This window comes from Pelmatolapia mariae, linkage group LG10_11 (genome assembly GCF_036321145.2).
Source record: "Pelmatolapia mariae isolate MD_Pm_ZW linkage group LG10_11, Pm_UMD_F_2, whole genome shotgun sequence".
Taxonomy (NCBI): Eukaryota; Metazoa; Chordata; class Actinopteri; order Cichliformes; family Cichlidae; genus Pelmatolapia; species Pelmatolapia mariae.
This window is the reverse complement of record NC_086236.1, coordinates 45,011,338-45,083,426: the sequence shown is the minus strand read 5'-3', so window position 1 is coordinate 45,083,426 and position 72,089 is coordinate 45,011,338. Positions and strand designations below refer to the sequence as shown.

The 72,089-nt window shown below is 40.3% G+C and overlaps 2 protein-coding genes across 3 annotated transcripts; both read left to right on the top strand.

Annotated features, from left to right (window-relative positions):
• Positions 1-46,231: 46,231 nt before the first annotated feature.
• On the top strand, positions 46,232-65,037 carry LOC134637140 (tumor necrosis factor receptor superfamily member 11B-like). Of its 2 annotated transcripts, none has more exons than XM_063487488.1 (6): positions 46,232-46,309; positions 54,166-54,393; positions 55,153-55,297; positions 61,152-61,367; positions 63,310-63,534; positions 63,839-65,037. In XM_063487488.1, exons 1-6 carry the CDS (start codon positions 46,262-46,264, stop codon positions 64,231-64,233), a joined length of 1,257 nt encoding a protein of 418 aa, XP_063343558.1. In that variant the 5' UTR covers positions 46,232-46,261; the 3' UTR covers positions 64,234-65,037. The 2 variants fall into 2 exon arrangements, with proteins under 2 accessions (XP_063343558.1, XP_063343559.1); XM_063487489.1 differs by having other exon boundaries at positions 46,247-46,309; positions 54,199-54,393.
• A 4,820-nt stretch (positions 65,038-69,857) lies between these two features.
• On the top strand, positions 69,858-71,764 carry LOC134637390 (tumor necrosis factor receptor superfamily member 6B-like). Its single transcript, XM_063487809.1, has 5 exons — positions 69,858-69,880; positions 70,530-70,920; positions 71,065-71,244; positions 71,327-71,408; positions 71,505-71,764. The coding sequence occupies exons 1-5, from the start codon at positions 69,872-69,874 to the stop codon at positions 71,743-71,745; spliced, it is 903 nt and encodes a 300-aa protein (XP_063343879.1). The 5' UTR covers positions 69,858-69,871; the 3' UTR covers positions 71,746-71,764.
• Positions 71,765-72,089: the final 325 nt, after the last annotated feature.

Sequence of the window (72,089 nt, the reverse complement as noted above, 5' to 3'; positions counted from 1 at the left end):
ATCCCCAATTTTTTTTTTACTAATCACTCTACAACTGATTTAAACAACTTTTGTGCATATTATAATAATTACTGTTTTGCTTTTGTTGAGAAAGATTACTTACTGTTCTAAAGCTAATAATAGCTGTATAACACCAAATTCTCCATAATTGTTTCTGGGAAGGTTCATTTCGACAGCATAGTGACTGGCGACATAAGGACCTCTTCCAGTAACAAATCAAATATATAAGATCATTTCCCCTCCTTGACATCAAACAGTGTAGCAATGCTGTCTAATACTATCAACACACACAGACACGACTTCATTTATCCTTATAAGACACTTAGAAAGCTTTCAATCAAATTCTGATCTCACTGAGATTACAAACCCCTTTGGGGGATTTAAAACAATACTTGGAGCGAAGATTGATTTTGCAAACCTCTTTATCTCACTCTCGATGAAACGCTGGATTAGATAGGGAGCTGTAAGCCGCAAATTGTCGTGTGCAAGTAGCTGGCAATATTAAATATTATGAGTCAGATGGGTGTTGAGAAAACCACCTCTAGAGTACTCACCATTTCTCACGACTCCACCTCACCGATTTGGATGTCACAGTGTTTTTATAGTATACCTCATCCAGACCTGTGGTTGCACTTTAATATTAAAAATCCTTTCTGTTCTCCATGATTGACTTAAGTCTGAATTCCTCCCCTGTGTCTGAACTACACCTACAAGTTTGGAAATAGCCTCTGCTTAGGAACAGCGGGGGAATCAACAGTAGCCAAACTTCTCTTCTTCTTCTCCGTCTTAATGTTCAGCCAAACACTCTTTGTTTCAAAATGTCAGGTGACAATTTAGACAGACTCATACGTCAAGTGGCATTTATAGATCTGCAATTAACTGTAACTCTTATCATTATTTGAATTTATATTGTTTGGGTGAACTCCATTTTCCATGTAAGCATGTGCATGAATGTGGACATGGTCTCACTTTTAGGATGTTGCTAACCACTAATGTTTACTTAACATTTTGTGAGCTGCTATACGCACCAGACAACGCAGACTGCCAGAGACACAGACGGATTTTGCTGCTAATCACCTCGTCCGCTGTTGGATAAGGTGATTAAAAGAGCAAACTGTATCTGTCTTCTCAAGCAGCTTGTCTTGTGTGAACATGTGCTGATCATGTGTGGCAACACATATACTGTAGCCTAATATAAAAATAAATAATATATACACACTCTGTGGCCAGTTTATTAGGCACCTCTCGCTGGTATTGAGTTACACCTGCCTGTGCACCTCTTCACGGCACAGATTCAACACGCTGCTGGAAACATTCTTCAGATATTTTGGTCCATGCTGACATGATAGCATCACAGTTGCTGCAGATTTGTTGTTTTGACATCCATTTCATCTCCCATTCCACCAAATCTCAACTGTGCTCTACCAGTTTGAGATGATTTGAGCTTTTAGATAAGCTTTTAGATCCTTACTAAAAGAATGCAGAAGAAGATCGGTACACTGTGGTGGTAAGGGAATGGAAATGGTCAGCAACAGTTCTTAGGAAGGCTGTGGTGTTTAAATAATGTTTAGTTGCAACTAACGGGCCCAAAGTATTCCACGAAAATATCCCTCACAACATTACACCACCACCAGCAGCCTGATAACATGAGGCAGGATGGATCCATGCTTTCATGTTGTTTATTCTGAACATATCATCCAAATGTTGCAGCAGGAATTCTAATCAGACCAGCCAATTTTTCCAATCTTGTCTTGTCCGATTTTGATGAGCTTAAGCAAACTGCAGCCTCAGTTTCCTGTTCTTAGCTGACAAGAATGAAACCTGGTGTGGTCTTCTGTTGCTTTAACCTATCTGCTTCAATGTATGACATGCTGTGTGTACAGAGATGCTCTTCCGCATACTTTGGTAGTAATGAGAGGCTGTTTGACTTACTGTTGCCTTCCTTTTAGCTTTTAGCAGTCAGTCCATTCTTCTCTGGCCTCTGGCAAAAACAAGACATTTTACCCAGAGAACTACTATAAATATAAATCAATAGTGTAAGAAAACATTTGCACCAGGTCCACACTGGTTTCCCGTAAAGTCTTTTTATTGTTTAGCACACTGTTATGGTTCTTTTGGTTATTGAATTTAGCCAATTAGTCATTTTGGTCATTTTAACAGTCTGTTAAAATCAGCCCACGTACAGTTTGATGGGATAAACAGAAAATGACGGAAAACCTTAAACAGGACTTTCATGTCACTGTGGACAAATTAATGTTTTGGAGAATTCCCCTTGCTCCCCTGAACACATCGTGAAAGTGGTTTGGTTGCAGTTTAAAGGCTTCCCGGTCTTCTGCATCAGTTCTCTGGCAGCTCGGCCTCTTTGTCTCACGCTGGGTCTTTGGAGGAGTCACTCTGAATGACTGATTTCAACATCACAGTCTGACACACACACACCCAACAGAGGTAAAAAACACACAAAACAACTAACATCTTTAACTGAAGCAGGAGTAATAATACAACAACAACAAGAAAAATTAAAGTTAAGCTCTGCACACAGATTTTTATGTAAGTAGCTGTAGACATGTTTTAGCAGTAAAAACAGCAAATTTTAAGTGCAAAAAATGAGAGACAAGCATCCTGTGATGTGTAACTAAAAGCCTGCAGATATTCTCTTTTCCCTAAATCAGTTTCTGGTGTCAGATGTGAGCACTTACTCCACATATGTGTGAGCCACCCATCTAGTAAAAGCAGTGATCCTTAAATTTCACTGTTTCGATGCTTCTCTTAACTTGTCACACAATTTCTCTTTAATGAGAATTAATAACAGCTATCCATCTGGAGCTGATGTATTGCAAAAATGCTTAATGTAGCGTTACAAATATGCACTTCTGGATTTCATGTCTCCCTTTCCTTTAATATTATTGATGACTGTTTGTATAACATGATTAATGGGGGTTTGGGTCGCTTGTCCATCTCCACTGGAACTGGACGTTATGGCATGATTATCAAAAGATTCTAACAACAACAAAACACATTTTCTCTCAGAAGACAAGGCTTTAAAATGTCAAGATGCAAGTGTGAAAAACACCTCTGAAAGATCAGTAATCCGTTCTGGATTTCTTTTTTTTATAAAAGAGAGTACTAGAAGTCCTTGGACTCAAACATAGATCTTCATTTTTATAGCTTTTTCTTCACAGCATAAATCAGTGACACAGAAAATTTAATTTGTAGCGGATGACTTATGGAATGACAACAGAAGGCTGAAGCTGCTTTTGAAGACTGAGGTTGGAGCCTGTAGTGTTGCTTTAGGCACAGCTTGTCCCGTGCGTGTATGTGCATGTGTGTTTAAAGCAATGGGATGTAATTGTGTGTCTTTAGCGTGGATTTGATACTATGCGCCTGGATTCAAAGCTGCTTCATAAGCCATAATGTTTTATTTCCATGTACACAGCACAGACTCTTTCACATCACTGCTGTGTAAATACAGGAAAACAACAAACTATGTTTCCCCCCTGTATTAATCAGCATCAGTTTTCGGTTGAATCTAAATGACTTAAATCTGCGCTGGCGGAGTGAGCAGCGTTACAGATCTCGCCATGATGTGTGGCCTGAGATTATGATGTGTGGGTTGAGACTGTTATGTGCGGTTTAAAAGGCCGTGTGAAATGTGGATTCATGTCGGTGACAGTTTGCAGGAAAGACCTATTCCACTCTTTCTTCTCATATTCACCCTATAAATCACCCCAAAGAGTGAACGTTTAAGCTGTAACAAGAGGAAGGGTGGAGAAGCAAATTCTTGTGCGTGTGTGGCTGAAACATGTTTTATTTTAAGAAATTGATGCAATTAGTGAGAATCACAGCTAATGTTACTGTCATGGCACTGAGTGGTGTCAGTGTCATTACAGACAAGACAAAAAAAGGTTGATAATCTTGTGTGCAAAAAAGTACTGTTTGATTGAAATAAACCCTTTATTGTCACGGCCTGGGACCCAGGTCTCATGTATTTTTTGTGTTTTGTTGTCTCTCCTGTTACTCCATCTCCCTGTATGTGTTTTGTTTTGGTCGTGAGAGGGTTTACGACCCGGAAGTGTTCCTGCACTGGAGGCAGCCACACCGGCCGCTTGTCACCCGCAGCCAGCTGTAGCGGATTACTCTGATCAGGAGCAACCTATTTAAGAGAGTGGCTGAGTTCAAGGCAGCGCGGGATTTTTTGAGTCAAAGCCGTTAAACAAGCGTCGATTTATATGTTTGAATGAGTAAAGACCTCGCTATCAATTGTGGATCACCTGCTGACCCGTGTGTGTGTTTGTGCCACCAGGAGTCGGGAGCGGAGCGTCTTACCACAGAGAGAAGTCACGGGTTGGAATCTGGGTTTTGGAGTAGCCATCTTTTCACCTTCAGGAATATTTGCACTGTGTGAGATTCACGGAGGAATCGTCACGGGAGCCACAGTGCTGAATGCTGGACATTATTGTGTTTTTCATTCACTGTAAATAAAGCCTCACTGTTCTTCATCCTGCAGTTTGGGCCCAAATTCCTACCTGCACTCCATGCTCTGCCACCGCAGTCCGTGACATTTATTTGCACATGTCTGCATGTGTTCAAATCAGAATTTACATTAATGCAAGGGAGAAAATAATTAAATTGGGATTGTAGCTGTTGTTCAGGGTTGTAATTGTAGCTGTGAAAAGGTGAGAGGTGGGGGCTCACCCTGAACAGTTCAGGAATCTATCACAGGGCTAATACATAGAAACAGACTGTGGAAGGAAGCCAGATTACCCAGAGAAAACCCACGCAGAAAGATTATTCGCAGAAAAAACCCCAACCTGCTGGTGGATTTGAACCCAGGACCTGCTTGCCGTGAGGCTGTTGTGCTAACCACTGCACCTCCCCATAATGACATCATTTTTTCCAACAAGACATTTCACACATCTTTTCCAACAAGACGTGTGAAACGTTGTCACAGCCAGAGCATGAATTCTTGGCTTTGAGACAAGCTTGGCGTGAGAACATATAGTGACATTCTCTTAGGGCATTCCTCCTAGAAGTCACTATGACCTCGATGTCTGACCTTTCAGTTCATCCCCAAGTCCAAATGAACATTTCCACTATGTTTGAAGAAATTTGTTCAAGGCATTTTTGATATATTCAGTTAATGAATTTTGACTCCATGTTCTCTGAGGTCATATTTTAGCCATTCAAACTCATCAGTCCATCACTAAGTACAAGTAAACATTTCTGCTAAATGTTCTCCACCTCTGATGATCTGCCTCCATCTCACCCTATCCTTCTCCCACACTAAACCTCTACACATCTTCCTTCACTACATCCATTAACGTCTTCTGTGGTCTTCCTCTTTTCCTCCTGCTTGCAAGCTCCAACCTCAACATCCTTTGTCCAGTATATCCACTATCCCTCCTCCAAACCATCTCAGCCTTGTATTCTCTAACTTTGCCTCTAAAATGCTTACCCTGACCTGTCCCTCTGATATACTCTTTTTTCATTTTTTCCATCCTGGTCACTTGCAGTGAAAATCTCAGTTTCTTCAACTCTCCCGCTTTCAGCTCGGCCTCCTATCTCTTCGTCACTACCACCATCTTCAAACCAAACATCTCAGCAGGTCTCACAACCATCGCGTAAACCCTTTCTTTCACTTTCGCTGCTGTCTACTGATACCTATCTCTACCCGCTCCACCATGCCTGCAATCGTTTCTTCACCTCTCTTGTGCGCTGTCAGTTATTTTTAATGGTTGAACTCCTATTAAGATTATATAAGATACAGAAATGTGTCTGCACTGGACGGATTACCATTCTCAGACGATAAATACCAAAGCATAAATATTATACTTTGAGTGATCAATATTTTGGTTATGAAGTGATGTAATGGTCCTTGAATCTGCTATTACAGACTCAAACCCTCATTTGTCTGCAAGAAAGTGAATTTGACTGGTACTCACCTGTCAGAAGGGAGCTGCTCACTTTAGTTTTGGTTTGAAGGATTTCTTGCCTGTTGTATTTGGAAACAAATCCACAGTAATATTTATCTACTTATGGTTCCCTTCAGGTTTTGATCCTTTGCTAAATAGTTCCTCCTTTTTCATTTCTTTCCTTCCCTTTCAGCCTTGTTTCTCCTCTGGCAAAGAGGAAAAACCTTCTCTTCATGGCAGAAAGAAAAAAATGACATGAAACAGAGCAAAAGTGTTACACATGTCAGAAGAAGAAAGCAACAAGCCTAAATGGACACTAACTCACACTGTGTCATATTATTAGGGAATGATGCACATGTTTAGAACCAAACAGGATTTAAAGGATATGTTCCCCTATATGCAAAACACACATGACTTCTGAAACCTGAATTAAAGGAATGTTAAAAAGATAGGTGGGCCTTAACAAAACTAGTTAGAGGAAAGCATCATGCTACGATCATTCATTAACTCGGTTTTTCCTTGTCTCTTTCCATGGCCCGATTCCCGTTGCTTAACAACGTGAGCCTCATGACAAAAAATCTAGTTCAGTCTTTACTGACGTGAACTGCGAGGGAAAAAAATATTCTCAGCATCACAGGGATTATCTGAAGCAGACAAAAACAGAAACAGCTGCAGTTTGACTCTCACTATGAGTGAAAGCATACAGCGAGCATGCGACCTGAAATTTTTCCTCATCTCTAACAGTGGGGTACAGTGCCAAACATGAAAAGGAATTTCTTGCTACTGTGAATAAATGTTTACTTTTGAGTTGAAGTATTTCTCATCAGATCGTGACTAAAACCTTCCCCATCCTTGAGGAAACGTGTTTTAATTCTGTTTTCATATGACAGGCAATTGAAAGTGATTCCACAGTTTTTTCCCATCATCATTCCTCATTCACGAGACTCATCTGAACTGCAAGACGCTGTTCATAGCAAATTATCTCAATCTCTCTTTGTCTTGTCATCATCAGCCTTCCAGATGTTAATATTTTCCCTCCTATTACGTCCATTCTTTCCAAGAGGCCATGAAAATCAGATAAAATCCCCTTTGTGGCTTAAATCTGTTACAATTGTTACACCTGTGAGTCTTTCCATTACATTCCTTTAAATATGACCAACAGTTGTCACATTAAACAAACAACAACAAAAAAAACACTGACTGATCTGAATGTTTCAGCTGACATATTTAAAATGGGCAATTAGTTGCAACACAATGTGTGAAAAACTGTGCCATATTTGCATTGACATGCTTTTAATTTGGAAAAGGCTGAATAAAAGGATACTTATTCAGCTCTTCATTGTGCAGTGTCAAGTGAGCCATAGTCCCACTGCTGTGTGTGATCAGTCCAGATCTGTGATGGGATAATGACTTTTGGGGAAGGATTTTACGTCTTACATCTTTGAGAAACCCCATTTAACTATGATCTGTCTGGTAGTTTCCTAAGGTGTCACTGTGAGTTGCCTGGTGCTTCATCTGAGGGTGTTACTTTGTCATTCCTTTCCCTGGCTCAGGGTCATACTGGTGAATCAACGTTTCCCCAGAGGATTTGATGGGTTTGGCTCGTCAACACAAGGCTGCTTGGGTAATTATTGTGATGTCCTCATCTCATCTGTGCTCTCTGTTGTCTTATTTCCATCATCCTGCTGGCCCAGATTTAAGATTCTTTTATGCAGACTAGCTTGTGCTCATCTGTGCCTTCTGAGTTGTCAAATTTTATGACCGCAGCACTGCTAACACGAGCTCTTTCTGGAACCCACAGGCCTACTTGCCAGCAACCTAAGATAGTAAAAAGATGGACAAAGCTTGTTATTCTGAGAAATGAAGCCAAGGCAAAAATCCTTTAAACTTGAATTCGCTTTGACAGCTAGAAGTGGAGTAACTGTTCTAGTTGTGAAGTGTCAGACATCTGTGGGAAAACAGCGCCCTGTGCTTGCCTGCTCTGTGTTATCAGTAAACTCTTTTCTGATTATTTTATGAGCTCACAAGATAGTTTCAGGTCATACTGAATAAAGGATAAAGGTAAATTTGAATGAGTATTAGAGTCTGGGGTACATAACAATGAAGTCATGGAACATAATAATACAGGACAATCTTATGTGTATCACCAGTGTTTTTAAGCTGCACAGCAGAATGAGTCATTGGAGTTCACTCATCATCTGTTATATAAGTTTTAGTTTATTTAATAGAAATCTAATGTTGTACTTATAAATATACATTGATTCGTGTGTAATTGCATGTATGTCTTCTAATGCGTCCTTAAAAACTTAGAATTTAATCCACTAAAAATATATAGGAGTGGTTTGGTACAGTGGCTGAGATGAAGGTTGCCATTGGGTTTCATTGCATTTCATATCTAATATGGCATATAAGTTACTTTTAATTTAAAAGTGCAAATATATATTTTCACAATCTTGTTCTTATCATGTCTTTCTCCTGCTCTTGCACTGGGATCCCCTCGATTCCTACCTTATCCTCATCCTCTTGAATTGAAGTCAGGGCTCTAATAAAAAATGTGCATAAACATAGTTATTTATTCTCAATATTTTCATAGTTACTTATTGCCAGCAGAATGTCCGGAATGCTGCCAGCAAGCCAGCTAAACAACAACAACAGCTGGTTGTAAGCTAACATACTAGCTAATGTTAGACTCAAGTGGCCTAAAAACCATACTTTCCCACTTATAAACATCTTGATTACATTCTCACATCATATGAGAGTTTATTCTCTAAGTACCCAAGTCCAACAAAGTTAGATCCACTTTAAAGAAAGTATTATTAATGTCAGTTAGCTTGGGCTAATGGCAGCTAACAGAGGCTAACGGCAGCTAACATTGGCAAAAACAGCCGCATTTTCCTCTGTGATATTTTAAACACTGTACCTGTAACAGCAATTTTTTCTGAGGATTCTGAGGGCTCCTTTAAATTGTAAATCTCAAAGTCATCTTAGACTTGATGACTTTAAATATGTCTAACTGTCCATTTGTACCATTTCTTTCTATTCCATCTCTGAATGGTGGAAACATACTCGGACACGACATCTGCACCTAAACATAGGTGACACCTCTTTCACTTAATATCACTTAATTCCCACTCTTTTCCTCTCCCTGTTTCCATCCTCCTTATCCCCTCCTTCCCCTCCACCCATCCAGCGATGACAGGCTGTCACTTGCAGATGAAAATTGCGTACATTCTGTCTCCCCCGGGTATATGATGGAACATATGATACAGCAAATAGCAGGAAGGGAGGGGCAGGGCAGGAAAGACAACTGGTGGATCGCAGCAGATGATTGATTTTGTGGAACACTGCAGCCGTCATATAAATGCTCATTTGTGCAGTAAGCTTTGGGTTTGGGATCACCCTGCTGTTTTTTTGTATCCTGGACAAATTTGCACCTCTGGAATATTCACTCTTACCCTTAAAAATCATTAAAACTGCATACTGGCAACACGTTTGGGTAGGAAAATCAGAAACTACTCTTGTTTCTTATAATTATAGTGATGAGTTTCTCATAAACAAAAAACCCATTAAAAAGTCTGCAGAGGTTTAAAAACTCCAAAGTTTTGAAGAGAGTTTTATGTCCATATTTTACACATAGGCGTATGCTGTTTGACAGTGAAACATCTTGAGGTACTTTTGACCACAACATGTGGTAATGTGATTTTTGTATATAAATCTTTTTCGCGGGCTGTGCTGAAAATCCTCTCCACCTGAAGGAAAATCTGCCCAGTCTGAAACATGAGGCCAAAATTGCGCTGTTCTTGAGCCGAAAAATCAACATAACTGAACATTTAGGTTATATTATAACAGACTGTGCAGCAGTGGGCTTCAGTTTGTTTACTTGAGGTAAAATGAATGTGTTAATGGCATTTTCCAAGCGTTTTGTAATGTCTTCATGAGCTCTTGAAACCCTGTTAGTTTGACCAACCATTAAAAAACAATCTGAAATACTTTAATTATTTAAGCTAGAGTATTTAAAAAAAGAAAATCATGTATAAACACCACATATAATCCCAAGTATGTAATGATCATGTCTGTGTGGATATGACCATTCTTTCTGACCTCTTTACTGTTATCTATTGGGTTCCATAGATCTTTATTATCCATGAGTCATACAAACTCTTGCAGCATTTCATCGCAGCATATTACGCTAATCTTTAAACTGAACCAAGTTAGTGCTTGTTCTAGATAGCTACATATTTATTACATCTGTTTTTGGGTCCTTCAATTAAATGCATTTTTCCTGCATTTGTCTTATGCATTACTGTCTCTTTATTGTCCTCCAATCCCAAGTAAAATGACTTCTCATTTCATCTTTGTTTTGAATCTGACTGGGGCCCACTGACATCATCACCATGGCTCCAGCAATGCACACGCACACACTTACACACATGCAGACACACACACGCTTGCTTTCATATCTAAGTGAGGACATCTAATTGACATAAAGCTTTCCCTAGCCGCTTACCCTAACCCTAACCATCAAAAATAAATGTCTATAAAACCTAACAGTATCCAAATTGTAACCCTAACCCTAAAACCACATTTTGAGTCTCAAAAATGCCTTCAAACTTGTGGGGACGGGCATTTTGTCCCCATAAGGGACTGCTGGTCCCCACAATTATAGTAGCATTCCATATTTTGGTCCTCACAAAGATGTATAAACATTCACACACACACACACACACACACACACACACACACACACACACACACACACACACACACACACACACACTGCATAGTGGTTACTCAGCCCATTTGCACTGACAAAAGATCATTTTGGTTCTCGGGAGATGGACAAATTACAGGAACAGAAGCTACAATAACTGCATTCTTTTCCCCCAATTTGTTCTTGTTTTTTTCTTTCGACATCTCTAAGCTTTAGTACAAGGACACCTTTTTTAGCTTCTCCTGCCTGTCGGTCTCCTTTACTTCTTGTCTAATGGGCTAAATCTGTCACTGTCCTGCTAGAAAAATAACCAGAGCGCATAAGTAAAAGCAGGAGGACAGAGAGCGACTGTGTTCTGCTCCTGCCGGTTCTGATGAGAAAAGCAGACAGAGCACTGGCAGTGCTATGCCGAGGCTGTCTGGAAGAAAGAGACAGGGAGGAAACAGTGCGTGGTCAAAGCAGACCAAAAAGGTCACTAAAGATGCACCTGGGATGCTCAGGAACAAACAGAGCCTGACACCGGACATGAAGGAAGTGTGCATAAACTGCAATTATACTGCAGCTTTTGTGCATCTATATTTGTTAAAGTTAGACTTTTTCTCTCATTTTTCAACAAACTCATGTGGTGCTTATTATGGAGGAGCATTATTGCCTTAACAATATTCAATATTTGGGAAAACCTCACCTCAGTCCTGCATGTTTACCAGCCAAAACTGAGCTACATGTTTACCAGTCTGTGAGACTACTGTATTTGTATTGTGTCTGTGTGTGTGTGTGTGTGTGTGTGTGTGTGTGTGTGTGTGTGTGTGTGTGTGTGTGTGTGTGTGTGTGTGTCTGCAGGAACTACTACAAAGGAAGTTTTGAGTATTTTGACAGGTGTTTATAAGTCTGTATGTCTGTGGACAGATTGTGTCAACATGATAACACAGCAACAGTGGAATATACAGTCAGGAAATGTTACAGTTATGAAAAACTGAGTGTGAGACTCAGAGATGGGTGTGGACCAACCGAAAAGTACAGTGTAAAGTGTGCTGGAGATAGAGTGGCCAAGAGGTCATCCAGTTTGTGCTTCTGGTCCAGTGTCTTTTTTAAAAAAGTGTGCTTCTAGCCCCAGTATGAGGTATTGTAATTGAATAGATAAATATGTTACGTTTTTAAAAATGATATGGTCTGGAGGACTTGGAGGATGCTGTGGCTGCTTTGATCCCATCACATGGTGCTGTTTAGTTGAATCCACTTTCTCTCTGTAATCTGCATGAGTGATAGCTTGTGTTAAAGCAGAAGATTGAGTGGAATGGCTAAAGTGTTGCGAAAATCGCTGACCATTTCCCGTAAACAGCGTATGAAGTGAGCTTGCAACAAAAACCCATCAAATGTAAAGGGGACAGTTAAGTGACTACATTCATGTGCCGTGAACTATAGTGGCTAAATCAACTCTAGCCGCACTACTGGTTCTAATATAGCCTCGCAGGGCATCCAAACCTGGTTTCATTCATCAGTGGTAGGATAAAAACCCAGCCTTGCACACTTTCATGGTCTTCATTTAGGACAAGGACCAACCCTTTTGGGACAGAACTAGCTGTGGTAATATTTAGCCCCAATAAATCATACTTGACTGGGGTTTAAGGGCTTCTGCCTGTCTTAGCCTGGTAATCTGGGTAGCCACAGTAGCTTGGAACCTCTCTGATCTTTAGTCATGGTCGCGTGTCTGGAGGCTGAGGAGATTGCCACTTGTCGGTTGATGTGAGTCACCAAACGGCTGATGATGATCCATGGGCATGACAGGAAAAGGGACGTCTGGCAGGTGAACTAATAATTCTGGTGAATTGCATCATTCACATGGACTGAGTGTGGGCATTGTAACAGAGCGATGTCCAGCACAGGGCCCGAAGTGTGTGTTTGTGTGTTTTGTTGGAGGGCTTAGCGATGAGAAAAAGGATCAGCATTCTGACTCTGAGCGCTTTTGCGTTGATGAGAAAACGAGTGTGCAAACGTTACAGCTCACCACACAAACACACACATGTACGGACACACAGTGACCTATTCATCAGGGTCTGTGGAGCCTGGAAACTCCCCTGTCACAGCCAAGCACACATATTCAGACGCACAACTGGCATATGCTGAAACGCTGTGTGAGACAGACAAACAGTAGGCCTGCTGAATCCATCTGTCACATTTCATATACTTAACAAAATTTGCAACTTCAATAAATCTGTTAGTTTTTTTCCTTGTCTGACATGCAAAGCTTCGTATAACATTATGGCTCTGTTTTCACGCCATTTAAATCACAAGGGCTGGGATTGCTTTTGCTAATTGTCACGTTGTATGTTTTTTTGTATTTTTGGCTGAAATGTACTTAATGCTGGGTGTGGTAAGCGCTTGAACTTTAAAAAAAAGATGTGAGGTTAATTTCAGATGGAGAATTCATAAACCACAGTTGCAAGTAAGAAGGTGCAAATTATCTAAAAAAACAGAAAAAAAGTGTCAAAAAGTGCCTTTTCTGTAATAAATTACTGCTGAAAAGCACAGTTCAGTGTTTTCATGTCTGCGGCTCAATAGAGCTGCGTCCCATATTGCTACAGTTTCCTGTTGGCCTTTAAAAGTGCTGCCACAGTTCAAGTGCTTGTGTGGCAGAAAATTCAGCTTCTGTTCGGCTGTGCAAAGCAGCAACATTAACAAAAATGTCCTAAAGACCAAACTACGAATGTTTGATTTTTAGGACATGGATAGGTTCTTCTGTAGCTCCTCCAACACAATAGTTTAAAAAGCACTGAAGTAACCCTAACCCTCCACCCCGACACCCTCAAAATCTTCTTTGCATTCTTACATTCTCAAAGCACTTGTTCATCCAGTGATTAAGGCAAAGCCTCATATCCTGTAACCAGTACACACACATTTAAATATGTGTAGCCCTATCCTTACATAAAGGTCAGCATGAACTTATATATCCTCTAAATTTCTCGTAACCATCTGGCTGAAAACAAGTACGCTCCTCTCCCAGTGAAATTGGACCGGTAGTACGAGCTCCGACTTCAGGCGTCTAATTTGACTTGCCTCTTGATGTGATGGCAGAGTAAAGACAGTGAGAGGAGGAGAGAGGAGGACCTAAGAGGGAAGAGGAGGAAACTGGAACATTGTGTGACCACAGAAAGGCTGTAGCTTTAATATGCCTCAGTAAAAAAGAGAGGGGAAAGCCAGAAAAACAAAAGGGGGTTTTGGCTACACCTCTTTCGCAAGCGACCTGGTCAGCTACACAGTCAGCATGCATATTGGGTGGGGTGTGTCACACACGCTTGGAGCGTGATTTCCCTCCACTTTTCCACTTTCTCTGGCCAGTTTTCTGGATGCACCCCGCTACTGTTATCTAATCCTAAGAACTTGTTTTCCCTTACGTTTAGAGGATAAATATCTGTTTTTGTAGCTGTTTAGTGTTTTCTAACCTCCAAATCACACAAAACAGTTTTTTCCCCCAGCAGGTTAATGTACTAATACACCATTTTACTATTACGGATCATGACGCCACATCAGCTGTCTGACTTCTAAGAAAACACATGGAGACTGGAGTAAATTAAGAGGATATTTCTGTCTTTTCTTTAGCTACATCAATAAAATTACACTCCCTCAAAGGAATAGGGTCAGTTACTACAAAAGAATCCTGGAGGGACATTAGCTAGTGGCAGGAATCAGGGACATCTAAACCATATTTTTAAGAGGGACTCTACAGCAAATACCCAAACCCACGTCACAGCTACACAAACAAAGTGGAGCCTATGTGCATGCAAAGACACACGGAGAGCATAACATTTGCAGAAAAACCCCACAAACACAGAAATGGCCCTTAAGAGACTTGAACACGGGGATCTGTGCACAGAGGGCCTGGCATCACATGTTCCAGGATGTGTGGGTCCTACATTTACCAGAAACTGCATTAACAATGAGAAGTCTAACAAGATGATTATATGATTATTACAGTGTTGGCTTGAGAAGAAGAGTTTAAATTAAAGAAAGGGCAGTGGCGGTCAGATGGTAAATCACATGAAAGGCTCAGGGAGGAGTTTCAAAGAATTCCTGATCTTTAAAGACCAGCCTTACATTAAATAAGAGTCACAAGGAGAGGAGTATAGTAGTCATGTCTTTGCGCTGGGTTGTTTTTTTGTTTTTTTTTGCTTGAAAGTGACAGTGCATGAGTACATAGCTGACAGCTCTTATCGCACACAATAAACACCTTTCTCTAAATCCCCCCAGTGTAGCTTTCTACCAGAGCACGCAATCTGTCAAATAGGTGCTTTGAACCGTAGGTGTTACGTGATTGTTTTTGGTTGCTCTGGGAATAGCCTTGCATACTTCCTCAACGCTTGCATGTCTTTACATCATTCTGGCCACTGCTTGTCAGACAGAGCTCAGAAGTTCAGATCAAAGGCAGTTATTTCACTGTTGTGTTTCACCGATTCGTGCCGCAAAACACAAGCGCTGATAGGTGATTTAAGACCATCATTGCCCATTTGAACCTTCGTCCACATGCAGATCTACTTTCCAGATGTTCATTGATAAACTATGGAGCTGATTTGACCGATCCACTCATGCCGGACCACAATACTCACCAATCTGAATGGGAGCATGACGAAGTGGCCTTCTCCCCAAACCTCACTGTTTCTTTGAACCTCCAGAAGGTTTAGAAAGAGACTTAGGAGCTCAGCTCATAATATGGTTACTGGTTAGCCACCAGCGACCACATTTTGCTCTCTGATGTTGCCTTCAGAGGCTCGGTGCAGCTGGCTGATGGTCGAGGTTTGGCTCAACACAACTCTTTGTAGTGTGGCAGGTTGCAAGAAAGCAGGGAATGTCCCCTGTTTGTATTTACGCCCCCCACAAAGCTTATTTCTTATCAAGAAAAGGAAACAATGGCCACTTTAGACAAAATAACTTCAGTCATCTCAGATTAGGAGCATGTGGTGTGTCAAATGTTGATTAAAAATTCATTAAAGTGATCAAAGTGAAGGAACAAGCCTTTTCTATAAAGGTATCTATTTTTAGGCTTCTTTCCATTTAAATCACTCAAAACTTTATCAGATTCTCTCACAATAAAAAATAACTTTGCAAGAAAAAGGGAAACTTCCACACTCAAACTGCAGCTAAACTACAAAGGAACAGTGTTGAGCTGTACAACCAACTCTTCCAGAGAGCTGGCTTGCAGTCTGTCATTACCAGCCCACTGACTTCTTGATAAGTAGAAACCTTTTGCATGTTTCCAGGCGTCCTTGCACTTCTATTTTGTATAATTTTATTCATTTGCATATATATATGTTTGGCTTCCACTGTTGACACGAGATGGTAAAGGGCACCACACCATTTTCTATTTTCAAAAGTAAGATCAAATTTACCATTTAAATAATTTATCATGCATTTCCCTGCAAGTGTAGTGAAAGTCTGTGAGTCTGTGCTGACCGTTGCCTGAAACATGCAGTAGTCTCTTCTCTGACCAGTAATTAAATCAAATTACAGTTGCGGTCCTTGACGCATCCTTGACCACTGAGTCAATAGCTGCCATACTACAGAAAGAAGGGTCAGACTTTGTTGGAGCAACCGTGGTGCCCTGTACAATTTATCAACAGGCAGTTTTAGAAAACCTTTTTTCACTGTAAAATGTGCTGATATGGGTGGGATTGTTCTAGCAATATCAAGCCCATCATACTTTAACCGAATAGTTTAACATTTTTGTCAAATATTTATTTCCTTCTCTTTAGAAAGTCAGATGATGTAACAAGTGCACGGCCCTCTTTCTAATAAACACTAAGCTTGAGCCAAATAGCATTTTGCTTAAAGACTGTATGGAAACAACACAAAAAATCTATATATCTATATTTCTATATCTATATATATATTTGTGGGTTATATGGTATAACAATTTCTCGACAAATAAGAGTTTCTCTGTCCACCCAGCCCTTCTGTGCAGTGCCTACGCTATGTCCTGGCATCACAGAGAAAGCCGGTTTCCTGGAAGTCGATGCACCCGGGTGTTGCGCGCCAAGAAAAAAAAAAAAATCCTGTAACTCAACTTAAAACCACAAGTTTTAAGGCATCTTTATGCTGTTTGTTTAATGGCACAAAAGGATGCCATTAAGATTCATTGAGATTCAATTAGTGGTGTTTCTGACAGAACGAGGCCAACTCATTTCTCGCTGCTTTCAGCCCTTACGCTCAGCTCGACTGACTCATCTTTGCCCGTCTCTATCTCTGTACAATGCTGCACAGAGATAAGATACTGATGTTAGTTTTCTGGTTTACATCAGAAAGAGAACAAACAAGTGTATTTCCCTAAATGTCAACAAATGCTTCCTTTCAGGACATGAGCAGGTAAATGTAGATGCTTGGCAAAGTGCATTAGAAAAACTAAACAGAACTTACTCAAGATCTGTTGGGTCTGCTACTAATTTAAGGACATCTGTGAAATACAACAAGAACAGGCATCTGTTAACATCACAGTGTGAAAACACTCAGCCACAGAGAAACTCATGATTCACGTAGTAAATATGTGGTGTCTCAGTCTAGTCATACACCATGGATATCCTGCCTGGTTTGGTTCATAGACGAAGTGGATAAGACACTCACACATCAGCGAGTTTTTACCAGTGAATCATTGCACCTGGTCACTTTGGGTTTTCACACACTGAAAAACCACACCCTAACATACACACTGTAGGCTGTGTTAAACTGCATCACTTTGATGATTTTGGTTTCAGTAGGAAGGCTTACCACTCCCTTTCACTTCATAAACTCCATGAAATGTTTCACTGGTGACTCGTGTGTTTGTCACAGCAGCAATGACCCCGTTAAAGCTTGGCAGGATACATAAATATGCTTATTAGAGATTTCACATGCTGACGCTCTCTGTCAGGCTACAGTAGACTGAGAGTTTTCCCACTTTAGTGAAAGCATGCTGCTGCAACTCACTGTCTATCTGCTGTGGCTAAAGTTGGGTCTGTGGGTATCCATGAGCTTAATGGGCAACCAAAACAATGCAGATTGAAGATAAATGGAAGGATGGATACAGCTTTGGTGCCACCCAAACTTTTAACTATTGAGAGGACAGTAACATAAAATATACTGCTGTGAATCACTTTGTGAACTACATGTGCCTGAAGACACATGTTTAAGTAGTGTGAACGTTTTAACGCAAGGTGAGTTAACCACATGGTTGTATGCAATGTGTTTATTTTTTATTCATGCAGCTACCATGAAAATACATCCAGTGCAATAGAGTGGGTATGTCCTGGTCCTGGGTCATGAGACCCAGTGTTTCTGAGTTTCATGATATTTTGTTATTCATCTGTATTCTAGTTTCTTTTCAGCTTATCTAGTTTCATTCTGTCATACCTAGTTTGCAGTTATATTTCATGGTTTATCGGGTTCCCCTTGTGTCTCATCCCTGTGTTAATTCTCCTTTTGAGGTTAATGAGACTTATCTGTCATGTCTCCTCTCTGCGTAGTTCATGTTGTCTAGCTCATGTGACGTCTGCGTCTTATTTAGGGTTCCTGTGTTCATTGCTTTAGTTTCACTTCCCCTGATCACCTCATGTGTGAATTAAGTCCTCTGTCTTCCTGTGTTCCATCCCTCATGTCAGGTTAAGTGTTTTTTCAGGATTTTGTGTAGGTCACGTTCATGTTTGCTAATTCATGTTTTTCATAATTTCTTCATGCACCTGCACAAAGTCTTGTTCATAGTCGTCATAGTTATTTTCCCATAGTCGTTTCTCATAAACATTTCTAATATTTTCCAGTTTAGGTTTTGGTTTAGCCCTTGCCTCTGTTCTTGTTGTGTCTTTTGTTTGCACTCTGGTTGTCAGCCCAATAAAGGCTCGTCTTCGGTTTGAGATCCAGTACCATCTCCTCACTTGTGTCTGCTCTTGGGTCCACCTCACTCACCCCACTCGGTCTGCCCCGCAGACCGTGACAGGGTAGTTATTTTCCTTATGGAAGTTTAGTTGCCATATCTTTGACAGCCTTTGACAGCTATGGGAAGAGTCTTCTTGTTGCCCTAACATTGAACTGTCCCTCTCTCTGACTTATTATGTATCTTATTAAGTAAAGCTATTTTAACAGTGCAATAATTAGCTTTCCTGTGGTTATAATTTTGTTTATCTGCTATTGTATAAGTTATTACATGAAGTTGTAATTGTTACTGCTACAGTTAAATTACATTTAGACCATGGCCTTTCAGATCAAAGTGTTTACATTCTCTGTATTTACCAGAATGTATTTATGTAGCATCCATGAGTCAGCATCCATTAATTCCATTGAATTTAGGTAAAAGAGTGCCTTTGCCTGCCTGAACTGGCATCAAAAAACTCACTTTGCCTATCAACCCAATTAGATAAATGCACTCTTTACAAAAAGGTACTGGGAAAATGTGATGAGAAAACTATTTTCTACTTATTTTCAGTCTTTAATGCTGACTGTAAATATGACAGTAACTGTGTCTTCAGAGAACAACACTGACTCAGATGATGTAGCACTAGCTGGAAAGGAAAATAGGCTCGGCTTGACGTGTAACATGAGACGATCAGTTCAAGGTGTGTCAAAGCATGTCACGGCATAAAACCATGGTTTGATTACATGAGACAGTCACATTTTGTACCTTTTAATCATTTAGACTCACTCACACAATTTCACAACAGCCGTGAGATGGCAAACAACAATTATCCTGTTACTGGATGTTCTTTGGGGCAGCTTTAATTGGGAGGTTTAACTAAACTACAAATTGCAGCTTAATTACCTGATAGTTGTGGTCTAAAGTTTACATGCACTCATTGTGGGCATGAATGTCATGGTAAGTTTAGTTTTAACTGTTACTTTTGCACGGTATAAATCTTTATTAACTTTTAAAACAAGAGTTGGACACACAAGTTAAAAAGTTTTGACCTATCCACACAGCGTCAAAAGTATACACACAGGCTCAAATATATTAATAATAATGAATAATTAATAATATTATTCATGAATATGAATACTTATTATGTAGTCAATTTTTATTATTTATATATCAGCAAGCTTCTGGCATAATTCTAGTTGGATACTTGACCACTCGACCTGGCAGAATTGGTAGTTAATTTAAATTAACTGGTTTGTTGACAGTAAACCAGCTTTTAAGGATAGTCCACAAGTTTTCATTAAGGCTTTGGTCAGTTTTCATCAGGGTATACCAGAAGCTTAATTTGCCATTTTTACTGCAGGTTCCAGTGATATCAATTTAAGTTGTTTAGATGCATCACCATTTGTAAAGAGGAAGACTAAACTGTCACTCTTAGATGAGAGCAAATTGGTTAGGAAGTTCAGGAACAATACATTAACCACCATGGCACAAGCCTGAAATTATCTGGAAACAACACCAACATGCCTGTCCACGGTGAGGCAAGTTTTATATCACCATGGACTGAGAGGGTGCAGATCAGTGGTAGCATCATGCACTGGGGCTATTTTGCTGGAAGCAATACCTGGACATTGCACAAAGTGGATGTAATAATGAAGAAGAGGGACCATCTCCAGATTTTTCAACCTCACCTCAAATCAGTAGATAAACAGTTGAAGCCCCAGCCTAGTAAAAATTTGTGGATTATGCTTAAAATTTATTTTAGGAAAAACAAAGCGTTTAAATGAATTCTACCAATTCTGACAAGAAGAGTGACAAAAGCTTGTAAAATAAATTTAAACTTGTTTGCCCAATTCTTGTTCTTTTAATTCATTAAGACTGATGAGTGTATGTCAACTTTCGGCCACAGCTGTATATTTTACACCCTTATTGATAAATTACAACGGGATGATACAGATATTTATACTGAAGATAAACAAAACCTAACACATTGTTTTTGTGGCAAACACATAACACATTTTAGCAATGATCCTTTTGATTTCATTATTACAAAAATTGTGACCAAGAAATGCCCCCAACAAGGTCGTCAGGGACAGAAATTAGAAGTAGGATTTGTAACTTCATTATAAGTAAAGTAAGTAAATTATTTTATGAATTTTATTTCTATTGCACCTTTCAAGATAAACATCTACAAGTGCTTCAGAACAAAATACCAGAGTTTTAAAAAGCATTGACCAAATGCAAGTACAAAAAGATGCGTTTTTAGTTGTTTTTTCCTAAAGAGATCGTCCACAGATCTCAATCTCAGAGGGAGAAACTTCCAGAGTCTGGGGGACACTGTTGCAAAATCTCTGTCTCCTTAATTGTTCAGCCTTGTACGATGCTCGGCCAGGAGCTCACAGATCTGCCGGGGAGGCATGGATGTAAAAGTGCACTGATGTAAGCTGGGGCTTGTCCATGAAGAGCTCAAAGTCAAAACCAGAATATTAAAATGGACTCTGTATTCAGCAGAGAGCCATTGCGGTTGGGTCAGCAATGGTGTGACATGTGGCTACTTGGAAGACTTCTGTACAACCTAAAGATGTTCCAAGAAGTTTTTGCTTTGACAAGTGAACAATGAAATACAGTAATCCAAACATGATCAAATAAATGCACAAATGCAATTAATGAATCTCAATCTCCAGTTCAAAATGCGACATAATACATTTTACTATATTTCTAAAGTCGCGGGGGCTACATGTGATAAGAAAGTGATAAGAAAAAAAGCAAGCCAAAGATTTGACATGAACATTCAAAGCTGAGTCAAAAGTTATCACAAGGTTCCTGATAGAAGATTTGGCAAATGGGGCAAGGGGACCATTTCCATTACCTTTGGCACAAATCTGTCAGGGTCACAAGCAACTATCTCTATTAATGGGCTACATACCACAGGCCTTCAAGGTGGCAGTAATTAAACCACTACTTATCCATTACTTGATCCAGCTGTTAGCTAATTATAGGTCAATCTCTATGTTATGTCCTGGTCTAGGGGTTAGCATGAAAAAAGGCCAAAATAACAAACAAAACCAGCTATTCCAAAAAGGGAGGTGCTACCTAAACCCTTGTGAAACAAAAACCAAACAACAGACAAGCGCTACCCCTAACTCCCTAATTGAATAAATAAGAGATTTGGTTCAGAGAACAGTAAGGTAGTTCACCCCTTCTACCTCAGTGCTTATTTACAAGTGAAAGAGTATTTACATTACTGCATGCAAAACTTGACGGTTCTCTGAAATCACGTGGGGAAATTTGTCACTGATGGTTTGGAGGCCAAGGACAGGTCTGCTGCTGCTGTCAGTTGCTGCCAGGTGACAACTGCTGGAGAGGGTTTTTAACATGGTCACTTGATGATGGGAACCAATATGCAGCTCCAATCAGAAAGAGGACCTGCAGAGATACTTAAAGGCACAGAACACACCCACTGAACAAAATCCAGACTCTGTGATTCAAAATATGGCCAGGGCCATAACATCCCCCCTTCCCAAGACCAAACATCTCCCTTGTAGATGTTTGATACTTAGTGAGAGGGAAAACCATGAGATAGTCGATCTGCTAGCACATTTTCTGTTCCTTTTTTGCGGAATATTTCCATATTGAAATCCCGTACCAGGAGTGACCATCTCATGACCCTCTGGTTTGAGGCTCATGAGAGGGGCTCACAAGGGGCTAGTTATCGGTGTAGACAATGACAGGTGATGAACTAGAACCAACATATACTTCAAAATGTTGTAGTGCAAGCAGCAGGGAAAGAGCTTCTTTTTCGATAGTACTGTACTTTTTTGGTGACTATCACATTTCTTTGAAAAGTAACTGATTGGGTGATCAACGCCCTGTTTGTCTTCCTGCAACAGCACCGCACGTGCACTGCTGGCACTGGCATCCACTTCTAATGTGAAAGGACATGCGAAATCAATTCAATTCAATTTTAATTCAATTTTATTTATACAGCGCTAAATCACAACAACAGTCACCTCAAGGCGCTTTATATTGTAAAGTAGACCCTACAATAATACATACAGAGAAAAACCCAACAATCATATGACCCCCTCTGAGCAAGCACTTTGGCGACAGTGGGAAGGAAAAACTCCCTTTTAACAGGAAGAAACCTCCAGCAAAACCAGGCTCAGGGAGGGGCGGGGCCATCTGCTGCGACCGGTTGGGGAGAGAGAAGGAAGACAGGATAAAAGACATGCTGTGGAAGAGAGACAGAGATTAATAACAAGAATGATTCAATGCAGAGAGGTCTGTTATAGTGAGTGAGAAAGGTGACTGAAGAAGAAATACTCAATGCATCATGGGAATCCCCCGGCAACCTACGTCTATTGCAGCATAACTAAGGGAGAATTCGGGGTCACCTGATCCAGCCCTAACTATATGCTTTAGCAAAAGGGAAAGTTTTAAGCCTAATCTTGAAAGTAGAGATAGTGTCTGTCTCCCGAATCCAAACTGGAAGCTGGTTCCACAGAAGAGGGGCCTGAAAGCTGAAGGCTCTGTCTCCCATTCTACATTTAAATACTCTAGGAACAACAAGTAAGCCTGCAGTGTGAAACTGAAGTGCTCTAATAGGGTGATATGGTACGATAAGGTCATTAAGATAAGATGGGCCTGATTACTTAAGACCTTGTATTGTACAGGATTTTGAATTTAAAAGGGTATTTAACAGGGAAACCAATACAGGAGAAATATGCTCTCTCTTTCTAGTCCCTGTCAGTACCCTTGCTGCAGCATTTTGAGTTAATTGAAGGCTTTTCAGGGAGTTTTTAGAACAGCCTGATAATAATGAATTACAGTAGTCCAGCCTAGAAGTAATAAATGCATGAACTAGTTTTTCAGCGTTACTCTGAGACAGGATATTTCTAATTTTAGAGACATTGCACAAATGGAAGAAAGCAGTCTTACATATTTGTTTAATATGTGCATTGAAGCACATATCCTGGTCAAAAATGATCCAGGTCTTTAAGTCATTTCTGCAATTTAACTAATTGGTGTGTGTTATCTGGCTTCATGGATAGATAAAGTTGGGTGTCATCTGCATAGCAGTGAAAACGTATGCTATGGTTATCAGGAGTGGCAAGGACTGGTGTGCTGCAGAGGAGAGCTTTAGCAGACTGAAAATGCATTCTGGCATGTAGTTGCCCACACAAAGGGCCGCAACACTCTAACCTTCAACCTTCATTAGTGAAATAGCATTAGTGAAAGTTATAAATGATTTTCTTTTGGCCTCTGACAGTGGACTCATCTCTGATCTTACCTGCTAGACCTCAGTGCAGCATTTAATACTGTTGACCATAATATTTCGTTATAGAGATTTATGTATTAAAAGTACTGCACTGCAGTGGTTTGACCTATATCTACATGCTATATTTTAATTTGTATGTAAATGGAATGGTAAATGGTAAATGGACTGGTTCTTATATAGCGCTTTTCTACTCATCTGAGCACTCAAAGCGGCCAATGGAGAGTTGGCCTCACACACTAAGATAAATTATGGAGTTCCACAGGGTTCCGTGCTAGGACCAATTCTGTTTACATTATGCATACTTCCTTTAGGCAGTATCATTAGAAGCCATAGCATACATTTTCAATGCTATGCAGATGATACCCATCTTCTTCATCTATCCATGAAACCAGATAACACATATCAGTTAGTTAAACTGCGGGAATGTCTTAAAGACATCAGAATCAGAATACTTTATTAATCCCGAAGGAAATTATAGGTTACAGCAGGCAGCACGCTAATGGCGCATCTGCACTTACAAAGGAACCTTCTGACCAATCTTTACACAAACATCACATTGGGAGACATGTCAGAGAGGTAGGCTGATAGGAAAAAACAACAAAAATACATAACACGAGGTGAGAGGAGGAGAAAAAAACCCCCCACTCAGACTGAGCTCCTAATGGGAGAACAGTTTGAGAGCAGAAAAAAAACACCCCAGCACAAAAAGAACATGACTGTCAATACACCATAGAAACACATGACAAGCAACAGGGATGGGTAAAAGGTGAGAGACAACCCGTGTCTAGACTGCCACAACCCGTGTCTAGACTGCCCCATATGCGCTAGTCCCCTTTGATCCACCGTCTGGATCGGGAGGGAATAAGCGTTGAAGGCGTTTGGAAGGGGAACATGAAGATTACATTTAACTTTCTGCTTCTAACTTCAGTTAAAACTGAGGTTATTGTACTTGGCCCTGAAATTCTTAGAAATATGGTATCTAACCAGATACTTACTCTGGATGGCATTACCTTGGCCTCTAGTAACACTGTGAGGAACCTTGGAGTAATTTTTGACCAGGATATGTCCTTTAATGCACATATTTCTTCTATTTGTGCAATGTCTCTAAAATTAGGAACATCCTGTCTCGGAGTAATGCAGAAAAACTAGTTTTATTACTTCTAGACTTTACTACTGTAAATCGTTATTTTCAGTAGGTCCTAAAAACTCACTGAAAATCCTACAGCTGATCCAACATGCTGCAACAAGAGTACTGACAGGGACCAGAAAGAGAGAGCATATTTCTCCTGTATTGGCTTCCCTTCCCTGACTAGAAAAAGAGAGCTCTCAGACTGCTGATTTACTTGTAGTCACTAGGGCTTTTAAAAGTAGAATGGGAAGCAGATCCTTCAGCTTTCAAGCCCCTCTTCTGTAGAACCAGTTGCCAGTTTGGATTCGGGAGACAGATACCCTCTCTACTTTTAAGATTAGGCTGAAAACTTTCCTTTTTGACAAAGCATATAGTTAGGGCTGGATCAGATGACCCTGAATCATCCCTTAGTTATGCTGCAATAAGCCGAGGCTGCTGGGGGCTTCCCATGTTGCATGAGTGCTTCACTCTTCTTTTTTCTCTCATCATGTGTTTATACACCACTCTGCACGTAATCATTATTATAAATCTCTGGCTCTCTTCCACAAACTGTCTCTGTCCTGTCTTCCTCTTCTCACTCCCAACCAGTTGGCAGATGGCTGACCCTCCCTCAGCCTAGTTCTGCTGGAGGTCTGAGGAGGTTTCTTCCTGTTCAAAGTGATTTTTTTCTCCCCATTGTTGCCAGAGTGCTGGCTCATACTTGGGTCATCTGATTGATGAGGTTTTTTTTCTGTATTATCGTAAGAGCTCTACCTTACAATAAAGCATCTTGAGGCAACTGTTGGTGTTATTTGACACTAGATAAACTGAATCGAATAGAATTAAAAGTTCAGTATTTGGTCTGTGCTTGACTTGCATTTACAGTGCTTTGTATTTCCCATAATACTGTTTAGCTTGAGTTGTTTAGCTCAAGACATGTTTGACTTTCTTTAGGAAGGCCCTTGGTAATACCTTGTACTGAAATTGGATCTGTTAGCACTGCAGTCATCACCCAGTTTGTTACGTCAAACGCTGTTCTCCATCTGTTGCAGCTGGCCACCATTACTCTGATCTTGAGTTGTCCACTTTGGCCTAATACTAATTACAGAGGTCTGCAGAGCATCTTGGGGAATAAAAAAAAAGCAAACAACTTCTAAAATGTACAGAGAGCTGCTAATTTGAGAAATTCTGCTCTAGAAAATAAGACCACAGTTTGTCTTCTGTTGGAGTGAAAATGAATACCCTGCGGTGTCGTTTTATATGTTTGTAGGTTTGACACACAGAGCTACCATTATATGATCCTGGCCACACAGCACAGCCTGCTTTTACAATAGCAACCCCTTGTTTAATCATCTATTACAAAAGCTTTCCCTACCACTGTTTTGAAAGTTACAAGCTATCATGCCAGCTAGTACCCATACTGTGCTTTACGGGCTACCTACTATTAAAGCTGAGTCACTTTACTCAGGCATTATTTTAAGACTGCATCAGCAAGTTAGTATTTACCTGTAAATAATCATGTGACGTGTTTGCATGTTTAAAAAAGCATCTATATTTTCTTCTTCTTTTACTTGACAAAAATACATCAGCTAACCAAAGACAACAAATAGTTGAAACAGAAAGATGATTACAAAGAGAAAGAGAAGGGATGTCATTGATAGAGATTATGCACAGGTATTGAATTGAGTTTTGTAAATAACTGCTACCTACAGCCAGGTATTTAGCTCTAAGGTGTACCAACACAGGACTGTTTTGAGCTAGATGCTAACATCAGCGTGTCTCTCTATAATAATGATAATAATAATACTTGTGATATGTTGTCAACATCTCAGTTGAGCACAGTTTAAAGCAGACCTCACCTCCCTCTATGCAAGGCAAGAGGGAGATTGTAGGTCTTTGAAAGGAAAGAGCTGGTCCAAGTGTTTTAGAAACTGCCCATCTACCCGCATTTTCCCACATAGCCATCTCTAGTGTTTACAGTGGACGGTCTAAGGCTACGTCCACACTAATGCGTTTTCGTTTGAAAACGCATCGTTTTCTCTCCGTTTTGGCCTCCCGTCCACACTGAGACGGCGTTTTCCCCAAGGAAAAAGGCAGCGTTTTGAAAACGCTCTCGAAAGCACATACATTTCAAAACGTAGCTGTCCCGCCGCAGTGTGGACACTCGAAAACGCAGACTTTCGAAAACGATGCCGCATGTTGGTCATATGATGCAGTCATGTGACCACTTAAACCAAGATGGCGGACCTTATCGTACCATATCACCCCATTTTTTTGCTCGCAATTTTGGTAGCCCTATCTCCCAGTCGATGTTCTCGCTTGCTTTGGAAACCTTGTACTCGTTGGTGGCTCGGAGCAACAAATCCACCTCATTATCAGTCCACTTGAAAAATTTGGTGCTTTGTCTTGCCATTTAGCTGCCACGTTTCAAAGAGCCGGAATGTAAATAAACGGCAGAGGGAAATGACGCAGGTCGAGTCGTCTTGCGTTTCACACATGCGCGGAACTGCAACTTCAGCGTTTTCGGCCGTTTTAGTGTGGACGCACAACTCTTTGAAAACGACTGAAAACGCTAGTGTGGACGTAGCCTAAGAAAGAGAAAATGTTTAGTGAGTGTCAGTTCTCACTAGATGTCAGATGCCTAGCTCATGTCAGAGGTCAGAGGAGAATGGCCAGACTGCTTCATGCTGATAGGAAGGTGAGAGTAGCTCGAATAACTTGTTACAGCCAAGGTACCTTACCTTACCTTCGTGGAACCTTGAATTCTACTTTGATATTTTGTTAAAGAAAAGATTCAAATGAAATTAAAGACAGCAGAATTACATTGAGCCACTGTGCAGAAGCCAACACCGGGTGAAATTCATTTCAGCTAAGAACAAGAAACTGAGGATACAACATGAAACATGAATGTGTGGGTCCATCCTACCTTGTATAAACAGAGAGTTGGGGAATGGTTGCAATCACAGCATTGTAAGATGGTGAAAGATGTACCCTTAGGCCCCCTCCTCGATTCAGAGATGGTCTTTCCCTTTTCACGTAAATGGCCTCCTTGACTCCGCACTCAAACCAGCGCTCCTCCCTGTCCAGGATGTGTACATCCTCGTCATTGAAAGAGTGTCCACTGGCCTGTAGGTGTGAATAGACTGCGGAGTCCTGGCCTGATGAGGTAGCTCTTCTGTGTTGTGTCATCTGCTTAGCCAAATGTTGTTTAGTTTCCCTGATGTATAAATCATGGCAATCCTTCTGGCAATTAACAGTGTAAACTACATTACTCTGTTTGTGTCGGGGGACCTGATCCTTGGGGTGGACCAATTTTTGGCGCAGTGTGTTTTGGGGTTTAAAAGCCACAGAGACGCAGTGTTTAGAAAAAATGCGTCTCAACTGTTCCGATACTCCTGAAACATACGGGATCACTTTGGATTTTTACTTTGGCAGCAGTTGTCCTTCTCTCCTGGATCAGCTGGAACCTTCTTTAGGTGCCTTCCCCGATTTGACAAATGTCTAGCTGGCATAACCACGTTTACTCAGGGCCTTCTTGATGTGATGTTCTTCTGCTTTCCTGGTCGCTGTATCTGTGAGGATGGTGCTCGCTCTGCGTTGTAGCATCCTGATGACACTCAGTTTGTGCGCCAGTGGATGATGAGAGTCAAACCTTATATACTGACCCATATGCATCGGGGAAACCAAACAACCTCTGGCAAAGCGGACAAGCTAACTCGTCAGGCCAGGACTCTGCAGTCCATTCCCACCTACAGGCCAGTGGACACTCATTCAATGACGAGGATGTACACATCCTGGACAAGGAGGAACGCTGGTTTGAGCGCGGAGTCAAGGAGGCCATTTATGTGAAAAGGGAAAGACCATCTCTGAATCAAGGAGGGGGCTTAAGGCTACATGTTTCACCATCTTCCAGGCTGTGATTGCAGCCATTCCCCAACTCTCTGTGAATGGTACTCATGGCCATTGATCAGTAGTTGTTGATCAATGGTCATGAGAATTTGCATATTAATGATCCAGGAATTGACCTCACAGCCCATTATTTGTTCAGTGGTGCTAGTTTCAGTTATTGTGGTCAAGTCACTTGGATCAGTAACTAAACATTTTCTCCCACTGAAAATGCTACGTCCAGATGAACAGAATCAACCTTTTGGGAAGACACTGAGTATCCAAAGTTTTTTAATTGATTTATCCTGCTTTTATCTGACAGATAAAAGCGGGATATTGGAAGAGCTTCACGGAGGCAGATTCTTCTGAAACGGCAGAGACACTGTCACCGAAATAAGCTTAAGGCGGGGTGTGTGTGAGATGATAGCAGAGATTGTCTTACTTGGTTTGCGGATGAGAGCAGCAACGGAGGGGTGGGAAAGTGGGAGTTGGTGGGTTTGCAGGCGAGAGGTGTGGTGATTGGTGGCAGAGTTCTGGAGCGCAGGCAGGTGAGTTCCGTTCTCTCTTTAGCAGGAATGGAGAGTGTGAAGTCCGAACGTGAAGACCAATTTACCGCCGTAGATTGGTGAAGAAAGACGGTCTGCACTGTTCCTCAACGCTGCTGCCCTTGATTAACAGAGACGGGTTGCAGGTGGAGACAGGCTGGCACAGAGCCCAAGAGCACCACCTAGAAATGTCAGTGATCTGGAGCGACACCCACAGGCATGACACAATTTGCATATTAATTGTCATGAAACTGACCTCACAGCCCATTGTTTACCAGTGGTGCTAGTTTCAGTCATTATGCAAATGTTCTGTTTACAAGGTTGGGGAAACCTGCAGTTATCTTAGACTGAAAAAGTCACTTGGTTGAGTGACAAAACACTTCTGAAAACGTTACGTCCAGATTAACAGAATATGCAAATCCCTTAATGACCACAGGGTAAATCTTCTAATGGCTGCTTCCAGCAGAATAATGCATTGTGTCTAAAAGCTTAAATAATCACAGACTGGTTTCTTTAACATGACAGCGAGTTCAGTGTGCTCAAACGATCACCATGGTCACCAGATCTTAATTAAATAGAGCACCTTTGGCATATGAGGGACCAGGAGATTTGCAACATGAATGTGCAGCTGACAAATCTGCAGCAACTGTGTGATTCTTTCAAGTTAATATGGAGCAAAATCTCTGAGGAATTTTTCCAGCACCTTGTTGAATCTATGCCACCAAGAATTAGAGCAATTTTGAAGACATCAGGGGGTCACCCAATGCCTAATACAACGGCTGGTGAATGTACATTGCAACTGGCTAAAAACACAAGACTGCAGAGAATAAGGAGTAGGTCTTAAACAATAATTTTACCCACAGACCGCTGTGTTAATGAAGACAGTTTCCCATTTTCATGCCAGTGAAAATGCATGCAGCCCTTTGCAACCAAAAAAATAATTAACAGCTACTTATAGTGTCTACATCCCACATAAATCTAGCTTATGTGTGATGCATTACCGCTAATTAAAATGACTACCTGTGAGAACCTCTGCCAACCATTACAGCAGCACCCCTGACTTATAAAGTGCTCCCCAGCACTTCTACCACCCGTTGCTTAACATTGTCAGGAGGGGCACTGGCTGGCCCACACACCGATTCACAGTGAGTCTGTTCTCCTGGCTGGATCACACTGCCTTCCCAGCACTGAGCCACTGTGTCATTCCATTCCTTTTATTTATGTTTCCTATTGCTTTTTAAACGTGGAAATAAATAATTTCTGACCAGAGATGGATAGTTCAGCTGTGTTTAGAGGCATCACTAGAGCGTTGCTGATTATGGCTTCTAAAGCTGCATTTAAACAGGTAAAAAAATATCTCATTTTTAACAGTTTATTGCACAGTTAGATAATGTTACAAAATGTATTAAGAAAATAAATGCCCAAAGAAGCCTATTCCTAATTTCCTCATCATTTCTTCCTGCACATTACTTCTGGAGAACTGTAAGGAAAAAATGTCTAAGCCATCCTTAAACTTGAAACAGTAAATCATTTGAAAATACAGAGAAATTTCATAAGCATCTCATATTACACATGTGCACAGCACTTTATTTTTCCCCAGCGTCCGTTGTATTCTGTCTGGGGTTGAGGGAGATGACAGCGTGGATGGTAAAACAATAAGATAAGACTCATTTGCCGCAACTGGAATGTACTGATAAACCACAAACTGTCTCTGACGCCATAAAATGAAATGTCTGACCCACTGTATGTTGAGATGGGTTTTCCCTTGAGCACTTAGTCAGAATGGTCATGTAATGTTTAGGGAAATACCCAGAATAGTGGCCTGTAATTTGAGCCATTAATAATAATCCAAACCTGGAGAAAGAAGGGAAACAGCTGTTTGACTCTATGAAGGTCTTAAAAGCATAAACAGTTGATGAGCTACGTGTTGAAGGCCTAGTAAAATTGTGTGATAGTGTACGGATCAGATCCACTCAACAGGGTTGACTTCAAAATATCCAGTGTAGGATGCAATAAAAGAGCAGTGGGGCACATGGTTTTAATTCTGTTTGAGCAACAGTTTTCAACTGAAAAAAAGGAGTTTATTAGCTGTGGTCACTTCTTAGACCTTTAATAATGTCAGTTTATTCTAGATTAAGTCAACAAAAGCAAAAGAGTTTTTATGTGCACGGTTTACCAAGGCAGACCGCATGCAAAATACCCGGTCTCTGATTGTGAAGTGGCTCAGTGTAATTCAGCTGTCTTTCACTTCATTTGAACCTTTTCTTCTTTAAAATGTCAAAATGGAAAAGGTTTATAAATTATATAAGTTATCTTTAAAATTAAAAAAAAAATGCTATATAGCTATAGACAGTGTTCAATTTATGTATTTGATTTTTTTTTTAGATTAAACTTTGAAATGCAAGACGCAGTGCTGTAAGATAACAGTACCTCCATTCAGTTCAAACATATGTTTTTGATCATCTTTAGTATTAAGCATGTGACCAGTAATTTGAACCAGATGTCCTAAAATAAATAAATAACTATTTTTTAAGTTGCCTGTGTGCAAGTCTGGAAACAAACACGCTGGCAGTATCGTTTCGACTAAAAAAAGATACATTGCAGCTATTACAGCTGTCAAATTACACACTGTTCATAACCCAGCTCAAAACTCAGACGTTTATTCACCTAGCAGACATTTCTCAATAAAACGAAAGTATGGAGCTTGTCTTAACTGACACAGCGCGATAGACTGCTTTATACCCATAATCTGCACTTACAACAAAATAATATTTTGGAACTCAAACAGAGAGAAAAAGCTCAGAGGGATGTATGTAATGAGATGCTATTAACAAAAAGATTCGAGCTCTTTTATGAACGACTGTGAATTACTTCTTTGTTCTCCCTTCAAAGAAATCCATTTTACAAATGCAATTCCACAAAAGTTGGGAGGTGGTGTAAAATGTAAATAAAAATAGAATGCAGTCATTTTCAAAACTCATAAGCCCACATCTTATTTCCACTACAACACAGAAAACATATTAAATATTTAAAACTAAGAAAATGCAACATTTAAAATTCGATTTTTAAGTTTGAAAAATGTTCAAATGGGGGCAACAAAAGGCCAGAAAGGTCAGCTGGAGGAAAAACAAATCACAGCTGGAGGAACATTTAGCAAGTTCTTAGATTAACTGTGAACAAGTCAGTAATGTGACTGAGTGTAAAATGAGCAGCTTATAGAGGCAGACTTTCACAGAAAATGGGCAGAGGTTCACCAGTCTGTAAAATAGTGATCCTATACATTGCAAAGGTTTATCTCATCCTCAAAGATTCAGAGAATCTGGGGAAATCTGTGCACGCATACGGGTGCCCATGACTTTTGGCCCTCAGGCTGCATTAAAAACAAACATAAATCTGTCATGGAAATCGCTACAAGGGCTCAGGAGCACTTCCAGAAATGTCTGTCTGTGAACACAGTTTACTGTACCATCCACAAATGCAGGTTAAAGCTCTACCATACAGAGAAGAAGCCATATATGAAAATGATCCCGAAGTGTTGCTGTCCTCTCTGCTCCAAAGCTCATTTAAAATTGACTGAAGTCGAAAACTGGTCTGTGAACAGATGAATCAAAATTTGAAATTATTTTTTGAAAACATGGATGCTGTTGCCGCTGCATCAAAGAAGAACCATCCTGCTTGTTAGCCACACAGTGCTGAAAGGTGTACATAGATTTTAGAGCAACATGTGCTCTCGTCAGTGATGACAGCCTTGGAAGGCCTTGCATATTTGCGGAAGACAATGATTAAACCAACAAACTGCATCTATTACAACAGCATGGTTTCATAGTAGAAGAGTACTGGTGCTGAACTGGCTTCCTTGCTGAGCAGACCTTTCAACAACTGAAAACATTAGGCTCATCAAGAAAAAAGAGAAGAAAGAAGATCCAGGACTAATAAAGCAGCCAGAATCCCATGTCAGACACGAATAGCACAATATTCCTCTCCCAGTAGTCCAGCAGCTGGTCTCCTCAGTTCCCAGATATGTAAAGACTGTTAAGAGGGGAAGATACACTGTGGTAAATATGGCCCTGTCCTAACTTTTTTCAATTCAGTTTTATTTATATAGTGCCAATTCACAACAACAACTGCCTCAAGACACTTTATATTGTAAAGTCTCGCCTGTCATACTGCCTTCTGCTGCAGCAGTGCCCCGCCCACTGGAGAATCAAGCGTGATGCGCCCACGAAGACTTGGATCAAGCAAACTGAAGACGATCTTAAACAACGACGTCCAACCTTCGAGCAAGCAAAGGTCAAGGCCAGAGACTGCAAGGCCTGGAAGTGCACCGTTGACCAAGAGGGAAACCCAACGGCACCCGCAGCGACACAGTGTGGATGAGAGCCAGAGGTTAACAATAACAACATAGACAGTTTCATGATGGTGTCGCTATTTTTTTTTATTATTTCAATAAAAGGAAAGAGTGAAAAGACACGAGCGAAGAAGAAACTTTTTTTTTAAAGGGTACGTTTTTTTGCTTTTTATGCTCTTTGGTGATTAAATACAGGTTCATGACATCTGACAATCACTGCATCCCAGCTTTTTTTTGAATTGGTGTTGTAATTTTGATTTAAAGTTGATAGGCTCATGCAGAAATTATATTCAGAATATGTTTTGGTCTCGGGTTTTGGACATAGTTTTGAGTTTGTGGATCTGGAATTTAATTTCCCTAATACATAAATGATACTGTTACACTTGTTCATCACATCCCTTCGTATCCCGAGTTCTTTATTTCGGTTAATATGCTTGTCATTACTATTTCACTCAGGATTGTCTCTGTTCAGTCTTTTGTTGCCGTCTGAGTCTTTTGCTTGTGCCTCTCTGTCAAGTTTGTAGGTGAGAGTCTGTTGTCTTTGTTTAGTTTCTTCCTGTATTAGTTTGTTAGTTATCTCTCCTTGTGTGTTCTTCATTAACTTCCCCATGTTTCATTATGAGATTTAGTTAATCTGTGTGCAGTTCCTAAGGTGTCTCCTTTCTTTTCTCTCATTCTCACTTGGATATTTATTCCCTCAGCTTGTTTCAGTTCCTTGTCGTGTCGTCCTATTCCTGTACTGTTCCCGTTACTGTTTACTGTGGTGACTGTTTTCCGTGGTTCCCACAGTCCCGTCATTTCGGAGCTCCCAGTGTTCCCCTAGCATTCGTGTTGTTGTCACACATCACACAAACTGGAAATCAAATGTATGAAAACCTTGTTTTAATTTCTTTTATCATTACTTCCCATTTTCCTCTATACCTCTCATTACGCAAGAATCACACTGGTTATTTCCCATTGTAGACTTATTTTTATTGTGTTTGGTTTAAAACTCTGGTATATATAGCAATGAAATAGCTACACCATCATGAAACTGTGTATTTTTACAGTTGTTACTATAGTGTTGTATAAATTACATGTGATATTTAACTAATGTAAAAAAAAGAATTAAGCTGCTTGAGCTAAAAGTGGCTTGTACAATTGGAGCTATTCAGAGCTGCTCAGTACAAGAGAGCTGCCCATCTTGGGTTGAGTGTTTAGTGGGAAACAACAGCAATCAGACACACAACCGACAAAAATAAAACTGTCAGAGAAAATCACATACATCTCTTTTTGTGTGTACTTCCCAATTGCCCTGTGAATATGCTACAAGGTCCTTCTCTTCTATTAAAAGAATGGCACAGCGTTCCCTTTTTTCTCTTCATGTGGTCGTGATGAAGATTCCAAGAAAGCCGAGCAGCCTCACAGTTTGCCTGCGGGAAGACCATCAGCTCTGCTGCTGTGGTCAGAAAGGGAGACCTTCCTGAAAAGAAAACCTTCCACGGATGGATTGGATGAAGCTTAATGAAATTCTCCTTAAGTTAAACAAATATGGCCCTCTGTGTGGAAGACCCAAAAGACCCCAGAACACGAATATTTACTCACTCCCCTGTCTTCACCTATCTCTTATTCCTTATGTGTAACTGCTGAGTCGAGGTCTTAACATGGGATTCATTTTTCTTATGTTTGCCTCACTTTCTTTGCCTTTTTCCCCTCTTATTTTCGTGGCACTCTTCCATCACTGCACCTCTCGATTTCCCTTTCCTAAACAGTTTCCTCTGTGCCATTTCCAGTCAGTCAAACCCCAGGTCAGACAAGAATAGTTTTCAGCGCCTTTTTACTGGCAGTGAACCCATCAGTGGATATAGTTCGCACTCCTTAATGGCTGGCTTTTAAACAGATATAAAAAGAATGAAAGCATGTGTTTGTCAGACTGTTTCTCTCTTTGTGCATTTCAGTACAATCTAGTAGTGTTTTCAATGTACACAACTACGACTCATCACTGTCATCTAAATACGTTTAAATATATTAATAAATTAGTAATAAATAGACTTTTTTTTTTACCATCTATGGTTGAGTTGAAACTGTAAGTCAAACCCAGAGCCTTAAAAACATGTATATCCTGACCAAAAATGAAATAAAATTTAAAGAAGGCTTCATTTTTTTGCGGGGGATTTTTGTGCGTATGTGAAACTATTTTACTCACCAACTGCTCAGAGTTTACAGTCATTGCTGATTGGTGTACATTTCAAGTAACTACATGATTCACACAGGTTTCAGAGGTTAATGAGAATAAAAGTGAAAGTGTCAAAAGAAAACAAAAGACAGAGAATAAAGATCTTGTTTTCCAGTTGTTAAAATATCCCTTGTGCTTAGTGTATAACTGTAGATGAGTAGAGGTTCAAAGCATTATTCAAGGCGTTCAAGGCTTATTTCAATTATTTTTCACAAATGTGAGATAAGCCTTTGTTACTTTTGGTCAGCAGTGGTTTTAACCTTAGAACGCTCCCATGGATGTCATTTTTACCCAGCTGAAAAGTGAACTCTGACCTTAACAGAGGCAAGTGAGGCCTGCAGTTCTTTACATGCTGTTCTGGGTTCTTTTGTGACCTCCTGGTTGAGTTGTTGGTGCGCTCTTTTGGTATTTGGTTGGTCTCCCACTGCTGAGAAGATTCACCAGTGTTCCAAGTTTTCTTCATTTCTGAATAATGTCTCTCACAGTGGTTTGCTGGAGTCCCAAAGCCTTAGAAACGAATCTGTAACCCTTTCAAGACTGAGAGATGTCATTAACTTAAGTTTCCCAGATGTTCTTGAGTTTGATGGCCGGGCATTTACATCGCACCAGGATGTATTGTTTTGTCAAACTGAACTCAGGTTTCCCCCCAAAATGTGATTAATCGCAGTTAAATCATGATTTAACAAGGGGAGGGCAAATACTTTTTCCCATATTACCCTAAATGTAACATTTTAAAAGCTATTTCACGTTTTTTTATGTTAACAAATATGTTTTTGTTTGCAAAAGATGCACACAGTCATTTATTTGGAAGCTTTATTAGGGGCCATGTCATTGCTATGACATCATGATAATTGCCGTCATTAGATTTTCCACATAGGTTTTCATTAGGTGTGTGACTCACTCCACTGAAAGTGCATGCATTGTTATCCTTCTGTTGCAATGTCTGATACCTTATTTTCCTTTGAATGTGTCGTTTCAGATATGAAGCATAAGCATGAGAAGTGCAACAGCTGCATCACTCATTCTGAATCGCTTCTCCAGATTAAATAAAATTGCTCACATTTTTAAAAACACTTTTAAACCAAAACACACAGTCTTTTGGTTGCTTTACTTGTGGCTTCTGGCAGCTTAAATGAACCAAAAACTCTTATTTCACCAACATAAATTTTAAAAAGTGCTATTTAACTATCTTCACCTCAGTATCCTGCATCCTGTCATCACGGTGATTACGGGAATATCAAGCCTTGGACTGGGTTGAGTATGGAATAATGTCATATTCTTATGTTTATTCGGGAAGACATGTAAATGGATGTAGGAATAACCTTGACTTTATAAAAAAAAAAGTATTTTACAAGAGGTGAAAATTATAACAGAACAAAAATAAGGGCCAACAGCCAATATGTTTGAACTCCAGATGATGTCTGTTCCACACGCTGACAAACACCAGACACTATAGCAGAACATTCTGGAAATTTTCTTTATCGCACTTTACCCGCTGCACACACGGGATACACACCCATCCACACGCTGCCAACAGAATGCAGACAGACAGGCAGACAGGCCATTCCTTTGAGCCAAGCTAAGTGCCCGGTGCTGGGAAAGCCTACTGGACTGCATGCCAGTGGCGTCCTGGTGTGAGAGCAGGAAAACACACTGCTGTTTCAGACTCTGCTGGTTTGTTTGTCATCTTTTCCGAGGTAAAGACAGACTGCAGGAGATTACTGCCGTGGAAAATACTTGCAGAGATAATGATGGAAAAATTCAACAATGCAAAAATGTTCGATTTAAATGGAAACTTACATGGAAACACTGTCGTCTTGATTATGTCATATCTTAGTCAAAAATTACTGATAGTAAATCTAAGACAGTGACAAACCATTGTTAACATTGCACACATGTTAAAAATGGTTTTTTGGACTCAACTATTCTTAACTTCTTAATTTGTGGCAAATTGTTTATTTTTGGGATCAAGTTTTATTTTTCTGATCATTCCCATGCGAGTACACAGATCTGACCAATCAAAATGCATGTCGTGACAAATGTGTTTGTAGCTCAAAAAGCACACAGGTACTCAATATACAGTAATGTAAAATAATACTATTTTACCTTAGACGCTGCTCTCTGAAATATTTTCTCTACCTGCTTAGTCCCAACTATCCCAACAAGAGTTCAACCTTCCCTACTGACATCCTGAAATATATCCGAGAGCGTACAAAAGCCATGATACATCTTCAGTTCGTCAAATTCTCCCTGTCGCTGCTTCTTGTGAGAACTGGATGAACTCTGAGTTTCTTCCTTTTCTGGTTTAGAAACATCAGGACCAGCTCATCTTTCCTTCGTGTCAAGATAATTTTTTTCACAGTACGGCTTTTGAGGACAAATGTTTTATACACTACACGACAATTTCGGACCTGAAAAATCTGGAAATTCATGTCATGTCCTTGCAACACGCTCGGGGTCTAAAGACAATTGTAAGAAGCAAAGGAAAGGAAATCAGATAAGGAAGTCCCAAAAAGTTGATTCTGTTCATCTGGAAGTAGCGTTTCAGTGGGAGAAAGGCTCAACTTTTGGAAAGCAGAGAGGTTTGTTTCAGGATATTTTTATATAATTTGCTAAATTTTCGATTGTATGTAATAAAGATTATTTCTAACTTCATTGAAGAAGATCTGTATTGATTCTTCTGCCTTATGGCTGCTTGTTCAGGCTGCTAGTCCACTGTTTACAAACTTATTGATATCATTATCATTCTGGTCTAGTCACTTTGTTGCCCACTTTCTGGGATCCAGCTAGCTTTTGTCCCACGTGTTTCAAAGCTCAGTGCTCTTCAGTCACTGTGAAGTTGTATTCAAAATAAGGACTATCTCTATTATGATTTGTATTACGATGTGATTTAAACCAACCAAACCAAAAATGTACAAGAGATTTCAAAGTCTTGTCTTACTTAACGTTTTGCTTAGTACTTTTTTGTGTGTTTTTCTGTTCTGTTTCACTTATATCTGTTAGACTAGGGTTTGTGCCTTTTACATTCATAAGATTCAGCACTTTCTAAAATTTTATAGAAAGGTATCACCTTGTCACTGGCTACTTTAACCTGCTCTACAAGGGCCTAAAAGTGGATATCAGCACTTATAGGACATTATATTGCCACTGTCCTATTGAAATTTAAAGTGAATGTCCTCATATTTGGATCTTATTTTTCTCAGAAACAAAAATCAGGTTAAAAAAAATCACGTAATTCTTTGTTTTTACATTCAACAGGTCCCAATCAGCTCAAATAGCAAAGAGAAATTAAAAATGCATGCCATGAAAGAGTTCGGGTCTTAGGAGGTTAAGGTAATAAAAATATTTATGGTTTATAATACCACAAAAGACTACAAAAAATCCTATACATGCAAAGTCACATTTCCGCCCTGAGGAAACTCTGGTTTGGCCGTGGCCACTATTAATAGTTCTTAATGAAACCTCCCGTGTGTTTTATTTTTACCCTTTTATGGAGGTGTGACAGGGGTGAAGCCCAACAGGGTACAGTGTAAGTACAGTAGCTGCACAGTAAGGGCATCTTTACTCTGGGTCTGCGCCACTGTAGATTGTGGCCGATGAGTAAGACCTTCTCTGCCATGAGCTCATTTTAGATGGTAAACATTAGGTACAAATACACACATTGAGAATTCCTTTCATGAACCAAAATTGGACAAACAAGAAAGCAGGCAGCTGCCTCTTGTCTGTTTACTTTCCCTAGCCATCACTTCTCTTTTGCTGACGGCAAAATAATTAAAAAGCTGTAATGTGTGCTTGTAATTCAACTGTGAGTGTATTTGAGATTCGTTTTACAGGATCCGGCAGTTTCTCAACAAAGAATCACCTGTAAACTGGTTCATTCATTCTTAAAATTAATGCTGTGCTTTTCTGTATTTCTAGAGTCTACATTCCCACTGGTACATGGTCCATGGTCTAGCTCACAGGAAAGCTCTAATGACCATGAAATGCAGTATCATATTTTACACTGAAAACAATGCAAGTGTTGTTTTCAGTGACATCAACATCAGTCTTCTATAATTACACAATCTCCTTTCTGTGTATCTTTAGCTCTTGTGTCAGATGAGATTTGGTTCTGAAACACATTGTTGGCAATCAGATAGCCTAATAAAATGTACTGCCAGAAAGCCCTTATTAGCTTCTCGACCAGTAGTGAGGACATGAAATACTTTTGTATTTTGCTCAGGCCCGATACCAGGGAACACAAAGTCAGCCTAACAAAAAAGGAACACGATACCATTTCAAGATTCTGTATAAATTCTGCATTTAGAGAGAAGCCACTAACAGTGAGGCATATTTAGAACATGGAAATTACGATAAATTATAGTAACCAGTTATGACTCATAGATATGACTCATATGACCTACGTTTTGACCCCTATTGGGAAGTTTTCCTGGTAGCAGTTATGCATGTCAGAGTGTGCCAGCGAACATGGAAGTAACCACTACATTTTTTTTAAAGGGTGGTCACATTGTTCTTAGAATCTTGAATAACTATTTGGGCACTGTAACTTGTTTTTGCTTTCAAAACAAGTCTTAATTTTTACCAGCTTTGTTGAGCCAAATTTCTGATAAACAGTTAAATGGGATGCGACTAAAAATATCCGCTAAGCTGGCTTTCACAGAGTAGAGTATAGCAGGTGACTGCGATCTATGGTCTATGATTTGTAGATCTTAAATCCAAAAACTCATACAAGAACAGTGGCTACACCACAAGAAACTGTCCTTTTTGATGGAAACCCAGGTGGTCATTGGCACATTTAAAAGGATTGTGTTAACCTAACCAAAATATTACTGCTGTGTCACTCCTGCCCATAAACACTGGCTACATGCTAGCTAATTAGCGCTCACCTGCGCCCTGAATTTCGTGTCCTTCTCCGCCTCCCAAAAACCACTGACCCAGCTGGAATGAAAATACATAGAGTGATCGTATGTTATGCTTTTATCTTGACAGCTATGCAACAAAAACAGATTGTCTAAGAAGTTGGCACAGCTTCAGGTATCTAGTTAGCATGCGTTCAGTAGTAACCAGACATATCATTCCACTAGCTACAAATGGCCATGAGCCATGACCCAGAGACTCGAGAAAGATCTATTAATCTGTCATGCCATCCCACGGTTTCCCTTATTGACTCAAACTAAACCACAAGCTTCACTGTGGGTGGTGCCCCCATAAAAATTCCTTTGATTTTTCACATTTGCAAATATTCGTTCCGGAAAGCAAAGACATTGGTTTCCCGATGCTCCAGAGCAGATCAAGGGAATAATGACACCAGATGGCATCATCATTGGTGTCATTGTTGGAATCACGCTATCTTCAGATCTTGAACTTTCTTTAAATCTCAGAAGATATGAAAAAAGCGAGCACTCCAGAAAATAATTTGTAGCGAGCAAAGTGGCGAGCTTCACTATTTTTAATGGTTGAAGTACTGCAGTGGGTGCTGTACACGAACCCCAAGCACCCTAAATTTGCAGGTTGTGGTGCTTGTGGTTTTAGGGAGTGTCGAATGTTGAGGCATGATGGGGTTTTTGCTGTCCAGACATGCAGAAACGTACATTGTATTGCTTCCTGCTAATATTAGTCAGCTAATGCCAGCTTCCTTACACCCTTACGTGGCAATGCTAATATGGTAATGCTTAGCTAGTAATAAGCAAGGGATGATTTTAGGGTGGTAAAAATATCATCTATGTCTTTGTGAATATGTAGACATACCATATGGGACCATGTAAATGTACCAATTTATAGCATTATAGTGAAATAACAATGAGTGCATTAATGTGTGTTATGGTATAAATATCTTAACGAGTCACTGAGATTTTTCACCCACAGTACTGTGTAAAATTATTAAATATTACAGTCCTACACTACAGGTACATAAAAACCAAAATTAGTCCATTACCTCACCTGTTGTAATGTTTGTTTAGAAACACCTGCACGCATTCGCCTCTTCACCATTATTGAATGAAACCGATTCCTAGTAGAGCTTTAAAAGTGGCAGAAAGGCATGCAGCCACCTCCCGAAAATAAGCCTCGTTGCATGCATCACATCTTGACACTACGCAGTTCAGAAGAAGAAGAAAAGAGTTTCCCCTAAATCATTTTCAGAAACCTCACCAGAGAAAACAAGGTAACCACATCAGCTGCCGTGGAAATCCAGGGATCCCTCTAGTGTTATTTCTTCTCCCAAGGTCACATGTGACTCACTGCTTTAACTGGCAAAGCTTCCAACGCTGGGCACAAGTCTGCTGGAACCCTCATCCTTTTTTTCATGCTTGTCTCGCTGTTTCTTTCTGCTACTGCTTTCTTTCATTCACTTTACAGACACTCAGTGTGTTGCTTGTAAGCCATCGAAAGCCCAGCTACATCAGTCTCACCCTCACTTTTTTTCCCCCCTCGACCTTATTTAGAATGTGCCCTGACTCACAACCCTGCGCTGCCCCCAGCGCACCCACATTTTCTGTAGGCATTTCTGCTCCACATTGATGATTTCAGTATCCTGTTGAGGCTTTTGCATCAGTTAGTAAAATAAAGTCTTGTCCACTGTGATTTCCATCTGAGGGGCCCAGGCAGTGAGAGGTATAAAATGTCCTGAAATAAGAACTTTGAGGTGGACCGCATGAAGGCAGAGGGTAGAATATGAGAAGGTCAAGATCCTTAACAGGGCAACATGCTTCTTCTTTTGTGTCTGTATAACAACAGAGATTAAAGTGATGTGGCCAGGCTTTCCTGAAAACCTTTTGCATTAAAATCACCTTAGCCCAGTAACTTAGAGCAGAGCTAAGATGACCCAAGTGAAACTAATAGTTTTAGATGTCTACAGTATAACTAAACACCACTAATAGATGCTGCAAACCTTATCTAAACCATATTACACCTTCACTAATGGAACTTATTATTATAACACGTTCATGTCACTATTATTAACGACCAAGAAGGATGTTTTGATAAAATATAAATTTTTGCGCGTCATAATTCAATCAATATTTACAACTAAAATTATTTGAATGTTGTTCACTAACTACATTTAATGGTCAACACAATTCAGTAATTTGACTCTATAGACTTGGCAGCACGGTGGCATGGTTGTTTGAAACCATCTGGCCCAAACCTTTCCGTGTGGAGTTTGCATGTTCTCCCCGTTTCAGCATGGGTTCTCTCCGAATACTCAAGCTTCCTCCCACAGTCCAACGACATGCACTTAGGGCAGGGGTGGGCAACTCCAGGCCTCGAGGGCCAGCGTCCTGCAGGTTTTAGATATCACCCTGGGTCAACACACCTGAATCAAATGATTAGTTCATTACCAGGCCTCTGCAGAACTACAAGACATTTTGAGGAGGTAATTTAGCCATTTAAATCAGCTGTGTTGGATCAAGGACACATCTAAAACCTGCAGGACACCAGCCCTTGAGGCCTGGAGTTGTCCACCCCTGACTTAGGGAGATTCTAAATTACCTGTAGGTGTGAAAGTGAGTGCAAATAATTGTCTCTTTCTGTTAGCAACCTCTCCAGAGTGTACCCCACCTCTCACCCCACGGTAGCTGGGATGCGCTAGAGCCCCCCCCCCGTTACCCCGATAAGGATAAGTGGAATAGAATGGATGGATGAAACTTTGCAGACTTCCTGTCACAGCAGCGGAAAATTCTATTTAAGGAGGAAAACAAAATATGCTCAGAACAACTGAGGGTGAGTGTGCTATTGTGAGGAACATGGTGAAACTAATTTACCAGGGCCACCATATGATGAAGTATGGAACAAAATTTACTACAGTTGACTGAATATATAGTTTCACAGACTATTAAAATGGTTTGCACTTATATTGCCCTTTTTCAGCCTTAGCTAGGTTTTAAAAACAGCTTTGAAATGTGTTTCTTATTCAAGTATGTAGACACACAAACACATACACCAATGGCAGTGAGCTGACATGTCTGCCAAATTAGGGGTCCATTTGTCTTGCATAAAGACACTTTGTGGACTCTATTCGCAAAGTGGTTCGGCCTCTAATGGCATGGTTAACCATGCAATTAGTGTGCAAATCTGCACACGTATAAAATCAAAATTAAAATCTAATTAAATTCAAAGCTTTTGGTACATCAGCATTTAGATGTTTTGCAAGTTTACCCTTCAGTTGCTACCATAACAACGTGTTGTGCACTTTTTGCAGGTGGGGTTTTTGCTACAGTTAATTCCAGGATTTTAATTGTCTTCTGCTTCTGGTTACCTGCAGTTATCCTTTATTTGCATGATTAGGTCAAAAGTTTTCATTGCACATATTAAAAGAGCTCTTTGTAACTTTCAGCCTTCAGGTGACACTGCCAACACAATAACAGTTACAAGTTCCCTTTTTTACTCATTCGTTTATGAAATCTGTTATGGAAATGAGTTGGTCTCAAATGGGTACAGCACTGGGCAGCTCATTCAGACATCCATGGGGTTAGTCAGGTCAGGCACGCACAGCCTTGTATGCCATGCACCCAGACAGTACTTGCTAAAGAGAAGTTGCCATGGTCCTAAACAATAGTGGTTCTGCTGCTGTGAGAAGTGGAGCACCTGCCAGAGATTTGATAAAAAGATGATAAAATGCTACAGTGAAGTAATCACCACATTTGCACTCTTTCTACATTCATATGCAATATATGCATGCGGAAACACAGACACATAGTGAGACCCAGCCTTGAGTACATTTTGACAGGCTATTAAAAATAACTGTAGTAGAACCGTTGACAGGCCAAAACCAGCCAGCAATTTATGGGCATAGGACAAGTCAGCGAATTGCACTTGTGTGACTTAGATGTGTGTGTATGTGTGTCTGTGGAGCGGTCATGCTCCACTTCACCTCTTAACACCCACGTTTACCCTGCGAATACACTGCACACCTCAGTGCCAACTAGCATGTCAGAAAGGCTCGCCATTCAAGCGTTCCTGTGTGTGTGCTTGAGAGGTTGGACGTCCAGATCCTGCTCCACTATTGTTGTGGTGTACCCTTACCTCAGTGCTGAAAGAGTTGCACAGCATGTGTATTTTTGTATCCTTTTCTTAAAGTATGCATTTGAATGAGCGAGTGTGCGTTTGTGTGTGTCGCGTTGGTCGTATTGTGGTGAGCCGTGACCTCACCACTAGCATTTCGCTCACATGCCTTGGACACCGGTCAGTGGGTGTGCCGTGTGTATTTTCTCTGCTTACGTTGAAACCTTGCGCTTCTACGTCACGGCAGCGGGCTGTGACATTTTGTCATCCTCCTGCATGGGGTGGATGCTAAGCGGATACAAAATGACAAACGGAAAACCAGATCTGTTTTGGGACTTTCAGTGGAAGATGGATATCGATTCAGCATCACTGAGATCACAGCGTGGGTGTGTGGCCTTTTGGGTTTACTATGTGCGTGAGTTACACGTAACTCATCATGGATTTTGTCTGAAATATGGGTGCACTTCTGTCTGGTTAAGGCCTTCATTTGCTTTTCTTTTTAAATCTTTAATTCCCTAGTTTGTCATCCAATGACATCATCCATTCACAATCTTTTTGCAAGAGCTCCCTCTTTGGTTTCTATGTAGAATGAAGTTGAAAGCGGGTAGCTGAAGTTCTTTGTGCTTTTCCGCTCACTCTACACAAGCTGTGATGGTTAACCTTCTGAGAAAAACAATATTTTTGGTGTTTAATTGTCCTTTTCCTCAGTGGGATGTTCAAATAAGCGCAACCACTATAGCTAAATGATTTTGGCTGGTCCAAATAAACACACGTCAATCATCGTGTTTACATTATGTCAAACCAGGACTCAAAACATTTATTCTGGAAGAATCTTCTTTATTCACACTGATTAAAGCTATGTGGGGTTTTTTTTGGTGCTTTTTAGCTTGTCAAATTAGGTGCTTAACCTTTTTTACATGTAAACACTTGTGCACAACGTGCATATGGAAACATACTTTTGCACCTTTGTTCCACAATGTAATTATGTCCTGGGCCTAGCTAGGTGTAACCTGGCTGCAGCAGGGTGACCTTTCGATTTAGAACATGTGGCAAATTTATTAGGAAATATTTTGGGGAATATTTGTATCGCTTAAGAAACCCAGCAAACTTGGCTTAATTCATGGAAGAACCCACCTCATACAAGATACGTTTGGAAGTTGTTTTCTTTGATGTCGCCTACGCCATCCACTGTTTTGCGTAATCGCGATGCAGCTCCGATGGATGCTGCACTTTATTTTTAGGATCGGAGAATGAGGAGGGAAGAAGGCAGTGCCTTGGAAAACGTGGGTGGGCACATGGTCTCTCTCTCGCTCTCCCTCTCGCTCTCTCCTGTATATAGTAAAGGCTCTTTGATGGAGACTCCATCATACCGCAGTTCGCTTTTACGCAGAGAAGATGAGCTCACGGATAGCCAAATCCAAACCGGCGATGAAACTGATGGTGGTGAGTAGCCAAAATGTTTGCAGCTCCGCTCCTTGGATATGCTCAGCAGTAGAGGAGCACTTTATTCTGAAGGAATGACTTTTTCATGTCTTCTTTTTCCTTCTTTTTTGTGTGTGTGTGTGTGTGTGTGTGTGTGTGTGTGTGTTTTTTTTTAATATATTAAATTACTGATCCTTCGTTGGATTTTGCGATACACAGATTTCAGATTTCAGAAATGAGAATAAATCTGGAGATCTGTAGTAGTTTGGCATAATTTGAATACAGCGACTTGCATGTATTGTCGTTAAGGGCTAGATAAGGAAACGCTAAATATTTGCCAACCACATGTTCCCTCTGTGCAGCACGCCTCTGTTCAGGTACTTTGATGATTCCCCATTAATGAGAGGGGCCAGTCATTAGGCTGTGCGCCACAATCGAAGTGTACCCCTAAATATTGTTCGGTCCTGGTATTTGATGCTGCTATGTCGGGCTTTAATAGATGCATTAATATGTGAGCATATAGTTGCTTTTCAGACTTGGCTGCCATTCTCCATATGAGACGCAGATGACAATCTAGTTTGTGTAACTGCTGCATGAGTTTGCATCCCATTTTATGGTGTGTTGTATCTAGTTTATGCTAATGGCAGAAAGTGTCAGATATATTAGTAGTATGTTTTAGAGCTATGTTAGGGTTTTTTTTAAAGAGCTATTCAAGTAAATTGTCCGGTGTTGTTTATGTTGGGGATTTGTTTGCATTTGGTAATGAATGGCGCTCATGTTTTATTCACTGCTCTGTGCAGCCTCTACATCTTCAAACACGATCTATAATTTTCTCAGATAAATTAAATTTCACTCTGGCTAGTATTTCATTGCTTTTAATACAGCGTGATTAAAATGAATGAAATGTTATCCTCCAAAAGCAGAGTGGCACGGTGAATTCCCAGCAGATGGTACAGTGCGTCTGACTTTACACCAATTTGCTCTTTTTTTGATGTTTGCCTCTGAGCTTGCATCAGTTGTTTCCATTGGTGTGTTTTGCATGCTGTCCTGTGTCGGGGCCTTTTCTGGTTTTGCATATGTTCATGTATGCTCAAGATGGGTATCAGTCCAGAAACAGATAAAACTCTGTAGCTCCAAAACACTGATCTAATATCCTTGTGGCCTGCGTAGCTGTTTGCGTTTGTGTGAGAGTGCAGGAAAAAGAGAGATTTTTTTTTTGCCAAGCACGGTCAGTTAGGAAGATGCGTGTTGTTTGTGCGTAATTCAGCGAACAAGGCTGTGAAATAGTAGTTTATATGACCATATAATGTGATACTCAGTACAGATTAGTTCCTCTAACTCAGTGTAGCCTGTCCTAAAATAGGCAAATATTCTGCTCTTTTGTTTATGCATTGTTCAGTTAGTCAGCCAGTACATCAGTCATTTGGTGAGTAAGACGGGCAACTTTCTGGCAACTGTTTACTCAGTCAGTCTTGACTGGCAACATCCAGCCAACATCTCCATCTCCTCTGAATCCACCACATGATATGCTTGTTTGTCTGCCTGTCAGCCAGGCTTGGTTGCAGTCTGTCTGAAAAACAATTCTGTGGTAAATGGACACTGCAATTTTGGGTCTTAAATACACCTCCAGCACCTGTGTGCTCTTCCTGTTGCACTGCATACTCCTCACACATGTGCTTGTGTTGGCTCCAGAAAAAATTTGTTTGGGCCATTGCCCAGCATGATCCCAGTGGAATAGTTCATCCTGTCAACCTGCTTTTATGAAGGCACATGTTTCAATATGTAAACAGTCATTTTCGTTGAAAGGGCAAAAATAACGCACCACTGTCAGAGCAGCAGGTAGTCAGTCAGTTGTTGTTGTCAGTGTGTCAACATGACTGTTAACCAGCATGGTTGGATAATCCTACCTCTAATCCTCATGCAGGGACATGCTTTCTCCCCCTTTGTTATTATCCATTATCTACTATCTGTGTTCTCTTTATCTTTACGCCGCCTCCACTTTACGCTCTGCTGTGGCCGTTGGCATTAGCAACAGCAACTTCCTCAAACCTAGCCGCAGGTTCACACGCAGGCTGAAGAAGCTACAGAGAGCTCACTTGGCCAAACACTGGAGAAAGGGTGAGGAATGGCGGGAAAAGACAGAGTTGGGTAGGAAGGTATCACAGCAACATGTTTTAAACAAACAAGCGCAAATGTTTATTCAGAACGCAACAATTGCCTCCGAAGGTTACTTCCATACACCTAACTTCCCGTTTCCATTAACAGTAGGTATTGATAGCAGAAGTTTGTGTGTGGGAGCCTGGGGTGGCTAGGGAGGGGCGAGTGGGATGGAGCAATTAATGGATACAAAGAGGAGAAAGAGAGCCTGCTGTTTATCTCTTACTACTGTATGAATCATACTAAAAACAGCATGACTGATATGATGCAAATTTCTGTAGTAAAAGATTACGTGACATTAGATGTGTAACAACACGAGAACAGTTTGATTTATTTGGTTTGGTTTCAGCAAGCAGAGGAATAAAAACATCCACAAATGTTTAAATTAGTAAAAACTACAACAGTCCAGATAATCACAGTGATCACAGAAGTAGAAGAAGTAAAGCTTGGGCCCCTCGATATGATCACAGCATAAAACTACAGGATCTCCTCTTTGTATCCAAATGTTGTGCTGGTGTAGCAATTCAGAAAAGTGATCAGATTTGGTCTAAAATAGCTCAGAGTTTTAACTAAAGAACTATAAAGCACTTTCTCAAATAACAGTTCCATCACTGGGACAGTTTGCATGCTTGTGTGTTTATCCAACGGCCCAAATATTTTCTGTTTAACATTTTTACAATAAAGAGAAAAACCCAGCAAAAATCACAAAGAAAGGCTCCTTCAGACTGAGAAAGATTTTTGCACGGCAGCACGCTTTCTGGGTTAGAGCGTCTTGACACAATATCCACAATAAACATTAGCTCTCGTGCATAAACGACTCAGTAATTTAGCTTAATCTGTAAAATATTCTAGCAGCCAATTAGAGATTAGAAGTTTCTCCAGCGTGAGAACATGGTGTGAGCGCACCGAGCAGAGACTGCTTGATGTGGTGTGGCATCGCGTGTCGCATAAGTGAAAAAAGACATTGACCTGTGCACACACCCACGGAGGCACACATGCACGCGTAGGCACGCGCACACACGCACAGGCTGGAATCCCCCCTCAGACCACCTGCGCTCTGCAGTTAACTGAATCCATGTGCCTGGTGGATAAGCTGGTGCAACGTGGTTTGATCCCTTTGTGCCACAGCTCTTCTCCTCATGCCATGAATTTAAAGCTGACCTCAGGCAAACCGAGCACGGAGTCTGTTTTTTTGCGCTGCATTTCAGCATAGTCCAAACTCTATCTGCTGCAAGTTAGTTAAACACTGTGGCTAATTTCTCCTGGACAGATTTTTGACATTTCCACGAGTAACACAAAGTATTGTGTTTCTGTTTCATAATGCAATTGTGATTTACTAAATCGCATTAAAATTTCCCAAGCTCTTTTTTTTTAAAACATTTGAATCATTTTATCCTGTAGTTTAACCCTTCGGAACACATCAACACAAATGAAATGCATTCGGTTAGCAATAGGACACTGATATTTTGCCTTTTCGTGCTAGCTGACCTGTTTGACCTGACCTCTTCACAAACAAATTCAGTCAGAGAGGATGTAAAAAAGGCCCCAATAAACTGCTTTATGTCAGCGCAATAGATTTGCACATAGGTTCCAGTCAAAGTATGCCATCATAGTGATAGATCAGTGACAGATAAACAAAACATGAAAAGTGTGTACCTCTGCTCGCTTAATCTCAGAGCCAGTAAATAGCTCACTGGATTGGGTATCACTTGTGTTGAATGTTGTGGGTAGCTAGCACAAATGAGACGCTTTTGAGTTGCTATTGATCCAATATAACCATGTCTGTCACCACCTTCTACAGCATGGAACCCACTCCCGCTGTTTGTTTTGTCTTTATTAAAGAGAAAACATCTCTTAAAGCAGCACATGTTCTCTGTTAAAGCATTGGTAGAAATTTCTCCTCATAAACACGAAGCTTTTTGCTCAGCTCAGTTCAAACGGGATTCGCTGGCACAGATTATATAAGCAAACTATATCTGATGAAGCGGGTTTATCCAGTATAAATATAGACTGTTTTATTCTAACTTTTTAGTTTAATCCACAGAAATGTGGGAACTTTGTGAGCCTCCTTTTCCAGCAAGCCGTTTTACAGTGTCGCTTGCAATCATTTACATGTAGCAGCTGCTCTGCCTTGCTCAAGGGCTTTTGCACAGGAATGCTAGAAAATTATCACCATCTCCGTACCTTCACCCTTGATTTTCTCCTCTGAGCTGGCTGAGCTCCAAATAGGATATGTCTCTTGCTAAGCACTCCTCTGATGATGCTAACATTATAATTATGGCTGTCAGTGGCCCCTAGCTGCTGTGTAATTTAGATTTCCCGTGGTCGTCCATGATGTCGTCAGATGGCAGCTTCTAAGGAGACAGACGGGTGAAAAGTTCAGTATCTTTCATAGCTGTTGATAGATGGAGTCACACGCTCCACAGGACGTCCATCCCAGTGAGTTAATTTTTAAAAAGTTGACATTTTCTCTTCTTCAGTAGCAGAAAGCTACCGTGCTGGGTGGTTTGGATAATTTAGTACTGCCCATCAGAAAGTGACCAGAAGGCAGGAAGTGCCTTAAATAATGTCCAGAACCTTCTCTGAAAAACAATACAGCGTACATGCAGTCAGATGATCTAAGAGATAACATCTGTATATGCAATAATCTTTCACTACGGAGTTATACATCTGTTGAACAACACTAATTGTTGTCAAACACTTGTTTTACTTTATGAGGGTTGGCCTTGAATTTTACTTTGTTTTTCTTTAAAAGTCTGCTACATCTGTTTCTCAGGCCTCTGGTTCATTCACTTTGAAGATGACGAAAGCATATGTGCACTGAACACATGTACTGTGTAGCGGTACACTGCACAACCGAGGCATTTCTCAGACCCAACCTAAAAAGCATCATTGTACTTTATTTTATTCATTTTTATTACCTTTTATACATTTCCTGTCACTGCTTTGTGCTTGCATGTCACAGATTTAGGCAAATCAAACTTGTTTCACAAAAAGTACTAAAGGCAGGACAACAAGGACAGATGGACTGAAAATAAGAAAGTGAACTTTGATAGATCAAAATCAACAAAAGGTGCATGAGAGTCCAACAAAACTAGGTACAAGCACTAGACATCAAACCCTAAACTCAAGCAAGATGAAAGGCATGATAGGGATACAGAGGGGAAAGACAGGATTATACAGTGTACATGCAAAGAGCACTAAATGAGAGAACACAGGTGGAACTAGTAGGGACGTGGAAATCGGTTACAAAGGTGGTAAAATAAAGGCAAAGACAGCAACTACAAAAAAGATACAGAATGAAGCAGATTGCTAAAATAAAGCAGGACATGACTTTAACTGTGACGCAGGAAGCACATATAGACAGACAGAGGGAGGAAAAAGCATGCACATGGCAAGCTATTGTGCCATTTGAAGGATTTCTAAAACAAAAGTGGCAAACACTTATCACGGGCTCTGACCGAGGGTTGGACTGTCCTGCCAGTAAACCACACCTGGATGATCCAGGTGATCCTCTGTTAGTCACTCAGCATACTCCACTCTCCTGTTTCTAAATCAATTGGATTTGGTCTCTGGGCTTAATGGAGTGTATATACACATTTCTTAATTTAAGGAGTAAGACTATGATTATGGGTTTGAATCCTGCTGGGGCCACCCAGACTACAAACAAAGTCATGCTACTGCTCAGCAAGTCGCTGATGAAAGCCTTCCACTGAACGTTCGGTGGAAGAGGTCGATAGGTTTTGCCGGGAAAAGCACTGCGCTCTCCAGGCTGTTTGATGTTAGGTTTCTATTATGGTGTGCGAAACCCATTCATCTATTTTTGCCGTCTTCCTCCATGATGACCATTGGAAAGGGAAACAGAATAAGATGACACAAATAACAAAACGCGTATATGCAGGGTGCACGTAGAGTAGTAGTGTGGACGTAAACGCAGTGACGCTTAGGAAAAACACGTCATTTGTAGTCATTTGTAGAATGAGCAGTTTGTTCAGTAACATGTGGCAGGACAGGGAAGTCGCAGCTGTACTGCACACTGTTTCTCCCAAACTCACACCCACTCATAAACACGCGTAGATTTCTTGTGAAAAGACCTTTTTTCTTTTAATTCTTCAATATTGATTAAAGGATACAGAGGCAGTCATCATGTAACACACACACACATTCTGGTTTTCCAGCGGTCCTTTAGTTGCATGCTCATTTACACAAAGTCGACTGTTTTTTGTGGCTCCGAGTTCTAAGGTGAATGGGATAAGTACAAATGCATGCACGCAGGAAGGAGATCAGTGGTGTGCTGCGGGTAATCTGTAGAACAGAGTGGGTGACTGTTTTGTATTCTGGTGGTGAATGGGGAAAGCCCAGTAACCTCCAACAGTACTCTTTATGAACGGCAGCCAGGAGACCACAGAGCGCGCAAACCAGCTCTGAGGAAGATGGTAATTGGACATGAACATCGACCAACACGCACACACCCATATACACACACACGCAAACACACGCACACATTCCTGCATGCTCGCACCCCTGCACACACATGCATGGGAGTTGTTGTTTGTCATACAAATTCATTTATTTTTGAAGATGCACACATGATATGAAGCAAGAAACCACATGCAAACACACACTCACACACAATACAAGACGGTCTATTGTTGGTTAGTCGTCCAAGCAGTGAGGATGTATCCAGGCCAACGGGAAAGTCCAAAGAACCAATGGCTAAGGGCCTTTGAGTGGAAGAAGCCTAATGTGTGACATCTGGTCTGCATGTGCCCTCGACCGGCTAGATTGGCTCCATGTTAAACATGCTCACCAACTGATACCTCATATTTTAGAAATGACCCAAGCGTTTCAGTTTTTGCCTAGGCGATGATACATGGGCTTGTTTTTGTGCATTAGTTACACAGGCTTGTCAGAGCCTCGCTGAAAACCACCCACTTTACAGAGTATCCATAACGATGGGCTGGTTTTGGGTGGCTGAGGAGAGTGTGGGTGTGGTGTGGATCTTAATCTGGGGCAGTATTAAAGTGCGATAGATCACCTCTGAATCACATCAGATGCTTTTCAGCTACAAAGCAGCCGAGCTTATGGGGCTGCCGGCATGGGTAGGGAACTGCTAGTGAGGGCAGAGAACACAAGGCTGCACAACTAATGCCTGTAATCCTGTGTCATGCACTTCTTTTATTTCAATGTGTAGAAAATTTTGGCATGACTGAAACATCTGAATTCATTTAAAAAGCTTTGGATTAAAGTCAAACAGATGAGAAATGATGCCAGAAGGCCAATAAAATCATTTTGATCCCTTTATTAATCCTAAAAGTTGAGATCAACAAAAAGCATTTACTGAAAATAATGACGAGTTGAGGCAAAAAAAAAAGGGATGTTACTGCCCCGAAAGTTTAAAATACACTGGTGCTATTCTTGAGAATTTGTCCCTATAGAGTAATCAATTTCAGGGAAACTAGTCTATTCTGATTCTCTGAACTGCACTCTGAAGAGCAGCAGAAAAAACTTCAGGACCTTATGTCCACCAGGAGCTTTACTGCTCTGACCTTACATTCAACTCGTTCTTACTGGAATCTTTGGGTTGGCGAGTGCTCCAAAATATAAAAATGTTTGATTCTTTTGCCAAAGTGAAGCTGTTCACGAGATGGGTTTCATTAGAGATTTTGTCACTGCTGTTGAGTCAGTTCCTGAAGCGACTTACTTTCTTTCTCTTGCAGCTTTTGACAGCTTCTCTCTCCTGGGCCTTTCAGCAGCAAGCTGAACAACCAACGTACCTGCACCGTGACCCCGCGACATCCGCATTCCTCACGTGTAACCAGTGCCCACCTGGCACAGCGGTGAAACGACACTGCACTGCCGACATGCCCACAGAGTGCCAGCCCTGTCCTGACAGGCATTTTGCAGAGGACTGGCACTGGGGGGAGAAATGCCAGTACTGCACCTCGGTACGTATGAGGCCATCAACCTAACATTCAGTTCTAGTTTTTCTTCTTAATAGAAACTAGGGCTACATGTTTCATGAGGCCGATAATGGTTCCTTTGTTGTGTGTTCAGACCGTAACTGACTGGTTTTTGTGACAATTACTGGATTTTGTAGTAAAAAAAGATCTCCCCAATGTATCGTCTCATACCTAAAAGAATTTCCCAGAGCTGAAATCAAAGTATGGTCAGGAATTATGCACATACCTTTAGTTTTTTGTCTTCCAGCTTTTTTCAGTGGTGCTTTTATGTGGCTTTGCTGGTGTCTTTTCCCAAGATGCATGACCTTACTGTTTATTTATGTTTTGGTGCTGCATTTGTCTTTTTTTTAAGCCAGTATTTCCACTTCAGTTTTTGTTACTAAAAATGAAAGTCCCAGTTTGCTCATTGTGGTAGAATGATCTTCCCCCAGAGTTTTGATGTTTCTCCTCCGCAACTCCAGATAAATTATGCAATCACCGCTTTTTCATGATACTCCTTGTATTGTTAACATGCCTGCTTTGTGATGCTTTTAAATTTCAGTTTTTGTCTTTCCAACAGACTAATATGATATTTGAGACAAGTTGCAGAGCAGAAGCATGATGTTCTTTATGACCTGCGTTGCTGTAAACTGCTGTGTTGTTTATAGCAACACATGCAAACAAACTTTTACTTACATTTTCTGTGCGTGTGCAGCTTTACAGCTTCACATGTGTGACCGTCATTGTCTCTGTGTTCCCGTTTAGGTGTGTAAGGAGAGACAGCTAGTGAAGCAGCAGTGCAACAGCACTCATGATCAGCTGTGCGAATGTGCTCCAGGTTTCCACCTAGTGATAGAGTTCTGTATTGCACACAAGGCCTGTTCACCTGGATATGGAGTGGCAGCTTTAGGTAAGAGTAACATCCACATTAAGAATATTATTCAGACTGAGCAGTTTCTATAGAAATTGTTTGAAAAACGAAAACTGCTGGTTTGGGCAGCGCAAACACTTTCACAAAATGCTTTGATTTTATTTTTTTTTACTGAAAACATGAAAACTGATCAGAAATTCTGCAAAAGGCAGTTAAGGATTAATACAATCATAAATAGATAATGATTTTTAATCAAATTGCTACTGAGGCCCATTTTCAGCAGCTTTTGCTCCGGTGCAACATTTTGCAAATTTATTGTTTTACAAAAAAAAAAAATCAAGAGTACCGTTCCTTTCACAAACTACCGTTTCCTGAAGCTGCCAGTCAAGGACCTGGGAGGCATTTTGCACTGACGCCTCCTGCTTTCTTTTTTTGTGGTTAACTCAGACTACTTCTGTTAAGGCAGCGGTCTGTGAAGATATTGCTGTGGTCCTGCAACTAGCCAAATTCATTGCTTGTTTAATGAGAAAAACTGTTTCCAGCTGTACAAATGGGCCTCTGCAGATGTTATGTATATTAAAAGCAATCAATAATTTATGATTAACAGTAATCATTTACAACATTTCTGACTATTTTCATATCATATCAAATAAAACAAATGTGTTTTTCCTCCTAAAGAAAGGAGATTCCAGGGTGACGTCAAACCTTTGTGTAAATTGGACTGAAATGAGTAGATTGCTACCAGAAGCAGGAGTGTAAATATAAGGCTCGCGGGCCAGATTTGCCCCAACAAAGACTGCAGTCCAGCCCACTGGAAATCTTTAGAAAGTGTAAAAAGGAGATACATTTTTAATTTCAATTGTATTTTTTAATACATTTTACAGCTTTTCCTGCCGATAAAGCACTCCCCCAGAGGCACCAAAAGTAATGAAATAACAGATAAACAATTCAATGACAGAAACAATTCATTTTTTTATGATCTACTATAGAATTTTCTCACAGTAAAATAAATAAATAAATAAAATAGGCATTTTTTAATGAACAAAAACTTTCTGTGGTGACAAGCTGCCACAACTTTTTTATTTCTTACAGTATAGGCAGTAGGAAATACATGTAAATAAACAGCTTCTTTCATTTACTGCAGGATTCCTTTATCGGGGGGAAACACTCTGTTATACTTTTTAAAAATAAATAATCAGATTTTATATTATTATATTATTTCACATGTCAAATGTGTAGTTAAACTGATAGGAAAGGGTTTTCACTGGTCCAGCCCATTTAAAATCTAAGTGGGCTGTATGAAGCCCACCGTGTACAATGGAATTTGACTTCGCTGACACCAGGTGTCTGTAATAGCGCAAGAGAAAATTCAGTCTGCATGTAAACTAGACAGTTGTAGTGGTTTATCTTAGTGAGTAAACATGAGAAAAGTGCAGTATGTGTGCTTAAAGGGACACTCAGTCTGCGTGTCACTGTAACAAGTATCTTTTCTTTGATCTTCTTTCGATCTCACAAATTTCCCGGGCGGGTTACACTGTACTGGCCTATCAGAAACTTTGATAAAGCAGAGAGATGCGTCAGTTACATTTTCACATTCTGATATGTTCTTAATTGTATCACCAGACACCAGGTTTTTCTTCCTCTTCTTCCGAATATGTGAACCAAACCCATTCCTGATGAGCATCTCCCTTTTCACAGAAAAAAACCTTTTTAAAGTGTTTCTTAGAAATGTTCTACTTCTCTGTTTGTGTGTCTTCCTCACAGAGGCATTTTCACCATTTTCTGCTCTGTGTTTCCTGGCAGTGAGAGGCTATCAGGGTTTTTGATGTAGCTGTTAAAACATGCATGCCCGTCTTTGTTGTGCTTGTGAATTAGAGCGCTAGATGTGTGAAACGGCCAGTTAAGTTTTAGCTAAGAACAATCTTAACAACTTTATTGCTACATATGCACGATTAAGCTGACTAACTGGCACATAAATGCATTTGTCCATGTTGAGAAAAAACAAAATAACTTGATGATGAATGTTTCTGAGTCAACAGGAGACCTTAAAAGTTAGTCATGACATCATAAAGTGTCTGTGCAAATAAAACAGTCAGGTATGTCCTGAAGCTGTGAAATATGTAACTATAGCCTTTCTCCAAAAAATGTATCTAATACAGAACCTTTATGTGTTCTAACACTGATATACAGCATGTCTGACCTGACTCAGTCTCTTCCACTTTAGTCTGTGTTGTTAGTGATATGAAGTCCTTTGAATGGTCAGCAAGACTAGTTATAGAAATGCCTGTCCATTCCAGAGTTCATCAAACCGTGAAAACAAACTGTCTACTGGCATCACTCAGAAAATTAGAATTCAGGTTACTTTGTGTCATTCAGTGTGCGCCAAATGAACCACAGCAAATGTATATATCGTTATAATAGCTATAACTCATTTCCTTTGATTCCAGGCCTTCAAAGCTAGCCGTGTAGCTTTATCTGTGACTTTTTTTTTAATCACATCCTGTAGTGTTCAAAGGTTTTTATGTAAATCAGAGAAGCTAAATCAGAGTGTTCTATGTCTACATCCCTCAGATAAATTATAATTTGCCTAGTATGTTGCATTTTATATGGTGTCTTCAGTTTTAAAAGTAAGCAACAGATGATAATGTGACATTTTGAAAGAGTGAAAGCACTTTCTCATTTGTTCCTTTTGTACCTGATAATGCAAATTTTAAAGCATAAAGAGGAAACTTGATCGATGAGTCATCCACTTATTTCGCCCTTCCTGTGCTTCCTCTTAGAAATATGATGCAACAGTTTCTAGTTTCTCCGGCAGATTCAACTTAGTCAGTGTGATGTCTCAGACCTTACAAAGACTTAAAATTATGCTGTAGTTTCTGTGTATATGTATATGCGATGGTCCATGCAGGTCCATTGGTTGGCATGAGGCTCCAAATTGACTTCTGCATAGTAGCAACACAGCAAGCACACTTTAAAGAACTGTAATAGGAATGACTATATATCTATCCTCACCAGGCACTTTGTTAGGTAAACCTTGCTGTTGCTGGGTTGGAGCCTTATTTGTGGCTTACAATCATTCCTCAGATTACATGTTGACATGACAGGATCACACAGTTGCTGCAGATTTGTGAGCACCACATCCCCAAGTCGCTCTACTGGATTGAGATTCGGTGACTGGCCAGTGAACTCACTGTCCTCTTCAGACCAGTTTGAGATGATCTAAGTTTTGTGACAAGGTGCATTATCCTGTTGGAACAGCCACCAGAAGATGGTCATAAAGGGTTGGACATGGTCATCAAAAATAAACTGTGGCATTTGAATGATGATCAGCTGTTACCAAGGGAGCCAGATTGTGCCAAGCAGCAACAACAATCTGAGCCACTGATACAAAGCAGGACTAATCCATGGATTCATGATGTTTACGCCAAATTCTAACCCTACCATCTGAGTGTTTAAACAGAAATCATACCAGGCTACAATTTCCAATCTTCTGTTTTGGTGAGCAAATTGTAGCCTCAGCTTCCTGCTCTTAGGTGAAAGGAGTGGCACCCGGTGTGGTCTTCTGCTGTGTAAGAGGTATGCAGAAGAGCATCAGATATGCCTCTTGCCTTCCTAAAAGCTCAAAGCCATTTGTTCAGTCTCCTCTGACCATTCTCTATAAACCCTAGAGATAGTTTTTTGGGGAAGATACTTGGACCTGTCTGCCTGGCACCAACCATTTAAAGCCATTGAAATCACATTTCTTTCCCTTTCTGATGTTTAGTTTGAACTCTAGTTGCCATGTTATTTGCTGACCAGATATTTCTGTTAACGAGCAGTTAGACAAAGACCTGATAAAGTGACTGCTGAGTTTTTAATGTTCTGCAGCTGTGTGAGTCCATGCAACGATCATTCATGCTTAAGAGGTATTGTGTCCATCAACACCTGATACAATAACCATGCGTCAATATCATAGTGGATATCCAATCTGATTTTTTTTTTCAGATTCCTTCCTTAGTGTGTCAGTAGGAACTGTTGGTGAGAAAGTCTGATTTTAAGCATACCAGTGCACAGAATCTGGTATTTGTACTGGAACCACAGCATAAACTAACACCAACCTTCTCATGACTTCATGTTAAACTTTAGACCAGAGTCCAGAAATCACACGGATGAAACAACATTTTCCATCGATTGTGGTTATCATGTGACCCCTGCAATACTTTTTTCCATAAATTCCACTGACCTTAATCCACAATCAGCAGACATGAGACAGCAATTTAGGGGATTCCCCCCCCCCCCACTGAAGCTGAAAGACTTATTATGTAATGCCTCGAGCTGTGGTTAAACCACAGGATGCTGGGTCAGTCTTCTGACAACACAAGCCTTTTATGACTCCGTCTTTTTCCCCCTTGATCTCCTGATTGTTTGTTTCTGGTTAGAATTCTCTGTCATTCTCCGAATGGGATTTGCTATGTGGTTCATCTGTGTTTTTGGAATCCGATCAATATGGTAGACAGTACGGGGGGAGGGGGGAACAGTGTGCAAATCAAGTTTTCGTGAGTAATTTTTTTTTTGCCTCTTCCATGTTTGTTTGATCATTATATTGTTAGGCAAACAAGTGTTAGATCATCAAAATTTCCAAAATACCCAAGATTTATTTTTGTTCAACATTTATTTAGTCAGGTGACGACTTCCTTGATTAAATAAATCAGCAGTAATTAACTTGGAAACCAGTTTTCTAGAGCAGACTGAACAACTGCAGCATCAAAAGTTGCACACAAAACTACAACTACTAACAATAGTAGTAGTTAATATTATCACTATTATAAGCTGTCATTATAATAAAACTTTGATGAACAACAAATGAATGAATGAATCAAATAAGTGTTTCACTTTTTATTCATACAATGTGTTTAATCTATACATGTCTAGAGTCTTTAGTCAATAACTAGTAAACCTTTTATTACATAAACATTAACGATAATATGTGCACCATTAATCAGATCTAAAGCAATTTCTTTTAGCAAAGTGCTGACATGCATTCTTTAAATTTTTTTCCGCAGAGGAAATTCTGAGAAATTGACATTAAAGTCAGCAATAAAATATAACCGTCATACTACAGTTATAGGCTGTCACGTTGTCATCTGACACAGTACATGCTTTGTCATGACTCGTACAGGAAACGTTTTTGATTGTTTTTGTATGCATATAAGGCGATGGTTTCCTATTTGACGATATGTTTTCAAGAAAGGACGCATTGTACCATGGTAGCGGGAAACTAATCAAAGGTTAAATCTGAAATAAGCATGGCTTGTCGTCCCACGCACTTTCACTTCAAGATCAAAATAAAATGAGGATGTGATTACTAGTTCCACTTCATGGACTGTCATGCGTGCTGATGGTCATATACCAGAAGTTGTGATGGTTTCCTGTAATGTTATTGTGGCAACTGTCAAATGAGATTATAAAAAAAAGTCACGTATCTAAATATAGTTTTAAAGTCACAGCATATTATAGTAAATCAACTGTAAAATAAAGTTCTCAAAACATGCCTACGTATTACTATTAGAAGTGGCTTTGGCTGCAAAAAAATCAGCTGACAAATCACATTGCAGCTAAATCACATGACATCATAGTAAGAGCATGTAAGATACAGAATGAAGGCGGTGTAGTGACTACGACTGATATGAGTCATTCTCTGAAACACGCTCTCATTATGATGAGCTTTCACATGTCTCTGCGGTTCTTAGAATCACATCTGCTTCTTTTTGCACTAAATGGTGAAAATGGCTGAGTTTCAGTTGAAGCTCTAGATGAGAAAAAAAATCTGTGGTTAGGTGTTTTCTCACATGCTCAGAAGTGTCACTTCTATCAGTTTTCATTTGCAAAACTTCTCTCTGTAAATCTCTTCCAGGTACGCCAGTGAGTGACACAGTGTGTGAACTTTGCCCTGATGGTCATTTCTCCCCGGGTGGCTCCTCCACCAAGCCGTGCCAGCCTCACACGAACTGCTCAGAATTGGGCCTCAAGACACTGAGATGGGGCACGTCCACTACAGACAGCCAGTGTGGCACTCCGGACAAGAAGGCAACGCTGGAGTGCTCTCATCATCAAACTTTGTGCCAGACTGGTGAGAACATACGCGCTGTCATGTTGGGCATGGCGCTGCAGAAAAAGATCATATGGAACGTTTTAGGACTAATCCTGGAATCTGGGCTGATCATTAGCACAGTGTTTATCCAACACACACACATAAACGCACACACACACACATGCACCAGTGTTGTTGAGTTAACCTCAGCTGTCAACAACTTAAAAATCAACTTGAAGTGAATTATTTCAAACATGTGGTCATTTTCACTCCTAAAGGCAGGGGATTTCCTCGGTCAGGTTCGCTGTCCAGATTCCAATCTTTTGCAAATTCTTGCGTGCCTTAAAACCAACACAGCAGTGAAAACCAAAGGGTTGAACGCTGGATGTTTATGGCATTGTTGTCAAAAAGACCCATGATGGATCAATTACCCCCTTTAACTGTCACATCCCCAAACACAATAACAGAGGAAACTGAGTCAAACACGAAAAGAGACGCAAGGCACGCTGGTTGCTCTTTGTTACTCAGACTTTGACTGTGACAGATGCTGAAGGATAATTTGAGATGAGAAGCCGCAAGTATGACACTAAATTCCCAGACCGTGAGAAACCACAGACACTGGAGAACACACACATGCAGATGTACAGACCCTGGCGCACTCATATGCCACACTTAGACGAAAACACACAAAGCTGTGGTCCCTCTGGGAGGGTGATGCTCTCCTCAAACATTCATTCACAAATTGCCTTCCTGGTAACTACACCACCGCAGAGTGCCTGCTTCAAATCCTGGAACAGCTTAGCAGTGTTTTTGAGCAAAAAATGTAAAATTGAAAGCAGTTGGGATTCCCAAAGTCGGTATTAAGCCACCAGGAAGTCACTGTTAGTTGTGGAGCGAGCCGCAATTACATCACTCATAAATTACTGAAATGATCAACATGAAACATGAAATTTGGTGTAATTTCACATCATCTTTAATAAAAAGGATGTGAAATTGCACATCATATGAAGTGTGTCCGGTTGGGAGTGTCCTCAGCGAAAGCAGGAAGAAGAATGTTCGCTTGGCTGCCTTAAAAAATGTAGAGCATCAGGCTTGGCTACAGTTTGGCTCGGCTAGTAGGAGTGATCCCAATGAGGAACAGAAAGAAAAGACATCTGTGGTTCTCCCGTGGTCAAATTACAAGGCAACACTCTAAACATAGGCAAAACACATGCAAACACAAAAAATATGCAGAAGTAAACTGATGAAATAACATGTGTTGAAATCCATTATATCTAATTTTAAACTGCCTTCAATTAGGAACAAAAAAAAGAAAAGAAAAGAAAGTTACTTTATGTTGTTATCCCAGATTCCCAGTCATCCTTATTCACTTGCAGATTGAGGTTATTAAAGTGGAGACTATGGAGTCTTTGCTGTTGATTTTATGGTTGAAGAGTTGCAGTGACACAGATGAATAAGCAAAACATAGTGAAACTGTTACGTCAGTAAACATAGTGTGTAATGTCAGTTACACAGCGATGTCTATTTAAAGTGTGCAAACATGCGGTAATGTGCCACCACAAACTGTCGTGGAATCGCTTCACAAATGTGCAATTGGGACTTAGTTGGGAACCTCTAAGGTTAGTTTGGCGTTATCTACGGATACCGATTTAAACAAGGGGAGAAAAATAAAAGATCTACAACCAATAAGACCTATGTTTAACATAGCTGATCACACTAAGATGTCAAGCATTGTACTAAAAGCTGGGCCATGTTTGGGCAGGTGTCACTCTACCAGCCCGCTTGTCATACTGGAATACATAAGGCCAATGGTTTGGAATTTACTAAAGTTGTTTTATTACTTGTGAACAGTTACTCATTTGTAACAGGTTGTTACAGGAATGTTAATTCCTTCTGGTTTAAGCAAATGGATGTCAAGCATCACCATCCAGAACTTTTGTGCATGTGTGTGTTTTCAAGCCCACTTTCCTTCTCTTTCCAGATGTGACTCTTTGTGAAGAGGCGGTTTTCCAGTCGCTAGCCTCGCTGCGACTTTCCTCGGTGCCCCTGGAACGACTGTTGGACAGTCTTCCTGGGAAGAGGGTGGATCGTAAGAGCCTGGAGAGGCTGAAGAAGACCTGCTCTCCCCAGCAGCAGGTTCTCCACCTTCTGCGACTGTGGAGAGAGCAGAACAAAGACCAGGACAAGCTGTATGGCTTCATACAAGGTATAAAATAAGATTTACAAAAATGCTGCACCAGCACAAACTGGGTTTTTGTTTAAAAAAAAAAAAGGAAAAAAAGACTCAGAGATTTTAGAGACTGACCTAGTTGCACATATGTTGCTGTGAGTTTCTTTCTCAAGGTGCAAAATACAGGGAGGAGGATATTTAAATCAAGCACATAAACCGACCACACATATGAGCAGCGTCTGAGTGTTGTGCTCACATGCTATTTTGCCCTGTTTAACATATCTGTTCGCTATTTTAATTTTTGCATTGGTGTACTAATGTAAACATACTTTATTTGAAGGTGTGAACCACTGTGAGAGGAAGGTCTCCCGCTGCAGCAGTCTAAAAAACTTGACGCTCGACGACCTCATGAAGGTAACGAACAGCTTGCCGGGAGTGAAAGTTAAGGAGGCGGATGTCCGGGCCGTGGTCTCTTCTTGCCTCCCCAGGCAGTACATTCTGCAGCTTCTTCACCTCTGGAAAAAAGCAAACCACAACCTGGACCTACCAAATGCTCTGTCTCACAGTCTGAGGGTCCTGCGCAACCAACAGGCACCACGTTATCTGCTCAAAGGCCTGAAGAAGATCAGCCGCATCATTGGAACCACCTCGGCACAAAAGATGTTTCAGAAGATGTTTGTCAGTATGCTTCAGGATGGATCGTGTTTTAAAGCCCATAAACCATTAAATGAATAAGCAGTAGACAGGTACAAATAGAAATAGATACAACCTAAAGCATAAATAAACACTATTTCACTGACAAAAAAGGGAACACTAAAAAGATACACAATGAGCAGGGAGGTGCATTTTTTTTTGTAATAGTGAGAGATCTTTATACTATCAAAGCTATGCATATACTGCCTAAAAATGGATTTTCCTAACTTCAACATGGAAGGAAAGATGGAAAAATAAATTTGTCTTTGCTTCTCTGATTTTTTTTCTAACCTAAACGAGGCACTAATAACTTTACCCTCAGTCCACGGTAACCGTCCGCAAGGAAGAATCTGACAAAAAAAAGAGGTGTTCACACATCTGTGTACTGAATACGGATGTAAACAAAAGGTTTTTGAAAAAAAAAGAAGATTTTTTAGAACTTCATGACTGGAGTCTGTGAAAAATTAAAAAAATGTTATTTAAGATGTAAATATTAATACTATTTTATAGAAAATGGTCTGGCAGATGTTGTTATTGTTGCTTTCTCGCTGTTTGAGAGGAAGGATTTGGTTTCATAATGAAATATTTTTTCTCATTTGTTGGTGTGTTTCTTCTGGACTGCTGACAAGCAAAGCTCATCGTTATTATTTTGTAGTTGTTACTTATATGAATGTACAAAGGAGTGCAATTGTTTTCTATTTAAAAAAGTAATTTTTACTTTCTGAACATGTAAAGGCTTATGTTTATTACTTCTTAGAAATACTGGATTCCAAATGCTGCAAGTTAATGAAGTGATATTTGTTTTATATTTTTGTTGTATCGCGTTTTTACTATAAGTGTATGATCTTTGTTGTATATATGTGCCTGACTGGTCCTTTTTAAGCTTGTTTAAGTTGTGAACATTGATGACAAATGATCTGACTAAATTCAGTGTGTAAAGATGCATTGTTTCATTATAAATATGCAATGAACAGACAGATGATTTTAGTCTTGTGATTTCACAGCAGTGTTAAATGTATGAGCTAGAATATCAGTATCAGCTTTACCGGACCCTTGAAAATCGGTGAAACTACCTATAATTTTCAAGGTAAATGTGTCTGAAAAAACCCCCGCACAATACATCATGTTTTCTGGTAAATCAACTATATTGAATGCTTTTAGTTTTAAAATCCTCCAAGGGTGCCTTCCCTAAGATGGAAGGGGACTGAATGGCTGACTGGAACAAACAATCTGTACTTCTGATCTCTTCACCGAGAAGAATTTGGTCTTCCCCAGCTTAGCGATCAAGGCGTACAGTGAGTTTCCTGACAGAGCCACTTTGATGTGAGTCACCTACATTAGATCAGCTTTTCCAAGATGTCAGTGTTGCTTCTATTTACACCAAAGTGCACATGAAGCCTGCCAGGATTAGAAACAGAGGCACTGCAGTTACATTTGGATATAGGCCTTGATGATTTCTCTAAGTATGAAAGTGCAGCTGACGTTTCATGGTGGGTCAAATGTCTGAAGTTAAAGGATCACGGTGCATGTAATGTGTACTATAATCATAACTTGATGCTGATTTCGTGTATATCTCACAGGCAGTATCATTTTTCTGTAGCGGTGAGGACTTAAGAACTCAGTGATTGAATTGCATAGAAGTGAAGAGTGCAAAAACCTTTTATGGCCAGGATACATTCTGAATTACGCACAGAGGATGTGTCACATTTCAGATCATCTGGTTTTGAAACCCATATTTCACATGAGCGAGTGCCAGTTTTCAGCATGTGACTGAAAGGTTGACCTGATTTTGAGTCGACACACCTACGCAATCTTCTAAACCTTCTAAATTCCGCAAAGCCAGCACGATACATAACATCTTAAAAGGACCCACAATAAGTGCTACTCAACTAAAAAAAAAGTCATATGGTCACATCGGAAGAGCTGAAAAAAGATATGAAAATTAGCACATTTATATATGGTATCATTTGCATTTTTTAGACTACACAGCGTTTTTAAACTGTGGATTCTGGCATGTTTGCAATAATAATTTAAAGAACAAAATTAGGACCATAAATCGTGCAATACAAAGTTAGTTAGAGTCAGAAAGAATTTAAGAACTTAAGAAATAAAGGAAATTTGATAAATGTAGGTTGTGCTTGTGGGCACAAAGCATTTCCTGCACCGACAGAGCAGTAAATGTGACATTTTATTGCAGGCTGTAAAGTGTGCACATGATAGACTCATCATGCCTATCAGTTGTTGATGAAAGCTAAGGAAACCACTCTAAAGGATCATTTTGAACCCTTTTTCTCCTTATCAGCCCATCCCAAAATACACAGTGCACTTGAGGATTGAGTGAAAAACTCAAGTTTCATTTTTTTTTACAGCATCACACAGGAAACAAGAAACACTGCTGTAAGTTAGTCACACCAAACCAGCTGGTCCCTAAACTGTCAGCACTTTAAATGCTGGAGATTCGGGAGGATCAAATAGGGAGGAGACACTTTGTCCTTCCTCCTGCTGCTGATTTTCATATCCTAGATCTGATTTCCAGTTATTCCCAGTGAAAATTCCTGCCCCTATTTAAAATTCAGAATTCAAGCCTTTCTGAGTCAGACTGGATACAGACCTCAGCAGGATCGCCATCAATGCAAGGACGAAGGAAAAAAACACCATCTACTCTATGTGAGGTATTACTATTACAGAAGCTTATAATTAGTTGCCTATAAGTGTAGTTATACTAGATTACAACTGTAGTATGTGAGCTACACTTATCAGCAGGTACTGTTCGTCTCCACAGCTTTCTGTACTAGTGCCGTTCCTGCTCTCTGGTGAGATATGCTGCATCAGGGTGGAGGACTCTGATCCCATCTATGAGCACCAAGACCCATTAACCACAGAAACACTCACAGGCTCCGAGTGTCCACTTACTGCATCATCACTGTGTACCTGTGGAACTACCTGCTCTGCGTGTGTGTCACCTGTGAAAGTCTAAAAGGTGTGTGTAGGTGTGTTTTTAGTTTGTGGATTCAAATTTTGTTGGAACTTTCTCAGGTGAGACTTCCGTGACATTCCTTTCAGGATTCTTCAGCGTGCACAGGATGCCTGCTGGGAGGACTTGTATTGCCAGGTGAACCTGCTCCTTACTTACTTACTCCTTACACTCCTTCACCTCTTAAATAATAAAAAAGGAATAATATTATGAAGGCTCCTGATGAACTCATGACCATTATGGGAAAAAAATCCTTATTTTTTATATATAAATCAAATGCACAAATTGGTCAAATTAACCTATTAAATACAATGAACAAGTACAGTGAAACACATCCCACCACAGTTGAGTCATGCTCATATTCTGTGGAAACAGGAAGAGAACAGAGAAATGAAGATTCTGCTGTGACTCACTGACCAGTTCGTTTTGCTAATTCATCAGACTGTAAACCCCAATCAGTGACTCACTAACATATTCTGCAAATTAAAAGGGGGACTCACATAGTGACGTATGATTTTGCCTGTTTCAAGAACCAGGCAGTAGAAAAAAAAGATCAAAAATTTGTATTAACCCGCACATCATATGCAAATGACAGCACAGACACATTTCCCTGAAAGTTTAGAAGTTTTTCAAGTTGTGCAAAGACAGATATTTCTCAAAAACCTGTGACTCATGTGTGATAAGATATATTACTGTAACATTGTAGGCTTCTTTATTTCGCTATAAATTATATTCATCAAATTCCCACACATTAAAGAAACAACTGAGCTTTTAAAACTGTGCAAGCTTTGAACTTTTGAATGCAATATTACACAATTCACTGTGTATTCAATGACATTACAAAGTAATCATGCAAAATGAAAACACACACATACATACAGTGGCTTGCAAAAGTATTCGGCCCCCTTGAACTTTTCCACATTTTGTCACATTACAGCCACAAACATGAATCAATTTTATTGGAATTCCACGTGAAAGACCAATACAAAGTGGTGTACACGTGAGAAGTGGAATGAAAATCATACATGATTCCAAACATTTTTTACAAATAAATAACTGAAAAGTGGGGTGTGCATAATTATTCAGCCCCCTTTGGTCTGAGTGCAGTCAGATGCCCATAGACACTGCCTGATGAGTGCTAATGACTAAATAGAGTGCACCTGTGTGTAATCTAATGTCAGTACAAATACAGCTGCTCTGTGACGGCCTCAGAGGTTGTCTAAGAGAATATTGGGAGCAACAACACCATGAAGGCCAAAGAACACCCCAGACAGGTCAGGGATAAAGTTATTGAGAAATTTAAAGCAGGCTTAGGCTACAAAAAGATTTCCCAAGCCTTGAACATCCCACGGAGCACTGTTCAAGTGATCATTCAGAAATGGAAGGAGTATGGCACAACTGTAAACCTACCAAGACAAGGCCGTCCACCTAAACTCACAGGCCGAACAAGGAGAGCGCTGATCAGAAATGCAGCCAAGAGGCCCATGGTGACTCTGGACGAGCTGCAGAGATCTACAGCTCAGGTGGGGGAATCTGTCCATAGGACAACTATTAGTCGTGCGCTGCACAAAATTGGCCTTTATGGAAGAGTGGCAAGAAGAAAGCCATTGTTAACAGAAAACCATAAGAAGTCCCGTTTGCAGTTTGCCACAAGCCATGTGGGGGACACAGCTAACATGTGGAAGAAGGTGCTCTGGTCAGATGAGACCAAAATGGAACTTTTTGGCCAAAATGCAAAACGCTATGTGTGGTGGAAAACTAACACTGCACATCACTCTGAACACACCATCCCCACTGTCAAATATGGTGGTGGCAGCATCATGCTCTGGGGGTGCTTCTCTTCAGCAGGGACAGGGAAGCTGGTCAGAGTTGATGGGGAGATGGATGGAGCCAAACACAGGGCAATCTTGGAAGAAAACCTCTTGGAGTCTGCAAAAGACTTGAGACTGGGGCGGAGGTTCACCTTCCAGCGGGACAACGACCCTAAACATAAAGCCAGGGCAACAATGGAATGGTTTAAAACAAAACTTAAAAGTATTGACCAAAGGGGGCTGAATAATTACGCACACCCCACTTTTCAGTTATTTATTTGTAAAAAATGTTTGGAATCATGTATGATTTTCATTCCACTTCTCACGTGTACACCACTTTGTATTGGTCTTTCACGTGGAATTCCAATAAAATTGATTCATGTTTGTGGCTGTAATGTGACAAAATGTGGAAAAGTTCAAGGGGGACGAATACTTTTGCAAGCCACTGTATATTTGACCCTACACTTTACAGAAGATTTAAGGTCTTTTAAGAGTAAACAGCAAACTATATGCTCTAATCATGTAAGCTCATATCAGTGGCCTCCCAGCAACAAGTTGGTGAAATCTGAAAATTAGCTTAAATGTGACGTGGAAATGTGAATTATTTCTGTCAGACAAGGAGGAACCAAAAAACTCTGTCACAACACTTGATTAAGATGACACATAAAAAGTTAGCAACAGGCAGTGAGTGAAACTAAATCACACATTACTCCAAATACTTCCTTCCATTTTCTGACAGTTTCTTTTTTCAATAACATTGCTTTACTACACAGAAGTAGTTTGACCTTTAAGATGAAGTTTACAGCTGATTAGACAAACCACATCACCCACCCACGCAGGAAGGGTTCCTATAAAAGCCGAGTGCTGTCAAATCCTCTTTGACAGACATCCCATCATGAACATGGTGAGTATTTGACACAAATATGGAGCTTAAAATGGGAATACGTGATAGGTTCTCATTTCAAAAATTTTAAAACTCATTTATATTTATTTTACACAGTGTGCAAATTCTAGAAATGGGGAAATGTTTTACAATAGAAAAAGAATAAACAGAGATATGCATTTATGTTTAATTACATTTGATTATGTAACGCGAAATAGTTAAATACTTTAAACACTTTTATCAATGATTTATAGAGGAAGTTTGCCACAGTGGACTCTTTTGTGCTTACAGTGTACAGATGGTTTATCCATTAGATGTTGCATTGAGGTTAAAGAGGTTTCCTCTTGTTAGTTTCATTCTGGCCCCTGAAAAGTCAATGTAGAAGCTAAATATCAGGTCAGATCAGACAAGAGGTAACTTAAAAACAAAACACAGCTAATGTGAGAGGATTAAAAACAAACAAATGCTTCCATATTTTTGATGCGTGTTCCTGTGTTACTGTTTTTGACTTGCGGTTTCAAGTTGTGCAATTTAACCTAGTAAATATTTCCACTACTTTAGGTGAAATTTTAGAACTACAGGATGAGTGAGCTATAACTCACAGGCATAGCAAATCACATGTTCTGAGGTAATTTCAGCACTTATCATCAGGTGTTATTTCTCTTCACAGCTTGTCGTGCCAGCGCTGTTCCTGCTCTCTGGTTCACTCTGTGGTGCCTCAGTGGTGGATCCTGTTCCCACCTTTGACTACCGAGACCCATTAACCAAAGAAATCCTCAAATGTCCCAAGTGTCCACCAGGCACGTTCATGTCTGCTCGTTGCACTGCCACCACACCCACACAGTGTCAGTCGTGCAAAAATGGCCACTTCACCGAGCTGTGGAACTACCTGCCCAGGTGTCTGTACTGCAGCAACCTTTGCACAGGTAACCAGGAGGTGGAAACAGAGTGCTCCCCGACAACCAACAGGATCTGTCGGTGCAAAGAAGGCTTTTACTTGGCTGATGACTTCTGTATCAGGCACACAGAGTGTGGCCCCGGATACGGGATTCAAACCAAAGGTACAGTATTCATTTATTAAATATGAACTACTAAACCATCCATCCATCCATCTTCTTCTGTTTATCCAAAACATCAGTATGTCTAACTCATTTTACACTTCCACTGAATGTAGTGACCTGAAGTCCTCTGTTGTCCTGTCTTAGGTACACAGCAGACAAACACTGTTTGTGAAAAGTGTCCAGAGGGATATTTTTCCAGCTCATCTTCTGCTGTGGATTTGTGTGTAAAACATCAGGAGTGCACCAGCGGGCAGAGCGTACTCCTCACTGGCTCAGCCTATTCTGACACTGTGTGTGGCACCTGTGAGAGTCTTGCACACGGAGGTATGTTATTAATGTTATCTGCCAAAAACAAAATATTTTTTTCATGCAACCACATTTACAAAGTTATTTCAAACTTTCTCAGGTGAGACTCTCAGGACACTCCTCTCAGGATTCTTCCATACACACAGGATGCGTGTAGGAAAAATCAAGAAATTTGTTTCCAAGTGAGCACACTCTTTGTCTGTTTGATTATTCTCCAGCACTCCTTCACCTCTAAATTCAAAAAAGATGCCAATTAAACCATTGTCTCCCTGCAACAGATACATCATTACCTCGTCGGAAGAGAGGTGCAGTCTCCCCAAACAGAGAGAGCCTCTCATGGATCACATCATAGACTGGCTGGCAAAGGCTCCAGAGGAAAAGCTGAGGAAGGTTCCCGACATGCTAAGAGCTTCAGATCTTAACTCCATGGCAGAAAGACTAAAGAAGAGACTCCATGAGATTAAGCAGCAGAACCCAAACTGCAGCTTAACAATAGATGAAGTAAACAATGCTCTCTAGTCTGCAGTCTGTTACACACTGAAAACATTTTCATAAGTGTTATAGGAGGATATTTTTACACCATTCTCCATTTTATTGGCATACATGCATTGTAATAAAGGCAGACAAATGTTAACACAAATAATATTATTTTTATACATTGAGGCTTCTGATTAGAAGACATATGACTCCATTACAGATGAGTCTGGTGAATTATTCCTATGAAATAAGGGCCACAATGAACAAGCTATTAAATACATATATTGACATTGCTACAGCTGTTTTTGTAAATGTTGTACCTAACTCCATATTGTTACAAACTTAAGGATGGAAAATAAAAAAAACAACAACTAGGAATTCCACAC

Bases quoted from the DNA above. Each gene is read 5' to 3' on its own strand.
- LOC134637140 (XM_063487488.1), top strand. From the start codon at position 46,262: ATGAGCTCACGGATAGCCAAATCCAAACCGGCGATGAAACTGATGGTG. The intron at 46,310-54,165 runs GTGAGTAGCCAA...TTTCTCTTGCAG, and splicing joins CGGCGATGAAACTGATGGTG to CTTTTGACAGCTTCTCTCTC. The intron at 55,298-61,151 runs GTAAGAGTAACA...AATCTCTTCCAG, and splicing joins ATATGGAGTGGCAGCTTTAG to GTACGCCAGTGAGTGACACA.
- LOC134637390 (XM_063487809.1), top strand. The intron at 70,921-71,064 runs GTACAGTATTCA...GTCCTGTCTTAG, and splicing joins ATACGGGATTCAAACCAAAG to GTACACAGCAGACAAACACT. The intron at 71,409-71,504 runs GTGAGCACACTC...TCCCTGCAACAG, and splicing joins ATCAAGAAATTTGTTTCCAA to ATACATCATTACCTCGTCGG.